The sequence below is a fragment of the Adiantum capillus-veneris genome, chromosome 8, assembly GCF_014529385.1.
Source record: "Adiantum capillus-veneris isolate H3 chromosome 8, ASM1452938v2, whole genome shotgun sequence".
NCBI lineage: Eukaryota > Viridiplantae > Streptophyta > Polypodiopsida > Polypodiales > Pteridaceae > Adiantum > Adiantum capillus-veneris.
In genome coordinates this window covers 56,164,464-56,236,552 of record NC_140938.1, presented here as the reverse complement: position 1 = coordinate 56,236,552, position 72,089 = coordinate 56,164,464, and the positions used below count along the sequence as shown (strand labels likewise).

General features: G+C 43.7%; 1 protein-coding gene and 1 pseudogene across 2 annotated transcripts; one reads left to right on the top strand and one right to left on the bottom strand.

The window, feature by feature from the left end:
• Positions 1-18,930: 18,930 nt before the first annotated feature.
• LOC147452175 (uncharacterized) lies at positions 18,931-54,559 on the top strand. Of its 2 annotated transcripts, none has more exons than XM_086517964.1 (10): positions 18,931-19,281; positions 20,192-20,237; positions 20,323-20,459; positions 20,545-20,611; positions 20,898-21,039; positions 21,218-21,337; positions 22,488-22,561; positions 22,756-22,947; positions 23,146-23,241; positions 53,997-54,559. In XM_086517964.1, the coding sequence occupies exons 1-10, from the start codon at positions 18,983-18,985 to the stop codon at positions 54,393-54,395; spliced, it is 1,572 nt and encodes a 523-aa protein (XP_086374090.1). In that variant the 5' UTR covers positions 18,931-18,982; the 3' UTR covers positions 54,396-54,559. The 2 variants fall into 2 exon arrangements, with proteins under 2 accessions (XP_086374090.1, XP_086374089.1); XM_086517963.1 differs by having other exon boundaries at positions 18,932-19,281; positions 21,131-21,337.
• A 3,301-nt stretch (positions 54,560-57,860) lies between these two features.
• LOC147452174 (putative germin-like protein 2-1 pseudogene) lies at positions 57,861-58,910 on the bottom strand (annotated as a pseudogene).
• Positions 58,911-72,089: the final 13,179 nt, after the last annotated feature.

The window sequence follows — 72,089 nt, the reverse complement described above, 5'->3', positions numbered from 1 at the left end:
TTGTCTTGGTAAGGATGGTGTGCTTAGGAGAGTGCCTTTGAAGAGTGAAATTGAAGAGATTTTAAAAGCTTGTCACGATGATATGTGCGGAGGACACTTTGCACACGACATCACTAGTAGAAAGGTTCTACAAGCTGGGTTTACTTGGCCAAGTCTTCATCGTGATGTCAAATACTGGTGTCAAACATGTGATGAATGTCAGAAAGCAGGACCACGACGGCTCATAGTTGAACCTCAGAACCCAATAAAGGTATATGGGCCCTTTGAGAAGTGGGGAATTGATGCCATAGGGCCTCTACCACGCACTCAATCAGGTAAAGAGTACATCATCATGGGAGTAGACTACATGACTAGATGGGCTGAGGCTATGCCGACCAATAGAATTACTGCTAAGGATGTGAGTCAGTTCATCTTTGACCACATCTGTTGCCGGTTTGGCACCCCTCTTGAAATACTATCTGATAGAGGACCAGGGTTTAGAGCAGACTTGGTAGGAGAACTCATGCAGAAGCTAAATATTCAGCATCAACACTCTACTGCTTACTACCCTCAGTGCAATGGCTTGGTGGAAAAGGTAAATGGAATCATTTGCAAAATTCTCACCAAACAGGTACATGCCAGGCGCCAAGATTGGGACAAACACCTGAATGGAGCTCTATGGGCCTATAGAACCTCCTTCAAAACCACATTAGGGTACACACCCTTTCATTTGGTTTATGGAAAGGAGGCGCTTTTGCCCATTGAAGTGAAGTTAACAAGTCTTCGAATATTGGGTAGCCAGGTAGGCTCTCAAAAGGAGAAAGTACATCAAAGGATCATGGATCTAGAGAGGCTACAATTGGATCGTGAAGAAGCCATCAACCACTATTCTCAAGAAGCAGGGAAGCGCAGAGAAAAGTTCAACAAAAAGCTAGCATCCAAAGACATCAAAAAGGGATCTCTGGTGCTTCGATATGACAATCGCTTCGACACTCGTAAGGATGGAAAGTTTCTTTTTCGATGGGAAGGCCCGTTCTTGGTCACCAAAAAGATCAAAAATGGCTCTTACAGACTTCAAGACATTGATGGTAAAGTGCACAAGACCAGGACAAATGGATGGCGTCTAAAGCCTTATCACATCAGGATAAGGTCAGCCCAAGATCAAAGAAAGTAGGCTAGAGGCATAAATACCCCTAGCCAGGTTTGGGGGGGCTATGATCCGAGCCTATCACAAATTTTTGTTTACTATATTTTGTTGGTTTTCCTTGCTTCTAGAGGTTTACAATAAAAGAAAGAGTGAGAACAACCTCTTGGAAAAATTCAAAAAATGATTTGATGGGAAGTTTTTCTTGACTAGTTCACCGGAGGTGAAAGGTAGAGGGAGAACCTAGTGGTAAAGGGAAGGGAAAATATGTAAATGTGAAAAGAAAAGATATGATGTGGTTGTGGAGCCATGCACCCATGATTCAAGGGTCATGAGTGGCTCATATCATCATGGATTTGGAGCCATATGATGATTCAAACAGATGGGACCCAAGTGGAAGACTTGGTAAAGGAAGGAAACAGACACATGATTTTGCTGGATTTTTAAAAAATACTTCCACTCCAATCCAAGAAAAGTTGTCTTCATCAAAGTTGTAGCTAATGAGCTGGAGATTCTGACCATATTTTTTTTATAATTTTTGCATCTACGGTCTAGGAAACATGGCCAAAATGGCGGACGCCAATTTTTTCAACTGTGGTGGAGACTACCCCCTCTACCTTTACACACACACCCTTCCTTTTCCACATTGAGACCATCTCTAAAAATCAGCCATTAGTCTTCTCACCCTCCCCTCCTTCCTCCTCTCTCTCAAGCTCAAAAAACCATCACAAATTCCTCTTCTAATCACCTCTCAAATCATGCTTAATCTTGCTGTAATTCATAAGTTCTCATTCAACCCCTTTCTATTATTACTAGATATGTATTGATTTTATGTAGATTCTTTACATTTTAAAATAAGGAAGCTCTTGGACTCAAGCTATGGAGGAAGGAGTGAAGACAACACAAGTGATGATGGAGCCAATTAGTTGCAAATTGGTCAACAAATCACTTGGAAGGAGCTTCTTCATTGGTTGAATGTCCCTAATCAAGCTTCATTTGTACAAATTACACTTGGATCTTAACCTCACTCCTAATCACTCTCTTTCCTATATAAAGAGGCCCCCCCCTTTGTAATTTCAAGTCTCCCTCAGCCCCATTGAGTCTTTGTATCACTCACCATGAGCCCATAAAGCTCATTCATTCACTCTATTCTTGCACATTCTAGAGTGCAAATTGTTTTATGCTAGTAACCTCCCCTCCTCTTACTTATGTTAATTAAGAGAAATCTTTTATGTGTGTGTGAGAGTACTTGATGTGATTTTGGCTAATCCTTGAGTTGTTGTTTAGTAATCTACATGCTATTGGTGTTGGGAGTGCTTGAAGTTATCCATTCCTTGTACACACACTAAGGTTAATGCTTCATTCATAGTGATATTTCTCTCTCTCTCTCTCTCTCTCTCTCTCTCTCTCTCTCTCTCTCTCTCTCTCTCTCTCTCTCTCTCTCTCTCTCTCTGTTTGTAGCGGTCCTAGTCCACGTTTCCAAGACTAGGTGGTGCCCTCATCTCATTTCCCTTGTGGCGCAATGGAGTTTGTTTTGGTGTAGAGTCAGCCATTCGAAATTTCCTTCGTCACCGCCTCGCTTCACTCTCTCACCACCTCACACCCACCTTGTTGCATCAACTTCACACTGTGAAATGTGTGTAGAAATGGCCTCCTTTTATAGGCCAAAAGGGCTGACCTCTCTCGTGAGAGGTAGCCATGTGTAGCCGCCCTTGTGTAGATAAGTTCAAATCGGACTCTCCAATCCGCCCATTTGTGGCCGCCCTTGAGAAGACAAGTCCGCTTTTGAATTCAGCCACCGACCTGAAGGAGTACGAGCGGAAGTGCCGGGCGAGAGAGAGTGCGAGAAGAAGAGCACGATGATATGGTGAACTCGCTCTACTGTAATGTATAGAGCATAGTGAGTTCTTATTAGGTTTTTACAAAAGAATATGTGTACAAACCTGGCGGCCCGCTCACTTACCTGGGCGACCACATTGGGCTTTATACCCCAACAACCTCCCACTTAAAGTCCAATGTGGTACTTTAAGTGTGAGAGAAGCTACTATACAAGCTAATATACAAGCTAATATACAAGAGATGTAGAGAAGTGATGTACTACCCTACACCTAACTGCTTGCGAAAATGCGCAAAGCTCTCTGAGGGAAGTCCTTTTGTAAGTAGATCAGCTGGATTTTTTGTGGTGTGAACTTTGACAAGCTGAAGTTGCTTATCCTCGAGCATTTCCTTGATGAAATGATACTTCACATCCACATGCTTTGTCTTTGAGTGATAAACTGGATTGCGAGCCAATTGTATAGCACTTTGACTATCACAATATAACACAGGCATCTCTTCTTTGATTCCCAAATCTGTTACTAGTCGATTAAGCCAAATTGATTCTTTGCATGCCTCTGATGCTGCAACATATTCAACCTCTGTAGTAGACTGAGTAACACAATCTTGTAATCTAGAACGCCATAATACTGCTCCACCAGCCAATGTAAAGACATACCCTGACGTAGACCTTCGGTTGTCTAAGTCACCTGCATAATCTGAGTCTGTAAAACCCTTTACACTTAGCTCCTGACTCCCATAGCATATACGCATACTCTTTGTAGCTTTCAGGTATCTCAATATTCCTTTCACTGCCTCCCAATGTTTCTTGCCTGGGTTTGACATGTATCGACTTACTACTCCCACTGCAAATGCAATGTCTGGGCGAGTAGCAATCATTGCATACATCAAACTACCCACTGCAGACGCATATGGAATCTTATCCATTTCAGCCTGTTCTTCCTCAGACACGGGACAATCTTGTTTGCTAAGTTTCACATATGGTGGCAATGGAACACTCAGTGCCTTTCCCTTCTCCATATTGAAATGTTGCAAAACCTTGTCAATATACTCTGTTTGAGATAACCAAATCAACTTCTTTGATCTGTCTCTCTCAATGCGCATACCAAGGATATGACTTGCCTCACCCATGTCTTTCATGTCAAACGATTTTGCCATCTTTGACTTCAAAGCTGAAATTTCTTCCAAGTGCTTGCCAGCAATCAACATGTCATCCACATACAAAATAAGGATCAGCCAACTACCATCCTTAGCCTTCTTTGTATATAGACAGTGATCGAACTCACTACGTTTGTAGCCTTGAGAAAGCATAAACTTGTGGAATTTATGGTACCATGCCCTCGGTGATTCTTTTAAGCCATAAAGACTCTTTAACAACTGGCATACCCAATCTTCCTTGCCTTTCTCAACAAACCCTTCTGGCTGCTGCATGTAAATTTCCACATCTAAATCACCATGCAAGAACGCTATCTTGACATCCATTTGGTGCAACACCAAATCTAATATGGCAACCAATGCAAGAAAGCATCTCAATGTAGTCATCTTGACCACCGGAGAGAAGACTTCATCAAAGTCAATGCCTTGTTCTTGCTTAAAGCCCTTGGCAACAAGCCTTGCTTTGTACTTTGGCTGACTATCATGAGTGGTGATCTTATACCTGTAAACCCATTTACAAGGTAGAGCCTTTTTGCCCTGTGGTAATTTAACTAGCTTCCATGTCTTGTTTTTATGCAGAGCTGTCATCTCTGACTGCATGGCCAATTGCCAATTCCCGGAGTCCTTCATTTGCATTGCTTCCTTGTAACATGAAGGCTCATTGCAATCAGTCAACATGACATAGTTCATAGATGGAACAAACCTATCAGGAGGTCGCGTGACACGTCCAGATCTACGCACAATAGGTTGCTCAGGCTCAGCCACAACCTGTGGTTCCACTCTATCCTGTCCTTGCTCCTCTTGAGCCCTGATATTTTGTCTTGCACGTGCAGGTCCATCTTCTTGGAAGACAACTCTTCTAATCTCCTCAACCCTCTCTGGTTTATAATGATATTTGGATTCATTAAAGTGAACATCATTGCTGCCAACAACCTTTCTGGATTCGGGATCCCAAAGTCTGTACCCCATCTCACCAGAATTACCATAGCCTAGAAAGATGCACTTTTTACTCTTTGGCTCAAGTTTGTTCCTAAATTCCTTTGGAACGTGAGTATATGCCTCACAGCCAAAGACTCTGAGATGCTTGTATGAGGGCATTTTGCCTGACCATACCATCTCTGGCACTGAATCCTTCTGCAAAACCTTGCTAGGAGATCTATTTACAAGATGAACAACTGTTGATACAGCTTCAGCCCAAAACCCATTTGGCAGCTGTGCATTAGACAACATACTTCTGACCTTCTCTTGTATGGTCCTATTCATCCTCTCAGCAACACCATTTTGAGGAGGATTGTAAGGAGCAGTAAGTTCACGTTTTATACCTTTTGACTCACAAAAGTCCTGAAAGGCTTTTGAAACATACTCTCCACCATTGTCAGTGCGTAAGCATTTAAGCTTCTTGCCACTCTGATTCTCCACAAGTGTCACAAACGTTTTGAAAACACTAAACGCTTCATCCTTGTGCTTGAGAAAGTAAATCCATACTTTCCTCGAGTAATCATCTATAAATGTCATAAAGTAAGAAGCTTCCCCTAGAGATAGGTTAGGCATAGGTCCACACAAATCACTATGAACAAGTGCCAACTGTGTATCTCTTCTACTGCTTCTATGCTTATGTGGCTGCTGTGTTTGCTTACCATACAGACAATGTTCACAGAATTCAAAATCATTAAATGAAAATCCAGGCAAATAACCAGAACGAGACAAGATTTCCATTCCCTTCTTGGACATATGTCCTAACCGGATATGCCACAAAGAAACGTTCGGCTACTCGGTTACATTGATTACATTTTTAGAGACATTTGATACATAAATCATGTAAAGTCCTCCAGACTTTACTCCATGTGCTACTGTCATAGAACCCTTGGATATCTTCCACATGTTCTATCCAAAAGTGGTGACGTAGCCAGCATCATCAAGTAAACCTGTGCTGATCAAGCTCTTTGTAATTGCGGGAACATGTCTCACATTCTTCAGCGTGAAAGAAGAGCCATTCTGAAACTTCAATTGAACATCTCCAACACCTAAGATCTCACATGTCTGTCCATTGCCTAGCCGAACATGATCTTTAGTGGTCACATAAGACGTAAACCACTCCTTGTTTGGAGACACATGAAGTGATGCCCCTGAGTCTATAATCCAGTCACTCAGTGCATTTCCATCAGATGCTGTAAGAAGAGATGAGTCCATTGTATTCTTCAAGAAGTAGATGTCTCCTGACACTAGACTGTCATCTTCTGCAACAGTGTTTGTCACATTTATTTCTTGAATCTTCACTAAGGACTTGTTCTTCTCACCATGGTCTTCAGCTTTCTCTTTGCCTTTTTCTGCTTTCCATTCTCTGCAGTCTCTTTTCATGTGACCCTTCTTGCAATAATGGTAGCATTCTATGTCACTCTTGCCTTTAGCACTGCGGGACTTGCTACGAGACTGATTCCTCTTTCCACCTTTGTACTTTTCTTTGGTCCTTCCCCTGACAACTAAGGTTGTTCCTTTGCCTTTGTCCATTGTCTTTCTATTGGTTTCTTCAGTAAGCAGACTTCCTTCTACACCTGCTATGTTCAAACCATCTGGAGGTGCAGAATTACTCAAAGCTGTGCGAAAAGTGTCCCAACTTTCCGGCAATGTGATCAACAGGAACATAGCTCTAACAGGTTCATCAAACTTGACACCTTGAGCTGACAACTGACTATAGATTGTGTTGAATTCATTCAGATGATTGGACATAGGTGTCCCTTCTTTCATCTTCAAGTCAACAAGCTTCTTAAGCCAGTATACCTGTGAAGCTGCACTCTGCTTCTCATAAAGATCACTTAGCTTTAACCATGCTTGATAAGCCGACATCTCGTCTGCTACATTGAAGTAAACGCTTTCTGCCAAAGTCAGCATAATGGTAGAAAGTGCCAATTCATCCATTTCACTCCATTCATCTTCGTCCATATCTTCTGGTTTTATCCCCTTGAGCTTTATAGGTTTTATCTGCTTCTTTTGTACCAACACGTGCCAAATCTGCTTCTTCCACAATGGGAAATTGGTTCCATCCAGCTTCTTGATATTGTAAAGAGCAGTGTCCTGTGATCCAGCCATAGCTACGCTTCACAGTAGTTTACTTTCCTGGGAAAAATTCGGCAGAGTTTCCCCTCTAAACTGACCTCTGAACCAATATCAACCTGTCAAATGAACCAAGAAAGCTTCAGATTCTGCAAAAATTTTGGCAGAGTCTCCTTTGTAAAATGGCTCTGGTGTACTAAAAACAGACCAAAAAACATCTCAAAAAACCATTGTCTCTCTAACACTCTAAGCTGTGGGTAAACCTGTCCTGCACATGTACTATCTCTGACTATCCTGTCACTGTCCTGTAAGCATAGACTGCGACAATGCCTCAACGGCAGTAAAGCAAAGATGCAATCCCAACTGTCTAACTCACAGTCAATACATCCTAGCTGCCTATCTAAGGGTGCTCGAGGGATCGCTCCAAGACCTGTATCACCGAAAGGATCTCAACATTCAAGAATCCCCCAGCTCAATAAAACCTCACTCGACCCTCAACAAAGGCTGCAGTAAATCTGACAGTACATAGACTTCCCACAAAGTCATACATCCACAAATTTCCCACTGTATGCTGTAACCGCTGCGGCGGTTGTTTGCTGCGTAACTCACAGCCAGCAAACCCTCAACAGACATACATCATCTCTGACAATACATCCCATGTGGAAGTACCTGCAATGTCAGGATGAAATCTGGAATATCAAGCATCAAACACAAGCTACTTGATGAACTAGTGGATGTCGCCTACAGTCTATGTGTAGATGCGCCCGTCTTGTATGTGACACGCCTCCAAGAACTGTGAGCCGTCCTTCGATGTGTAGACAGCCACAAATCAACACTCTAGGAGTGTCAATATCCTCAGCACCTGCAATCGTAGGCCGAAAAACCCAAATTTGCAGAGTCGGATCTGCACTCGCTAAGATCACGTAGTCGAAAATGGCCTGCGCAGAACTTTGTCGAAGCCGAACGGTGACCGAGATGACCCCACAGGATTTGGGGCCGTGTCTTTGCCTGTCGAATTTCACTCCAATTTGAGCTGGTGACTCTAGCCTCCTGCATTGCTGCCCTGAGCCTCGATTTGAGCTCTGCTACCAGTTGAAGGAGTACGAGCGGAAGTGCGACGCGAGAGAGAGTGCGAGAAGAAGAGCACGACGATATGGTGAACTCGCTCTACTGTAATGTATAGAGCATAGTGAGTTCTTATTAGGTTTTTACAAAAGAATATGTGTACATACCTGGCGGCCCGTCCACTTACCTGGGCGACCACATTGGGCTTTATACCCCAACACGACCCACCAACCATTGACTTTCGACCCCCGGCGGCCGGCCATTGACTACCACCGGCCAATCGACCGGTCATTTTCCGACCACTTTTCGACCGCCGTCCAGCCATAATATTCCGGTGAATATGAATATTCCGGCTAGGTGTGAAAACTTTGGTTTTCGACGGGAGTGATTTTTATTTCAGGCGAGTGATTTTTCTTCACGCATGATGGCTTCTCCTCATAACGGGGGCCTTACAAATGTGGGTTTTTAATATAGAAAATTACAAGGGGTAAATTAGGCTCCATATTAACAGTAATATCGAAGACCCAAACCCATAGCTTCAGTAATTATAGCCAAACGGACATTATTATGAAAGTGATCCCAATCCCAAAGGGTCACTCTTGTTATACTTTGAAATATCTACCATTGGGTTTGAGCTACTGAGGTTCCCAAGTGAGAAAATAGCAAGCGCCCATATTGCTCCACAAAATCTATCTTCACGGATTCACTTGTTTGATATAGATGAGGAATGGCCACAAATAAAACTAGCTCTTGTCGATGATCCATAAAGTAAGATAAGGAGCAAAGAGACAAACCTAAGAAATTTTGACAAGGGATGGAAAGAAAAGTGAAAGACAAAGGGATTAATACTGCAAGAAAGCTAAATTAGCGTTACCAAAAGTTGAAAGTGTAACTTGCGGATGAAGATTTACCACCTTCCTTATTTTGTTTCAAGCTGAGGACAGCTCTTTCTTTTTGTTGGGGAGCTTGTAAGGTCCTCCTCTTAGCCCTTACTCTTGAGACGATATATCTAAACCGTCCACTTTTCGAATACGATCGAGTAAATTTGGGCTATAGTCAATGTATAGCTACCCACGAGACACTTTCAATTTTCACCATGGGAACGTGGATATAACCAATGCGTGGGATATTAGTTTTACCTCAAGAAAAAATTGGATAAGAAAACAAAGAAAGAATAAGTGTAACGTGAAAAAGTAACTTGTTGGAAAAGCCACTTGTTGGAAAAGTAGCTTCTCACTTGTTGGAAAAGTAGCTTCTTGCATAAGTAGCTTGTTGGAGAAGCTTTCAAAATGAAGAAAGGATATCAAGATATACAAAAGTAACTTATCAACATAAGTTAAGGGTCTTATCAAATTAAGCTTAAAAGAAGGCCTTCCCTACTCATTAAACACTTGTCTTCACATTTCGGAAAGTGCAAACTTGATGGTGAGCTATGAAAGCCAAAGTTAATCCTCTTTCACTCACACCTTACACACTCTTCTCTCTCTAAGATAATCCATGTCCATAACCATAATCAAAATCACCATTACACCATCACCTTCTCTCTCCTAACCTTCAAGCTTTCCATAGCTTGAATCTCTCTTCTAGCCTCTCACTCTTCCAATTTCCATATCGGTGGTCTTCAAGCAAAGTGAAGCGAAAAAGAGCCGGCTATGTCAACACACTTTGTCGTTGCTCTTCCAAAGCAAGGAGAAGACCCTACCATATACACACTAAGGTAAGGTTATCTTGTTAATTCTCATCTTGAAAAAGATTTACTTTCATGCTTACTTAAATTCACACTTAAGTTTACGCTTAAGCTCTTCCATTTTCATAAGCAATCCTTTTTGCTTAGGACGAAGACCTAACTGCTATGTTGGTTGTATATGTGGAAGGTTTTGTTTAGTAATGCAAATCGGGTTAATACTTAATTTTCTCAAGGGAAAGTTGAGGTTTTGAAGGTTAATTTAGAATAATCAAAGGAAGTTAATTGAAAAAGGATATTTCTCATAAAGTCATTTCCTCTTTTTTCTCTTATCAAATGGAAAGTTCTAAAACCATAAGCCTCTTCTAGCAACATAATTAATCCTCTCCACGGTAGCAAAGGTATGCCTAAAAATCTCTTCTTAAAGGAGAATTTGTTAATCATTCATACAGTATTACATGCATATTTTACACTACATTAGCATGTCCATTCTTAGGAGCTTTGCAAATTTTACACTACCATGCATAGAAGGGTCTCACTCTTGTATAAGCACTCAAAGGAAGTTTTTGATTAATTGTCCAAGATTGCAAGTTGGTACATTTCGAAGTTTTGTGTGTACCACGCATAAACACACCAAAGCAAAGCTCATTATAGAAACCATATGCATTGTTCATATCAAGTTTGTCTACTTTCAAGTTTGTTTTGTAAATTCGAAGGGGGAAGTAAGGGGATAGCTTCACGGATGTCGTGACCGTGTTGCTTGAACATAAAACTCCCATTGCTTCCATGGAGATGCCCCATGGATGGCAATGATGAAAAGGAACCAAAAGGGGATTCATCAAAGTCGAGGTTAACTCGAAACTTACGTTGAGACAAAACCTTAAATTTTCAGGAGATTCGTCTTTTTTTAAGGTCTTGTTTTGAGTATAAAATAAAAAGGAAATAGGAATCAAGGGATTATAACTCAAGGAGTTTAGCCTAAATTTAAACTAGTAGGAATAAAACTTACCAAGAAGATTGACGTGGATAGCCCTAGCATAACATAGATATTTAAGTGTGAACTTGTCTGCGTGTTTGGAAAAAGGCCGGCACAATAATTTACCTATGGGATACAACGAGGGATGGTCCTTTTCGGCTAGGACTAATAACTGTTGGTCTATGTTGTGAGCTCGGGTTCATTCACTGCCCTAGAAATGGGGATTGAATGGGAGTGTGTCTCGGCCAGGTGAAATGGATCCGCGGATGCGTCCGAAAATCGGCCTAGTCCGGGTAGGCCTGATGCTGACGAGAAAAGGAGGAAGGAAAAAGGATCCATGAAGGGATCAGGATAAGGGAGGAGTATGTGATTTAATTAAAGAACTCTTAAAATTGTTTAGTAAAAAAGAACTTTGGAAAGGCTAAGAACCTAAATGGGCTATTCCGCAATTGTTCTCATCATCGTACCTTTGCTCATCTTCTTGGGATTATTGATTTAAAGAAAACCTAAACTAGATTATCTTTGAAGCCTTTTGCCACACAAGATAAAGAAAAATAAGAATTGGAATCTGTGTAAAGGCGGCGCCTCCACACGTGGCGGAGGAGACAGGGTACCTGAGTCGTGGAACGAGGATAGGGATATGCCTGGAGGAGTATATGTGATTGTTTGAAAGATGACTAGATAATTTTACTAATATTACAGAAAAAAGAAAGTAAAAATATTCCATAAAGGAGAAAGGTGGAAACAACCTGATAAATGCACATTTGCAAGGGTATGCAACAGTTTGCATGATGCTTTCAAATGCTTGAAATGTATTCTTGGTTCGACATGATTGGAATGCTATTTTTTAATATCATAGTATTACCTTGGGAAGGTGCATTTATCAAACGGTTCGATGGGTGGGTGGATTTCGGAGGGTTAATTGTTGGCCGGAAAGTTGAACCCAATTTTATGTTGCGGAGAAACGAGATTTTGATCTACGGAGCGGGAGAACAACTTGGGATCTAGGGATTTGTGTAGATTATAATACACTCACATTAGGGGAATGCACTGACGGCTATGCTCGATCATAACCGGAAAAAAAGCGTCAATGACCTTGAACCAAGGGTGAATTAAAGAACTCCCACCAGTTGACCCTGGAAGGTTGAGTTCAAAGTTAGTTTAATGACTTCGATTTAAGTTTGACCAGTAAGCAAAGGGTCTTTGGGGCTAAGGGATCCATATTAGAGAAAGTGAATGTTACCACCCCCTTGAGTTGGCATTAAAGAGCAGGAGGAGTCATGTCTTGGTGTTCGTCTCAATCGGGAGGGATGTCGGAGATCATGGTGTGTCCATTTGGAGATGGTACAGTCGGTGGTCCTATCCCGAGAGAGAGAGAGAGAGAGAGAGAGAGAGAGAGAGAGAGAGAGAGAGAGAGAGGGAGGGAGGGAGGGAGAGATGGTCAATAAAGGAGGTGGAGGAGTCATTGTTGCATGGGGTTGATAATATTGCAATTCGTGCAGCGCCACAGGCCCGAGAGCTTTATCATGATATCCACATATTTATGAATGGATTTTAAAAGGCTCAATAGGTGCCTAGCAACAGATACGTACCGAGCGGACGTCACTCCACTTCAGCAAACTTGATAGACATAAGAGGAGAGAGAGAGAGAGAGAGAGAGAGAGAGAGAGAGAGAGAGAGAGATGAATTTGAGCTCAAAGCTCAATCCAAGAGTCTTGAGCGCAATACTACAAATGGAAAAGAATACTAGAAGTTTTAACATGATTTCCTACGAGAACATTCCCAAGAGACCTTATGATCTATCCATTGACTCGCCGGTGAGTCTCTTTGTGAGCCTTGACCGATAAGGGTGCATGCTCCAATTGCCCAATCATCTAGAATGCTCTCTCTCTCTCTCTCTCTCTCTCACTCTCTCTCTCTCTAAATTTCTTTGTCTGCATTTTGAGCCAAGCAGTGTTTGGAAAAATTCCTTTTTCCAAACATACATAATTCCTTTCCTTGAATTTGTCAAGAGGAAATTTTATAAATTTTAGAAAATAAGTTTTTTTTTTGAGGGGTTGCACTAATTTTCTCTATTTTGGGACGTAATTTGTCCTTTTCCCCTTGCTCTCAGCCCACATTTTTTTGAGATGAAAACAACACGATATTAAGCTAAGACACATTTTTCTTGAACACTAGTGCCAAGGGCCTTCATCATGGAGTATGGAGCTTGGTATGGAGATGCCCATTAGATGGTGGATTCCATTCCAAGTAGCTTGATATGCCGCTTTGTGCCTTGCCATTGGTAGTTGCAAGGCTCTTTTGTCCACTAGCTACGAGATGACAAGCTGTAGGCTACATGTCGAATAGGCCAACTTCAACTTCTGTAAGTTATTTTCGGTTGGAAAGAGCTCAAGTATTCTTCACATTACGCTTCATGTAGCTCAAATCAGAGAAAAGAAGAGAAGCCAAATTTTTGGTGTGCCCAAAGGGCGGAGACCTTAGAGGTGACTACTTTTTTGGCTAGCAAAAAATAATTTTTTTAAAATTTTACCATCATAAAGTATCATGCTATTGGTGGAGACTTGTCGTTGGTATGATTGTTTTGAAGGGACAAAAACTTAATTACTATATGTCTTATGATTAAAGCTCCATTTGGTGCATACTCCTGTCAATCAATCATGTTGAGAAAGGGGCTTCCTACAATTTACTAATTGCTATGTGTTGATAGACTTTGGTTTGAGTGTTGAAGGCGGGATTGTGCTTGCAATAGTACTTCCAGATTCTCCACCTCATCATCTCACAAAGCTTCACCTCTCATGGGAGGTCCATCTACATTGAGCATGTTCAATCATTATCATCCTCATTATCATCATTTTCCCTCAAACAAGAAGAGGGGCTGCTTGATTGTTGCATGGGTGGAGTTTGGAATGTGTAGATAGGGTTGCAAGGAGAGGAAGAACCAACTACAAGAGCACGGAAGGAGCCATCTTGAAAGGACGAGAGTAATGCCGTGTGCTGGTCTCCGTCCAACCATGCTATCTTATAGCCTCCCCCTAGCATACACATTGTCCGGTTGTGCCAGTGGCCTTGCCCATAGGACCCATGTCCTTACATTACCCCCCCTCTTGGAGAATTTCTTTCATCCTCAAAAACAAACGTAGGAAAATGTTTCTTAAGTGCGGAGACATTCTCCCATGTAGAACCTTCTTCAGATCTATCTAGCCATTTTACCAACACCTGTCATTTGACATGATGTCTGGTGCGAAGCTCATGAGAATCCAAAATCTTTTTGGGTTCATTAGGGATGCTTAGCGCTTCGATAAGGTTAACTAACATGCCTTTGTCAATGACATTATCATTCAGTCCTAGCTGTTTTCGTAAATGGCTAACATGAAAAAGAGGATGAACTCGTGAGTGCTCGGGAAGAGCTAACTTATATGCCACTTGAACTATACGTTTGAGAACGTGTTGCAGGCATTTTGAGAGCCCCAATTTTTTAATAAATTTGTATATATGGACATGATGTCGGACGTCAAAAGGGGGTGTGAGATTTCTTTTTGTGGGTTTCTTAGCTTGCTTTAGCAAGCACATGTACATGTAGTGCAAGGTGCTTAACTAGTGCCAGTTGTCCGTTTGCCTTGGGTACCCGTAGGTGAGTTTTTTGAAGTGTCACTTGTATATAACTAAAACTCATGTACAAACTTGAAAAAGTTCAGCCAAAGATAAAAAATTTGCAGGTTTTAGCTCATCGTGCCTCCTTGATGGTTTTTGATGCAATTTTTTGCCCCGCCTTGCCTTCTCTACATGTAGTCATGGTCTCTATTTGCGTCAATTTTGCATGTAGCGGCGTGTAGATTCAATTTTGGTCATCTTCAGCTTTCTCGCCATTCGGTTTTCAAGATTTCTCTCAAGATTTAAAGTGCAGGGTTATTGCTATGGCAACCTAGTGACAAATTGTGTGCATTCAGATTGGGAGGGGGTTTGTGATGTTCAATTGTGAAAGGGAAGGCTCTTGTCTTCATATGAATTGGTCGACGTGTGCTACACATCCGTGCTTTGACAAGGTTTTGCTCGTGTGTGCTATGGTCCTTTGGGTGGGCATGTGTTGGTAAATTCCCAAGGGAGCATATGCATTTTGGTTGGGTTTTACTAAGAGTTGTTTTGGTATTCGTTTTGGTGCTAAGGTTGAGGTTTGTACGCTCTTGGGCTATAAAGCTATAGAGGTGTTCCACTTTTTCTTTTGCCCAATAAATGGTCCACAATATCGTGGTGAAAGTTTAACAACTTTTTCCATCTTTAGACTTTCTGAATGCTCCGGAACCTTGAGGAAAACCTTGTCTCCTTCTTGGAAAGTAGCAAGACGACGATGCTCATCTTTGTACTTCTTATATCGATCTTCAACTTGCTTAAAATTCTGTCGAGCAACTCGAAGCATATCAAAATGTTCTTGGAGAAAATCCTTCGCTTGCTGTATCTTCTCCGTAGCCAACCGCATCGTGTGACGGGTGATCTAGATTGAAAACCATATAAAAGCATAAATGGACTAAACCTTGTAGTCCCATGCTTTGAACTATTATAATAAAACTCCAATAATATAGGCAAGTAGTCTTTCGAATTTGTTTGCTTCTTGCTAACGTACGCTCGTAGCATATCCTCTAGCACTTGATTAATCTCTTCGATTTGACCATCTATTTTGGGATGATCAGCCAAACTAAGATTAAGTATAATTTTCAACTTATGGGATACAGCTCTCTAGTAGTGATTATTGAACTTTCGATCTCTGTCACTAATGATACTAGCTGGAAGACGATAGAGTCTATATAAATGCTCTATAAATAGTCATGCTAATTTTGGTGTCTTAATCTTAGTCTTAGTGGGAATGAATCAACACATCTTTGTTAGAAGGTCTACAATTACCCATATGGCATCATGCCCACGATTTGTATTAGGTAGTCCTACTACAAAATCCATAGAGATACTCTCCCACTTACCTTGTGGAATCTCTAAAGGATGTAAAAGGCCACCTACCTTGAGGCACTCTTGCCTTATTAACTTGGCACTGTTGGCAGTTTGATACGTACACTTGAACATCATGATGTAAGCATGCTGGCCAATAAAATTGCCGTCGAACTAAGGTGTACATCTTACGAATACCTAGATGAGTAGCACTTGGATTATTGTGACACTCAAATATATATGGTGCCTAGTGTTTGAGTCCTTTGGCACACATGCTCTACCCTTGTGGAGTAAGTAGCCATCATCAATGGAAAAATTCTTCCATCGCTTAAGCTCATCCTGAGTAGGGGTAGGGCTCTTTGTGTTGGAGATTTTATCTACGCGTGCAGAAACATGTTGATTTGGCCGTGCAGAGACATGTGAGTATGAGGGATCCCTTCTTAAAACTTCACTCCACACTTTAGCATATGATTGATCTTGTGCATACTTGCCATTTAATGACTCCAAAAATTCACTCTTTATTTTCATGAAAGCAAGTGAATTAATCTGAGGCATTTGGCTTAGCGCATCCGCTACTACATTATGTAACCCCTTGCGATATCGTAGCTTACAATCATAGTCTTGAAGGATCTCCGCCCGTCTAGTTTTACGACCCCTCAAGTCCGTTTGAGTAGTAACCATTTTATACTATCATGGTCAAAAACTACTTCAAACTCGACACCATAAAAATAGTGTTGCCACTTTCGTAAAGCGTGCACTATGGCATAGAGCTCCCTCTCATAGACAAAATAATTCTGTTGAGCTCTATTCAACTTTTTACTTTCAAAGGCTATAGGTCTTCCTTCCTGGAGAAGTACCACACCGATTGCTTTATCACTAGCATCAGTCTCTACCACAAACGACTTAAGTGGGTCAATGATTGCTAGGATGGAGCAGTGGCTACAACTACCTTGAGCTGTTTAAAACTACGTTGTTGGGCTTCTTTCCAAGAAAAGGTCTTACCTTTTGCTTTAAGTTGATCTGTCATAGGAACAACGATTTTGGCATAATCATGGATATATTGTCGATAAAATCTAGCCATGCCTAAGAAGATTTGAAGCTCTTCAACCGTGTTGGGACGTGGCCATTGAAGAATGGCAGCGACCTTGTCAGTGTCCATCTTGATGCCAAAATAAGAGATCACATGATCGAGGTAATGTATCTTTGTTTTAAAGAAATCGCACTTGCTTGGCTTAGCATACAGGGCGTGAGTTTGTAGCTTTTCGAACACAAATCGTAGTGTTCTATGTATTCATCTTCAGTCTTACTGTAAATGAGAATGTCATCAAGAAAAACCACAACAAATTTTCCAAGGTAGGGACGTAAGACACCATCCATGAGTGTCATAAATGTAACTAGAGCATTGGTTAAACCAAAAGGTATAACCAAAAATTCAAAATACCCGAACCATGTTCTAAAGGTAGTTTTAGAGACATCTTTTAAAAGGATGCGCACATGGTGGTATCGTGAACGAAAATCTATCTTTGTATAGTATCTTGCCCCATGAAGTTTATCAAACAACTCATCCACTCGAGATAGAGGATACTTGTTCTTGATGGGGTTATGACGTTTAATCCACGATAATCTATGCACATGCGCATAGTACCATCTTTCTTTTTTACCAATAGAATTGGCGATGCCCAAGGCGAAGTGCTAGGTCTAATCAAACCACGGGTGAGGTAGTCAGCCAATTGACTCTCAACCTCCTTAGCGTCACTAGCACTCATACGATAGAGGTGGTTTACTCACCGGTTTAGTGCCCTTGCATGACATCTATGCCATGTTGCACATCACCTATACGGGGTAAATCACTTGAGAATATATCACTATACTCTGTGAGGAGATGAGTTAGCTTTTGCTGTGCAAAAGGAGAAAGTAAATTAGAGTTATGCTGGATGGAGAATCTTGTAATTCCTTTAATGTTTGTTTTACAACAATTCTCTTTAGAATTGTTAGCACTTTGCTTTTCATTAAAATTCATTGCACTTTTCATACCATAACTAGAATCCACAACACTTTGCTCTTGAGAATTCACAAGACTTGGAGACAAGCAGTAACACAAAAAGACCTCATCTATTAAATCTGTTTTATGTAAAATAAAAAGCTCGGTTGTACATTAAAATGAGGTGCAGATGGTATATTGTTCTCACCAAGAGAAAGCACATGTTTACCATTGTCCACAAAGGATAAGGAGTTGTGTTTGTAACTAGTGTGCAATGTGTTTCCTAAACCATGCAGTCACTCCCGTCCTAGAACTACATCAACAAGATCCATGTTCATAACTTGAAAGTCAGGGTTCATCGTATAATCTTGAACAATAAGATCAACCCCTTGATCTACCGTGTCCCATACTTCTTTATCATTTCCAGACATTTGTTATACCACATACTTGTGGGAGCAGGGAGTCTGGGTAAGCTTATCTAAGGGTATTCTCTTGAATAGCTTATAATTGTATTGTGTTGCAAGAGAATACCCTTAGATAAGCACTGGTGCAAGCTAATGGTAGAAAAAGAAGACCATCCATGTGCTAGCAAAACATGTCAGCCTTATTTTAGTACCTTGTGTGCATTGTAATGGTTTCAATTGATGATGGTGTTGGGTGATGCCACCTATGGTTGTTTTTTGTTGTTGGACTATGGATCGATTGCATTTGGGTAGGGACCTTATTGCAAGCATTTTGAAGATGTTCACTCTTTGGTCCTATGAAGTAGTCTTTTGGAGAATGCTCATAATTTAAGATTAAAGAATGATGTTGACAATAACATCCTTGGATATTTCATTTAAAAAGATTTGATTATTAGCAAATAGACTGTTAACGTCGTAGGAAACTATCCCAAGAGACCTTAAAGATCTATCCGATGAGGATAGTTGAACTCAAGACTTGTTATTCAGAAGGGAAATGGCATAACCAATCTACCACATTTGAGCGCTCGGTCTCTCTCATGAAACAAGTTTCTTTTCATAAATAGTTGATGAGATTTTGTGAAAATTATTGTAGGCCTTGTGATTTGATCACTTGTTTTTTTAAAAAGTGCGTACCCTTGCCCGAAATATAGACTTTATTACGTATTTTGGTAAGTCTCCCTCCCGCCACCCATATCCAAGCTACCTTGGAATGCAGGGCCTGGGGTGTTTGCCTTCTTGCATTTCGCAGGGCGTTTACATGAAGCTTGGATGGCCTACAAGGCCAGCATACATGAGTGCTATGGCAGAAGAGCAGCTCCCAGAGAGACAAAAGAAGGGAAAAGCGGTAGTGGTGGGTGGAGGCTGGGCTGGCTTTGGTGCAGCGCACGCCCTCGCCAAGGCAGGCCTCTCTGTCACTCTTCTTGACGCCGCTTCTGACCCTGGTGGCCTCAGTACCGGCTATCGCACCTCTCAAGGCCGACCTGTTGAGGCTGGCATCAAGGGCTTCTGGTATACTCCTCATTGCTTTTTGCTCTTTTTGTTGATCTGTTGCATGATATGGAACCTTTTGTTTAAGCATTTTGGTAGGCAACTTGTCCATTAACTGCAAGAGACAGCTCAGTTAGCTTGTATTTCGTGATAAATGTTGTTGACAGTTTGCAAGAGGCAAGCTGTGCTACGTACTTGCGTTGCACACATTCACTAGTGGCATTGTTTGATTCAATTTGTCCAGTAACTACAAGAGACACTTTGGGTGGTGAGCTTGTAGTGCCTGATTTGTGTTGTCTACAATTTGCATGAGGCAAGCTGTGCGATGTAAAGCTGTGCTACTCATGTCATGCCACAATTTCTTTACCCACATCATATTTTTGCCTAAAGTCCTTCCTTGTGGTTTCGACATGCATTCTGGCAGTCATATTGTCCTGTGCCTTTCTTGATGGTACCCAAATGAGTGTGCATTCTTGCATGCACACCAACAAGCCTTAAAAGATTTTACTTGTTATTTGTTTCATGCTTGGACCCTATTTAGTTCAAATATCCCTGAAAAATGGTAAACAAAAAAACTTGGCTTCATCCTACAACAGTGTATCAAGAAATGTTTTGTGTATTTCATCGTTTCGTTGCAAAAATGCCAAGACGAAACACATGGTTCTAGGATACATCCCATATAGATGGTCAAACAAGTGGTAGAATATGTTGCACATCACACACTAAAAGGCAACTTTGATAATAGAACTTTTCTTTTTTGAACCTGAGAAACGTGTTCTGTCCCCTTGTTTTGAAATGTTTTGGGTGTTTCGTGTCTCATCTCGTTTCGAGGGGACAGAACACGTCCTACAAATTGCCCAGGTTGGTGTGTAGAAGCTGGTTGTGGCATAAATTTCAGTTCTTCGCTTATATTTATGACGACATTTTGCAGGTGGCAATATGGAAACATCTATGAGCTTGTCAAGGAGCTTGGAATTGTGAGTTTCCTTTCCAGATACTGTAAACTAGTTAATTACCATGGCATATGTTTTGTGCACACAAATGTGATGTCATTTTGTGCAGCCTTGGCCGTTTACAGATTGGACAAGAAGCACATTTTATTCTCCTAATGGAATCCAAGTGGAGGCTCCAATTTTGAGTGCTCTTCCAAGGCTCCCAGCACCTTTTGGATCTTTTATTTACACATCTCCTTACTTCAGGTACGATTTATGTGCTCAGCCTTGTAAGATCACGACTCGTCTTTTTTAGTGACTTTCTCCTCATTCGACTCAGCGCTTGTTTCAGATCCTTGTCTATCATGGATAGATTAACGGCCCTCCCTTTACTCCAAGCTCTTGTAGAGTTTGATGTGGTATGTTACCTGCAGAACATTCCTTTGCTCATGTCATGTGCGTATAACATTAAATACCAAATTTGAACTTGTGGATAGGCTCTAATCATGTTTTTAAAGTATGCATTACTTATCATTTAGGGATTTTTTTGTGTGCAATTCATGTGCATGGTTTTGTGTGTGCACATGCGATTGAATGTGTAGTGGGAGCTAATTATATCTGTCTTGTTATTGATGATCACATGTGATTTGTGTCTCTGCAATGTAAAGTTTGTGTACTCTATTGAGTTGATAAATTTGTTTCCAGGACGAAGATGCTTATGGAAGCTATGATTTGATGACAGCAATGGAACTTTTTAGAAAGGCAGGAGTCTCTGCCAAGCTATACAAAGAGTTTTTGGAGCCCATGCTATTAATTACATTGTTTGCACCTCCTGAGCAGCTATCAGGTTTATTGCATTTTGTGCCTTGTTTGCTTTGAACTTAGAATGTTACAATCATTCTGAAGGCTTATTCACATATGAAGCTCGATGCCCACAGCTGCTGCTGCTCTTGCGGCGCTTTATTTCTATGTGCTGGCCCATCAGCCGGACTTTGATGTTTGTTGGTGCAAGGGTTCTGTTGCAGAGAAAATATTTAGACCTTGGCTCTCAGTAATTGAGAAGCTGGGAGGTCAAGTTCTTGGTGGAAAGCGAGTGCAGAGCGTTTTGTGCAACAGCGAGTCGAAGGTTTCTTCTGTTCTTGCAAGTAATTTCTTAGAAGTCTTTTACATGTAGGTTACGGTTGTTCCATATGTAGCTGTATGTGGTAGTGAAATTGAAATTTTGATTGTGTAAGCTTTTGCGCATTTTTTTTGGTGTTGACCTGCTGAGTATGTAAGTCAGATGCCTGTCACCAGATTTCATAGATATTGAAGATCTAAGAAGTTACACAAACCACAGATTGAAGTTTGAGGAGAAAGAAGCTATCAGTTAAGTCACAAGCAAACTCTGTTTTGGGGCCTGTTGGGTCAAAAACTCCATTTCCAACATCCTCTGTTTCTCGTCTCCTTCTGGCCGTTTCTTTTGGAAGTTCTGTAGATTGTATACAGTATATATTTGTAAAATGCCGTTTGTAATCTGTTCACTCGAAAAGAGCCAGCCGTCTCTGTCTTAGTGGCCTTATCGGGCTCGTTGTGTCCCTTCCATCTGACTATGAGCTCAGGGTCACAGGGTATAAGATGGGATTGGCTTTGGAGTAAGATGGGCCGAAATATCCAACTTTATGGTGCTAGACTATTATAGAGGCTGGCACAGACAAAAGCAGCATTTCAGCTGTCAGCAGAAAACGATTTGATGGGCCTACTGGAACAGAGCTTTGGTTCTTCTCAGATGGTGTAGGGGAGGTCGTGCACTGACCACCCCAGTGATCAGCTCCACTGGTTGCCCATGACCATTCCCAGCCGTCAACGTGCAATGGAGTGGGGGCCAATGACATGGTGACAGCTCATGCGGAGTAGGTGACAGTCTGTGAGCCATCACTGGTCCACCACCACAGTCGACCACTGTTTCAGTCGGGATGTTCTCCTCCTTGCTGATGTGCTACACCTCGTCATTCCCTGGGCTGACTTGGATAGCAATGATTGGTTCTGCAGACTGCAAATTGCGGTTGCTGGCTTGTCACACATCCAGACATTGACAGGAAAATTCTGCAATTTAATGGCCAGTAGAAGGACGGCCGGGATGCACAGCCCCCCGATGCTGGATTTTGACATTAGATGTAATTGTATTTTTTATGTCTGTGTCCTGGAAAGCTCTATTTTCACTACAATACTTTTGGCAATCTTTTACTTGCTGAAGTTTAGGCCTGTTGCATGCATTCTGCATTTAGGATTTTAGAAACTTTTGGATTTCTGCAGTGAATACCTCTGGACATTTGGAATCATATGAAGCAGACGTCGTTATTTTTGCAGTTGGTGTACAGGCTATGCAGGTATGTCATTTCTTAGTGTCTAAGAGATGTTGCTGTAGGATGGTTTGGTTTGAAGGCCTCCCATGAGGAGTCAAGACAATTCAATACATTTCCGAGATAATGTACAAGATTGGCAAGGCCATCATTGGGGAGCAAACTTCTTGTTTGCTCTTCTCATGTCTTCTTGCAGCTGATGGGAGTGTAAAGGATTGCAGAAAATTGTGGCTTCATCAGATGTTCTGGCTGGCCTGAGTGACTTTGCTGCGGTGTCAAACCTTGGAACTGTTGATGTGATGGCAATACGTTTTTGGTTAGATTGCATGGTTGAGCTTCCAAATGCAGCCAATGTGCTTGCAGGATTTGAACCAACTACAGGAGGAACTTTATTCCATCTCAACAGCTTACAGGTATACCAATTTATGACAATAGCCAGCTGTATCCATGATGTTATGATAGACCTCTAGGTATTTTCGCGATTGCATTCCATCTGGCTTTAGACAACTGTCATTTTTCTTATGCCAACCTGTTAATTGATGTAAATGGTTCTTTAAAGTTCCATGGAAAACTCTGTTGCTTCACTATTTTAGCTGCTGACATTTCCTCAGGACGAATTCAAAGAGGAGAAAGGAAGTATATTTGAAGTAGATTTTTACCATGCAAATCAGCTACTTAATCTCTCAAATGACAAGATTCTTAGCAAGGTCTGTCTCTCTCTCTCTCTCTCTCTCTCTCTCTCTCTCTCTCTCTCTCTCTCTCTCTCTCTCTCTCTCTCTCTCTCTCTCTCTGTCCAAAATAATTCAATACATTCCCTTCGAACGCCCAAATGGTGACAATTCAATATATTCCCTTCGAACGCCCAAATGGTGACAATTCAATACATTACCTATGAGACGAGATCTGATACACAGTCAGAGTAACAAAATAACAACATAACAAAACAAAAATGCATTGGTATCCTAAAGCTGCTCGATGTGAACTAAGCAAAGTAAGCAGCTGGCTGGGATAGCTAAATAGCTAAATCACAGGGGATCCAACATCGGTCGTTGGCGGATCTCATCAATCTCCTCCATGGTCAGTAGTCTGACCGAGCGTCGTGCATGCCTGGCCAAAGTGATCCGAATCTTTTGATGCAGCCTCCATCGATGCTGTGTAGTCCCTTGCAGTCGTGGGAGTCTAGATCTCCCCAACTCAATCGCTCGGTCGATCAGTGTGCCTCTGGTGCGAGACTAATGTGAGCTCTGATGTGGGAGTAGCTCCTCCGATTGTCCATTGTCTGCTCTAAAGAAATCTGTGATCCATTTCTGAGACTGGCTAGCCTCTCCTCTCATGAGGCTATCTCTGTGTTTGCGCAGCTTGAGCAAAAACAAACCCAAGCATCTCTGACCCTCGTACCCCGTGACTCTAGAGAGTGGTCCAAAACCCTCTCTAAACAAGCAATGGAACCGGCCTCATATCTCGTAGTAGACGGGGCAGCAGTATGTGTAGTGCAACTTTGTCTCAGGCTCCATGTCACACAAGGGGCATGTCCTGGCCTGTGCTTGTACTCCGCTGTATCTCCCAGTCTCAATCCACAAATGGTGTGAAGATGTGCGTATCTAGCCAGTAGCACATCGTATCTCATGAGACAGCTGGGTGTCCATGTATCCGGGTCTCATCACAAAAGCGTCCGCTGTAAGGTGGAAAAGACGCTCTCTGTAGAAAGCCATCTTCGTGTCCAGCTCGTGTGTTGGCTGTATCCATGTCCTCCTGGTGTCTAGCTGAGTCAAGTCCAGGCGGATGAGCCTCGTGATCTCGGAGTGTGTAAGAGAGAGATGGTGCATCCAGTGAGTACTTGAAGGGTGGCAACCTGTCTATGCTGAACCCATGCGCTTGAAACCATGATGTCTCTCCCCATACCAGCATGTTGTATCTCCTTGCATGGCTAACTGTCGAGAGGACTCAAGTGCAAGGCGGGCATATCTGTCTCTGGGAAGTTCACATGCGGTGTATGAAGGAGACTGATCTGGTAAGCGCCTCAACCACTAGTGGGGGGGCCGCTAGCTCTGCTCGGATAATGGCATGTGGTACTGAAGCCTTGGCTCTAATGAGCCGCGAGATCATATAGACCAGAGGTTTCTCCATGTCCCCCCATCCATCAGTGCGACCCGACCTCCCGTGATGATCCAATGAAGGTCCCCATATCTCAGCTCCATAGAGCAATGCAGAAGCCACCAAAGTGTCAAAGAGCCAGAGCTTCGTCCGAGGCTCCTGAAACTGAACTTGCGAACACATCCTCTCCAATCTACCTAATGGTGCATGGGCTCTAGTTAATCTGGTCTCTGCTGCTCTCCTCAATGAAAATGCTGGTCCGCTAAAAACCACTCCAAGGTAAGTGTAAGCATCTGTATACTCCACGGTCTTCTGGCCGTATGTGAATGTAGGTGCTGACCTCCTGATCCACTGTGGGGTGGTATTAAACACCATAACCTTGGTTTTACCAGGTTGACAGACAAACCGCTTTCATGGGCAAACCTATGCAAAGCATCCAAGTTACGTTGCATCCCCTCCGGAGAGTCGGAGATCAACACATCATCATCAACATATAACAATAGTGGAATCCATGTCCCTGCCAACTGTGCGCCTCTATCACCATCGCTCTCAATGTAGTCTGAAACCTCATCCACATACATATCGAATAGAGTAGGAGAGAGCGGGCAGCCCTGCTCACCCCAATAGTGGAGTGAGCTGGTGTAGATAGACCCTTTGAGGTGCGTACATGCCCCACTACTGACCTGTATAATGCCATGATCCCCCAAATGAGCTCTGTGGGTACTCCCATCTCCTGTAGTCTGTGCATCAATCTAGCTCTGGGTACTGTGTCAAATTCTTTGCGGAAGTCCACGAAGCTACAATAGATCCGTCTCCCATGTGATCTGCCCTCCTCAATGATGGCTCTGAGTGTCAAGTATGGTCAAAAGTAGAAAAGCCTCTCCTGAACCTTGCCTGTCCGGTTGCACGTATCCTCTCCCTCTGCCCATCTATTGAGCTGCTGCTCAAGAATGGATGCGTACAACCGTGCGAATGTGTGTCCAATCATCATAGTGCGATAATTCCAAGGCTCCATAGGGTCTCCCAACTTGAAGATAGGTACAATAGTAGATAGGCTCCAAGTATCAGGCAAGCCTTCACACATGGCAAGGTTAAACATAACTGCTAGAAGCTCTGCTAGTAGATCTCTGGAATGCATGAAATGCTCAGCCATCAAGCCATCATGATCATATGCTCTTGTAAGTTGTAACAGACTTGGACACTCCAAGTCAAGAATCTACCGCAACAAGACAGGAATTCACTTCAAAACAGTTCACAATTTGATTCGACACCAGCCCGATGGAGTTTCGTGCCAAGAGATTTGGCCCCAAAGATTGGCGCCCCTTTCGGTATTTCTTTTTATATTAAATCTGTTGCCAAAGTACAAGGGAGTGGTTGGGTCTCACTCTCAGACTCTGCGTCCAGATGCTCTGAGAAGTGGGAGCCCAAACCACACTTATAAAGAGTTACAAGGGAAGCCAAAAGCAGAGCCCCAAAAGCTGTCCCAAAAGTTGTCCATTAAAAGCATTCTCAAAATAAAGCAACTCCTCTCATTTGCTTGGTAAAAATAAAGCAAAGCTAAAAGCTCTCTCTCTCTCTCTCTCTCTCGTGTAGGCTTTTGCGTAGCCCAAAAGTTAAAAGTCCGTACATTGCTTTTGCAAAAAGCGCCGCAAAATGTGAGGTGTCCGTACGATGCTGCCACGTGGCACTGCAGGGAATTTCGGGACTGCCCCCCTGCAAAGAGGGCATGGGTGCGCGGTCTACAACCCATTTATGGGTCTAGGGTTATGCCACGTCACTGGTTTGTGACATACCCCCCTCTTGAAAGCATTGTAATCGCCCTTGATTACGCCTGCAAAACAAATAGAGGCCATAAATTGTCTTAGCAGACACTGACTATTAGTACCGACGCACTAGGAACACACATCTAGCACTTGTACTAATCAACAATCACATCACAGGACATCACAGGACATCACATGACAAATCACATTCAAAATTCATTCGGATCTTAGACCATGATTAATCGGCAAGGTATTTAGATCCACTCGGGACCTCATAGATGCCCGATTGACTAATCCTTATTGCAACCATGTCTATCGAGATCGTTTAGACCGAAATGCTGCAGTCATTTTGTCTATCAGTTCGTGCACTTAAACAAGTCAAGCACAAGTCAATATCGGGAATTCCAGTTCATAAAGACATACGATAGAATACTGTCAGCTCGTAGTATCTTGAAACTCAAAAGAGACATCAGTGACTTTAGTATCAAAAATCAAGGCAATTTGTTGAAAAAGGAGCGGAGCGACTCCCCTCTTGTGCATACCCGCTGCTGAGTTCGGGGTTCCATTTAGAATAGATCATGCTAAACCAAATGCTTCGAGGTAAAGATTCACAATCTAAGGAGTATTTGCTAGGTCCTCCTCCTCCATTCACTTCGCATCCAATGCGGAGTAGGTCTTGAATTTAACCAAGAACCGTCTTATCGCTTTATCTTTAATCTTTCTGTGCCAATATCTATTCTGGAACGAGTATCTGCTCGTTTTCCTCCACTTCGGGTTGCTCATCTAGCTCCCCATAATCGGGCACATTGCCTTTAAAAGGCTTCAAGAGACTCACATGAAAACATTGTGAAGTCTCCAAGTGTCGGGTAGCTTCAGTCTAAAGGAGACATCATTTATCTTTTTGGAAATCCGGAAAGGTCCATAGTATCTCATGCTAAGCTTTCGAGAAGGCCGCTCCTTCCCGAAATGTAAGAGCACCCAATCGTTCTCCTTCAATTTCAAATTGTGACGATGTCGATCTGCTGCTTTTTTCTGAGATTTCTGCAAAGCCTTCCGGACGAAGTCCAAGTCCCTCGTGAACTGGTCGGCTTCAAAGAAAAATCTTATCTTTCGAGCTAAGGAAGGGTGAAACCTTGGTAGAAAATTCAATAATCTCAAATGGCATCTTTCCTATCAAAGAGTTAATCGTGTTTCTGTAGGCATATTCCACTAAAAGTAAAAACCTTTTACCATGAAGTCTACCGATCCAAAGAAGAAGACTTCAACAAATCTAGTACTACTGAATTAGCAATCTCTGATTGCCCGTCAGTCTGCAGGTGGAACGATGACGAGAATTGCAACCACGTGCCAATGTTCTCACAAAGAGCCTTCTAAAACAAATCCGAGAATCTGGGGTCTCTGTCGGAGACAATCGTCTCAAACATGCCATGTAATCTGAAGATCTGGGCCATAAACAATCGTGCCCACGCTGTGTTTTCGGGAGATAAAAATGAAATCCATTGCAATACTTTTCCACACCTTTCAAGGTGGTAACAATGCCACAGTGACCCGAAAAAGGTAGACAATGACATTCGGTTAGAACCTTTTCTTTTAATGGTTGTGTAATGCACAACATCGTTTTCTTCATCAGGTAGCCATCCAGAATGGAATATTCCGCTACTACCTCCCCATTCTATATTCAATTGAATACATCTACAAAAATCTGTTTTGTGTGGCATACTGGCCGATTATATCCTCTAAGCTTCTATGATATATCGCGGAAATAGCCAGAACCAACGGCTTCCGGGACAAAGTATCTGCCACCAATTTCTTCTGTCCCTGCACATGGACAATCCGGAAGTAAAAGTGTGACCAGATGTTTGCCCACCACATCTGCTTTTCCGATAGTTGCTTCTGTGACAAGAAGTAGCGTAAACTCCAACCATCTGTGAAAATTGTAAAATCGGCTCCGAGTAGGTAATGTTGCCACTGAGTAAGAGCATGGATAACCGCTATAAGCTCTTTCTCATAAATCTGTGCTGTCAATTCCGGCCTTGAAAACAATCGGCTTTCGTAGGCAATGACATGGCCTTCTTGCATTAAGACCGCACCCAGACTACGACCACAAGCATCACAATATACTTCAAACGACTTCTGCCAATCCGGCAAAGTCAAAACTGGTCCTGTAGTCAAATTCTATTTCAATTTTTGAAAGGCAGTCACCTCTGTGGGTCCCCACGAGAAAGGGACTCCTTTTTGTGTTAACAAATGCAAAGGAGTAAGCAACCTTTGCAAACTTTCTGATGAATCGCCGGTAGTAAGAAAATAAGCCCAAGAAGCTTCGAACTTCATGGACATTCTTCAAATGGTGGCCGGGGTTTGGTGGTGGTGGTTCCAAGTATCAAATCAATGATATGATTCTCATGGCGAGCTGGTGGCAACTCGCCTGGCAGGCCCTCTGAAAAGCAATCGGCATGAGTGTGGAGAAAATCTTGGCGTTCTTTTTCGAGGTCAAAACATATTCGACCTTCCATCATCATTCAATCCTTTCCAGAAAGTAAGGAAACTGAATTTCATCAAGTACAATCTCTGTGCCCTTCATTTGTCAAAGTCGCTTTCTCGGCCCGGTAGTTAACCATGGCGTTGTTCTTGTGGTACCAAGGGATTTCGAGTAGGACGTCACAACCTCCCAAGGGAATTATGTAGAAATCTTGGTGTCCTAAACACCCTTGACATTGCAAATAAAGTTTGCCAATGATCGGTATAATGGCAACATCTCGTCCAGGTGCCACTAGAACTACCTCCGCCTGTGGCCTCAGCTTGCGAGTCGCCAATTCAAGTGAAAAGAAGTTGGCCTTAGCTCCTTCATCCAAGAAAAAGAGGGCTTCCTGATCTTTCAGTTTGTCCTAAAAGCGGCAAAGTTTTGTACTTTCATTCATTTGATTTGGTTCGGGCCCCACGCAATGTGGTGCCAGTTCTGCTTTCATCTGTCTTTTCTGCAACGTTCCTCAGTTGCTTTCAAACTCTCTAACCTTTCTTCATCCTGTTCATTCGGTGCCTTTTTAGGGCACTTCGTGAAGATGTGCCCAGTTTCCTCGCATCCAAAACACTTCCCCTCTTTGGTATAGCTGACCCTCTCTCGAAGAGTGAGCTGGGGTCGTGCATCTCGTTCTTTCTTTTCTGGGCTACTCTTCTTCTTTCTACTTTTATTGTTAGAAGTTTGTTCGGTTCTCTGCCTCATGATCTCATCTATGGGGCCTGAATGAATGGCAAAACCCTGTTTTGCATGACTCATCAGTTCGTGAATGGAATATGACTTTCGCTCTAAGCAGTGATCTCGGATCTCTGTAGGAAGTCCCATGGTAAACCGCTCAATCTGTTCTTTGAACGAGATCTTGTTAAATGAAGAAGTTGGTAGAAAAGAGTTCCAGAATCTCTCGCAATATGCGTCCAACGTAACTTGGTCATCCGAAGATGGTTCCAAGCAGTTCGTATGTCGCGCTCGTACTCCCGAGTCAGCCATGAAGAAATAAAAATTCTTTTAAATTTCAGCCATTTAAGTGGCGCTTTCTTGCTAGAAGAGTGGACCACCAAGTTCGAGCATTTCCAGTCTAGTAAGAGGTAGCCCTCCGAATCTTGGAGTGCTCTGAGTAATGTCCTCCAGAGAAAGCTATGTCAAACGTTTGTATGAAGGCCAAAGCCTTCGAAGCATCTCGAAATCCAGAAAACGTGTCAAATTTAATTGACTGTCCACCTTCTTTAAATTCTCGGACTTTCTTGCTTTTATCTTCCAGAAAGTCATACTAGTTGTGTCACGTGACACATCCAACCCTACGTGTCCGTGGACAAGCTACAGCATGATCAGGGTTCAGTCAGTCTAGATTTAGAAGTGAGCTGGCACTTTTGTGAGTCTATTCGTAGACCGTGCATGCCCAGTCACTTAGTGTAGATGCATATCCTCTGGTTGCACACAGCATGATCATAAGCATTCCCATCAGAATCCTTCAGGGGAATTTTCCAGTGCATTTAGCCTATTTTACCTATTTTTGACATTTTTCACTTATTATTTTTAAGTGACTTTTGTTGGAGAGTAGATAGGGCAAATTGAGTATGTTCGTATATAAGCAAACCTAGACTAGCACTAAATGGCAGAAGAAGCAACAGGAGCCAAGCTCAGCAGGCAACTTCTCCAACAAGACCTTGGTGGTTCTCCCCTCCAAGTAAGACTCAGCATTAGCGTTTTCTGCATCAACATCAGCCATTGGCGTTTCCATCTTCAAGCTTCACCGCAGGAAACCGAGCAGCCCTAGCGTTTTTCCTTCAAGCAAGGATCGCCAACAGAACCCAGCCCCTAGCGTTTTACAGATTCCAGCCTCTAGCGTTTTTGGTCCTCACCTCAGCCGCTACAGATCTCAGCCTTTGCAGTCTTCAGCCCTGGTGATTTTCAGCAGTAGAAAGACCTGCAAGTTCAGCCCCTAGAAGAGTAGCAGATTCAGCCCTTAAGAACCTCAGTTTTCAGCCCTAAAACTTGCAGATTTTCAGCGTCAAAGACCTACAGAAACATTCCCAGAAGCAGCATTTTTGGACAAGTCGCAGATTTCAGCCCATAGCGTTTTTGGACAGCAGATACAATATTGCAAAGTTCAGCCTTTAGACCGGTGTCGCCATCCCCGTCGTCATCGTCGACATAGCCTAGACTTGCATCAGTCTCATGCATACAGTTTGTACCAGTTTGTGCAATCATAAGTAGACCACTCTCGTCGACGAGAGTGGGGCCTTCGGAGGAGGGTTTTACGTCTCTGGTGTCGTATCTCTTCTCTTCTCTCTCATACACTTGCACGCACAGTGCCCATTCACTCTCTCATTAAGAACCGAAGGCTCTACCTTCCATAAGAACAAAAGGAACCTTGAGCACAGTTCGGAGCACTCATCTTGAGCAAAGCGCAAACATTCATTCTGGCTTATCGCAAGTCGGAAAAAAAAAAAAAAACGTGCTCGTTGCTGCTGCTTCAGTTGCGCACGCCATTGCTCAACCCGAGAGTGGGGCCTTCGGAGGAGGGTTTTACGTCTCTGGTGTCGTATCTCTTCTCTTCTCTCTCTCATACACTTGCACGCACAGTGCCCATTCACTCTCTCATTAAGAACCAAAGGCTCTACCTTCCATAAGAACAAAAGGAACCTTGAGCACAGTTCGGAGTACTCATCTTGAGCAAAGCGCAAACATTCATTCTGGCTTATCGCAAGTCGGAAAAAAAAAAAAAACGGGCTCACTGTTGCTGCTTCACCTGTACACGCCATCGCCCAACCCCCCCCCCCCCCCCCCTGCACACCTCAGCCCGCTGCCTCCCTCCTTGCCCTTCTGCCCCGTTGCCCACCCCCGCGCTGCCTGCCCGCGTTGCCTTTTAGCCACTGCCGCCCCCGTCACCCCCTCCTCCTGCTGCCGCCAGCGCTTCCACCTTCCCCAACCCGCTACCCCCCCCCCCCTTCACCCGGCCCGTCTTCCCTCCCGCCTCGGTTTCTCCTCGTCAACCCCTGCAATTCGGCCTCCTCGGCATTGCTTCATTTTTTGGGGCAGTGTCTCTTGCGCCTGATTGCAGCGTCCACCGTCGATCTCTTCTTACGACACAACAGTAGACACAGATGGAGGCTCCAGCTTCGCCACAGAGGGACTCGCCAGAAGCCCCCTTGCCCGACCCCGTTGAGCCCACCATTCGACTTGCTCTCTCGCCGACAGAGCAAGCGAGCCTTGCCGCAGAGGTAGAGCGATTGCAGGCGACTTCGGTCATCTGCAAGATTCTCGGCACCCGACCTAGCAGAGGAGAGCTGCGAGACCTTCTCCAGGCCCGCCTTCTCGCAGAGGTGGGCAAGATCTTGGATGTCCAAATTCTTGGACGGGGGTACTATCAGATCGAGTTCGAGACCTCCGAGATGGCATCCAAGGTCATAGCTATGAGTCCACTGGCCATCCGAGCATCACGCGCGCACTTTCGACAGTGGCGACATGGTTTTGACCCGACTTCGGATGTTCTAGTAGAGGAGGCAGACATCCCCATCTCAGTCTGCTTTCCGGGTTTACGGAGGGAGTACCTACCACTTTTTTCCAGGATCGGCTCCGCCATCGAGACTGTCCTGGAGACACCTCGTACGGCAGCATCAGTAGCTGCCAAGGCGGCTGGCATCCCCTCAATTCGAGTTTTGGTCAGAGACACCCACACGCTCCCGAAGGTCATCCTTCTGCCTCGGGTGAGTGGGGGTTGGTTTAGACAGAGTGTGGAGTACTCGGGCCTCCCGAACCAGTGCTTCATTTGCCGACAGATGGGCCACCTAGCGAAGGCCTGTCCACGGAGGAGGCCGCGACCTGCACCACAGCCTCAGCCCCAGCCTGCCAGGGCTGGGCTGCAACCATAGTCAGTGGCACAACGCACAGATTCAGAGCCTCCCTCCGAGCTTGGGGCTCCAGCGGAGGAGGGGTGGCAGCAGGCCCGTGGCCGTTGACGCCTGGGGCCACAGCGACAGCCTGGCACTCAGAGTGGCCCTCAGGTTCCTACTTAGCAGCAGTGGGTTCCCACGGGGAACCGTTTTGGTCCTCTTGAGTAGGAGTCGTCCCCTACGCCAGCCTCCACCTCCGCTTCACCCTCGACAGCCGCTCCCCCTTCAGAGTTCCCCTCCTCATCCTCATTCCCCCCCCCCCGCCTTCAGCTCCCGCTCCCATCGCCTCTCCACCTCGCCCCTCTACCTCTGTCGCCCCATCCTGCCCCTCTTCTCCTCCACTCCCCCCAGCTCCTTCTCCCCTCCCGCCTGCTCCAGTTCCACAGTCGACTCAGGAGACTTGTCCCTCTCCGACGGCTAGGAGATCTCTTGGCAGCGCCTTTGCCACGAGTCGCCTAGCGAGAGAGGGTCAGCCATTCTTGCGGCCCCCTCTGCAGATTCAGACATCTTCCTTGGCAGCTATCCCTCGTGGTCTGACGAGCATTGACCTTCGACGTCACTGAGACTTCTTCGACTACGGGTTCACTCGCTTTCTCAACGATTCTGCAGCAGACCACGAGGTAGCCTGCTTCAAGGTCCATGCTTTGTTCCTCGCCGCTAGGGGAACAGAGGGCTTGGACTCGGCAGTTGGTTTCTCCTTCCCCCTCTGTGGTAGGGCCGAGACAAAGTGGTCCCTCGACTCAGTGTTGGGATGGTTGCATACATAGGTTCTCGAGTTCTCTCATCACATGGGAGAACTTGGAGTTATAGAGTTGCTGCAGACTTTGTGGCCATTGGCCAAGTTTGCGGTGACACCCCCAGACTCAACAGGATGTAGGCACATTGTGGTGTATTTCTTTGCTGATACGCAGTGTTTGCCTTGCTATGTATACATTCATGAGGACTCTTGGACAGAGGAGGTTGCTTTACGCACGGCTCGCTCTGCTTGGGCTTGGGCTAGGCACTCACAACAGTCTCGCCTATCTAGAGGACGCTCGGATGCGGATTACTCCCCATCCAAGCCAGGCTCGAAGATAGCTCGTCTTGTTGCTGCGGCAGCATCTGTTCTCTCTCGCTCCCCATGAGGATCGTCTCATGGAACGTGCAGGGACTAGGTGGGCCCCAGTTTCAGCGGCAGTAGGGCCGATTGCGTCAGGAGCTTCAGCGTTGCCTTGTGGGAGGAGAGATTGATCTCCTTATGCTTCAGGAGCACCATTTGTGTGAGCCGCATTCAACGATGTGGTCAAATTTTGCGTGGACGATATGATACCTTTTGGTCAGCTGCTTTTGGACCTGGAGGCATCCAGGGTGGGGTATGTATGACTATTGCGGATTCATTGCAGCAGGCCATTTTGGGCAGAGGGATTATTGTGCCAGGCAGGGCTCAGTGGATTACTATGCAGGTTCAGGGTGGCCTTGTGGGCTTCCTGAACATCTATGCGCCCAATGTGGCGAGTGCTCATGCAGATTTTTGGTCACAGATTGTTGAGTCTTTGTCGCAGGCCGACCATTGGTGTGTAGGAGGGGACTTAAACATGTTGGAGGACCCTTCTGACAGGATTGGAGGCAGCCATGCTACTGTGCATGGAGTCGAGTTAGTAGCTTGGGAGAGGTTGTGTATGACTTTGAGGGTCTCGGATACATGGCAGCACTCTGGCTTTGTGAGGCCTCCAGCCAGTCTTGCCTTCTCTAGATCGGACCGCAGAGTGGGAGGAGTGAATCTATCGCGGATAGATCGCTTCTACACTAGGGACCACTTCAGTGACTTGGGGGGATCAGTGGGCATCCTGGCAGGGACATCCTTCTCGGACCATGCACCAATGATCCTCACAGTGGCAGACAGGCAGAGGAGTGGGATCACGAGGCTTCGCATCCCAGAGCGGGTCTTGTTGGACTCAGCACTCAGAGAGAGGGTAGAGGCTCTCTGGACAGAGGGCATGGACAGCCAGGTTCCACCCGCAGACAGAGTGGCCTTAGGCTTGGCTCGGCTTAGCCACTTTTTTCTTCAGGAGTCTCTGGCTCGCCGGGCTGCAGCGAGAGAGGAGTAGCGTCTCAGACGAGGCATTGCTTCACTACAGAGGATGCAGGAGCAGCATCCAGACAGTCCATGGTTGGAGGAGCAGTTACAACAGGCTCGACAGGAGCTTGCTAGCACAAAGGAGAGGTGTCATGAGTTTGTCTTCCACTGACAGGCATCTCAGTGGACTCAGGTGGGTGACAGAGTGACTGGTGCTTTTTCTGAGACAGTGGGACCTCAGCACTCGCATGCCAAGGTCAACAGTTGAGGAGACCCGATGGGTCAGTTGCTTGTGAGCCCGAGGATATGCGTGTAATTGCTACTGACTCTTGCTGTGCGTTACTGTCGACTGAGCTCCAGTCAGAGCGGCAAGATGCATGTAGGGAGCAGGTTTGGGCACAGATGCCTTGTCTTGTGACAGAGGAGATGCGCCAGAGGCTAGAGATGCCACTTCAGCTTGAGGAGCTGCACACGGCTCTTAGGGCCCTCCCTCGTGGTAGCTGTCCAGGTGAGGATGGGTACTCCTAGCTTTTTCTTGGAGCACTGGGACTTGCTTGGCCCAGATCTTTGTAGTGCCTTTCAGTACATTTTGCACACAGGAGTGATGCCTGATAGCATGAGTGAGGGCATGATCTACCTCATTCCAAAGGAGGGTGGCTCCTTGGATGAGATTCGACAGTGGCGCCCCATCACCATCCTCAACTCAACCTACAAAATTCTTGCCAAGGCTCTGAGTTTGAGGATTCAACCACTTTTGGAGAGCCTTATACATGGGACTCAGACAGGTTTTGTCAAGGAACACAGTATCCTTGACAACATCTTCACTTTCTGGGAGGCTTCTGCCTTGGCACGTCTCTGTGGGGAGGACCTTGTGATTCTTCTTCTCGATTTTGAGAAGGCATATGACAGAGTTGACTGGGACTTTCTAGAGGTCACAGCTTTGTACAGACAGGCTCACAGTTAGGTGCTTTTGGCAGGAGGTAGAGGTGAGCGCTTCATGCTCACACGCTCGGTCAGACAGGGTTGTCCTCTTGTCCCCTCTCTCTTTCTGTTCTATGCGGAGGCGATGAGCAGATTTTTTGTGTCACAGTAGGTTGGTCTGCAGGGCTTAGCACTCCCTATTCAGGGAGATGAGCTACTGGACGCTGAGTTTGCCGATGACTCAGCCTTGTACTTAGAGGGCCAGGAAGCCAATCTGCAGAGATGTTAGTAGGCTTTGGAGACCTTCTGTTGTGCATCAGGCGCACTGATCAACTGGAGAAAGACAGTGGCTTTCTCGGTTGGCAGTGCTCCTGTGCCAGATTGGATGCTAGGAGAGGGTTTCAGGTGGATTCCCCCGGGGACTGCAGTTCAGTACTTGGGTTGTTAGGTTGGTTTGGACTTGTCCCCCGAGCAGCAGATTGCTCCTCTTCTCCTGTCCATCAAGAGAAAGCTGTTACATTGGAGCTCAACACGACTTTCGCTGGTTGGTAGAATAGTAGTTGCCAACCAGGTGTTGTTGGCGACTATGTGGTACATCACTTCTTGCTGGATCTTCTCGAGTTCTTGTATCAGCCAGATAGAGAGGCTGATCAGGAACTTCCTTTGGTCAGGTCGTGACACTCAGATTGCCGGAGCCAAGGTGGCTTGGTCGGTCATCACACTTCCTTGTTCTCAAGGAGGGCTTGGGATCATTGATCCAGCACAGCAGAGCAGAGCCCTTATTGGGAAGTTCGTAGTCAGAGGACTTCTTCGAGGAGAGGAGCCCTGGAAGGAGTTCTTGTTGCAGAGGCTTCGTGCTTGGGTGCCTCAATCAGGAGGCCCTTGGCAACCTTCGACCAGATGGATCTTTACAGAGTTGCGCCGAGTTGGTTGAGCAGGAGACTGGGGGACCGCTTCGGTGTGAGTTTGCTTCGATCTTGGGAGCTCTTACGGCGTGGCCTGGAGCAAAGACAACTGACGTGCACGGACGAGCGCCTACGGCAGCCCCTCGTCTGGAACCCCATTGTTAGCACTCAGAGAGGCCACTTGGTTGGTAGTCGGCCTCATGTTTCTTGGGGTCCCATGGCAACAGGTCCAACGCGCTCTCTAGGTGACTGGCTAGAGTTCACAGGTTTGTCAGAGGAGGTGCAGGGTTTCCACCTACAGGGCATGAGAGGGGTGCAGAGCATGTGTCAAGACATCTTAGAGTCAGTTCCAGCTGAGTGGCTCACGCCTCTCGAGCCAGTAGCATCCCGGTGGATGGGAGCCTTCACACGACTAGAGGTTCTCATTTCAGTCAAGGCCTGCTCAGAGTCTGTCTCAGCCCTGTTCTTCGAGCTTCAGGGTGGGGGACGACTACAGCGAGTTGTAGTAGAGGCCCTGCAGGTAGCAGAGTGTTGTTTTCAGAGGATCCGAGTAGTGGGCATCTGTGGGAGGACCTGCGTCATAGACCCTGACCCAACAGTTCTTGAGACAGGACACTGGAGGCTATGGGCTTGGGAGTGTTGTCCGCTGACACGAGTACAGTGGGATCCTGGTGAGTGGCTATGGAGGGACCCCTTCTCTTCTGCAGACCACCCAGGAGTCCCGTTCTTTCAGTACACTGTTCGACTAGGACGTCATATACTAGCAGCACAGAGAGAGGCCCGTCCCGCTGTAGCACGTCATTGGCAGGAGGAGGGTCTCACAGTCGAGTTCTTGGCAGACTTTTGGGAGAGGTGGTGGGACTCTAGACAGCCGAGGCAAGTCACCTTGTTTCAGTGGCTGGTCGCACATAGAGCTACAGCAGTAGAGAGCTGGCTAGTGCATAGTGGTCTCTCGGCCACATGTGCAGCTTGTGACGATTTGGTGGAGAGTCAACGTCACTGTCTTTGGGACTGTCCCTCCGCCCAACAGGTGTGGCTATGAGTTCTTTGGCTGATGCTTGCTCTGTCCACGGCTCGATAGTACACTTGGGGGGAAGCGGCTTGGTCCACCCTCACGGGCCCGGCACTTCAGTTTGAGCTATCTTCCACCAGTAGGATGATAGTGATGCAGGAGGGGCGACCTACACTCCAGCCTGCTACAGAGCTTACTCCACAGGAGTGGTGCTGTGAGAGAGAGGAGTGTTGGGAGCTCATCAGTGGCCTGACACTTTGGTTCATCTGGCGAGCCCGTTGTTTCCACATCTTTGAGGCTCGCCTTGTGCCACCAGCAGAGACTGTTCGTGACTTTTGGCTAAAGCTGATCCATACTCTCAGAGGACAGCTCGAGGGACTACAGGGCAGCTCCGACCGCATGCGGGAGCGTCGCGAGGCTTTCCTTCGACTTTGGCGCCCTGGGCCTTTCTACACCATAGTCCAGGGTGTGCTCAGATGGCACTACCATCCACCTGTGTGGCTCTTCCCTCCTCCCATCTCTTGATTTAGCCTCATTGTATATATGCTGTTTTTTCATTGGGAGAGTCTCCCCATCATGCTTGTTGTAGCCCTCTCTTGCAGAGGTGGTTGTAGCCCTATGGGCAATTTTCATTAACTAATAGAAGGATCTTTTTCTCGGAAAAAAAAAGCGCAAACATTCATTCCGCTACACCTAACATTGGTATCAGAGCTTTGGCAACGTTCTGTATCACTCAAGGAAAGAACCACAAGAATCACAAGATTTTTATTTGCTTGTTGCGGTTGCTTGAACCCAAGTTCGCTTGGGCGTGTCGATTCCTAATCGCGTCTTTGAAGAGTGACAAGAATCCCAGGAAAGAAGGGCTTGTCCAGCCTCCCATTGTGTCTCTTTTCACTCATTGAGAGCAGACCGTGCACTTAGCGGCCAGCCAGTCGACGTGAGGTGGGAAAAAGCAACCTTGGTGTGAGCGCAAGGCCGGGGTGCGTCTGCGCAAAGGAGTAGAACTCGGGTGAAGAGAAGATCCTTCTCAAACACGGTTTGCAAGCGAAAGAAGATCTCAAGACCCTCAAGAACCTCAAGACCCTCAAGAACCCAAGAACCCAAGACCCTCAAGAACCCAAGTTCCTCGTGAACATAGAACCAAAGATCATAGTGCATGGTCATCACCAAAAACGGAATGGATACCTCGTATACAGGTGGTGAGCATGAGAGAGGCGACGAAGAGTTCTCCCCACCAAGAGATTTTTCCGACCCTCCCCCTTCGCCATCTACGCCACAAAGTGTACCAAAGCCTATGGAGGCAATGGTCAAGTCGATGATGGACATGATGGCCAAACAAGAAAAGACTCGCATGAACATGATGGCCAAACAAGAAGAGACTCGCATTGCCTTAGAACGCGCACGCGACGAACGAAAAAAAAGAAAAGAACAAAGAAAGGAGGAAGCGGCAGCACGACGCGTGGCCTTGGAGGCCAAGCGTGAATCTCAAAGAGTGGCCTTGGAGGCCGAGCGTGAAGCTCAAAGAGTGGCCTTGGAGGTCGAGCGTGAGGCTCAAAGAGAACTATGCACTCAAGAATTGGTTCGACAAGTACTTGCCTCGAAGTCCGAACCAGCCAAAGATCGTGGGAGTTTCTCGAGTGGCGCAAGCCACGATGCGGATTCCAACCATCTAGTCACAGAGAAGTTGACTTTCAGTAAGTATGATTGTAAGATGGATGCTACGGTTATTCATTCTTGGTTGCATCAATTTAATGCTTATTTTGCGATAACTAAGAAGACAAGAAGTAGCAAAGTTTTACGGCAGCCATGTACCTTGCCGGTGATGCCATCAATTGGTACCACGCATGGCAAGAGGCACAGTTAGCCGCGCACCTAGAGGAAGTCGACGAATTCACTCCCCTTTTCTTCAATTGGGCTGATTTTCAAGACAAGCTCAAGGCGCGGTTTATGCCACCTCAGTATCTCGCACGATTGAAGGACGATTGGCGCGCTCTCAAGCAAAATGGTATGCCGGTTATGTCTTTTTCTAATCATGTTTTGTAGCTAGGTACCCAATTACGCAAGTCGGATGATGAATGCAAAGAAGCATTCCTTTTTGGGTTAGTCGACTATATCAAGTTTGATGTAGAAGTCTTCGACCCAATCGATCTCAACAAGGCGGTAGCGATTGCTCTCACACAGGAGATGAAGCACAACAAGGGAAAGCCTAAGGAGAACAAGGCTTCCACAAGTACCTCACAGACTTCTCATAACTCTCAGAACGGTAAGAACGCTAAGAATGATAAGAATGGTAACTCTTCTAACCAATCTTCCAACAGTCTCTCGGAAAAGAATTCTTCCAATGAACCTAAGGGTAAGGCTAACACAATTCCGAAATCTAAGCTTACTCCAGATGAAAAGGTAGCACAAGGAATTGTAGGAGGATACATCACGTCGGAAGAGCAAAGCACACTTATTCTAAGGAAGTCGTTGTTTTCATTGTCACATTAAGGATCACATAAAAAGAACATGTCCTAAGCTTGAATGGAATGAATCTAAAGAATCCACAGAACCCACTTCCTCTGTCAATGCAATTACTGATAACACGAGTGTGTCCCTAGTTTCTCTTGACCCTCCCATTGATGATTCTCTCATTAAATGTTATGGTCAGGTATCAGGGCAACGTTTTGTCATATTGTTTGACCCAGGTAGTATGCATTATGTGATCAGTCCCTCTCTTGTTGAGAGAGCCCGCCTAGAAGTTAGTCAGAAATCTCCTCTCGAGGTCTCTGGCTTTGTTCCAGGTACGATCCTCTCATCACGCAGGAGTGTCTTGGTGTGTTGTTTACAATTCAACAAGCTGCCTTCACTAGAAGATTTTTTGTCTCTCCTCTCTCAGGATGTGATATGATTTTTGGCATTCGATGGTTTTGTGATCTTAACCCTCTCATTGATTGGGAGGCTAACACTTTCACTCTCTATGCCAAAAGTGATTCTCCCATTGCCATTCGTGGAGAGAACATTGTTCATTCTCCCTCTCATTGCTAATATGCAGGACAAGATTGAAAGGATTCAAAAGAAGGAGACTCTCTCAGTCTCTTCTTCTCTCAAGCATGACACATAGGATTTGCATGATTATGAGAAGCATGATGCATTGAATGACAATGATTTGCATGATGATTTGGATGGTAAGGATGAGCATGATGATTTGCATGCCAATGATAAGCATGATGATTTGGATGACACTGACAAGCATGATGATTTGCATGATCAAGATGTGATTTCTCACAAGCATGATGATTTGCATGAATAAGATGTGGTTGTTCACAAGAAGGATGAGTTATTGAATGCTTTTTCTAGCGAAGCTAACCTCGTTGTAGATTTGATCAATCACGAAGAACCGATCTTGGCTCTCGAGCCTAGGTCCAAGGAACCCTCACAGGAAGTATTATGTGTTCGCGTGATTGATACGCACGTATTGTTCGAGTGTTTCATTCGTGATCGTTTCTTGTATTTTAGTCAGCGTTTTTATGTAATCCCTTTTCCTAGGCATGACATATTGTACGTTGAGCACATTTCACTCATGGATGAGCACGAAGTATGCGGATTTTTCATGAAAAGCTGAAAAGTATGCATTCAAGGAAGTCACCTTCCCTGTCTCTCCCTTGGTATGACACATTTGTAGAAAGAGCACATGAAAGTATGAGCACCAAGCATGGGCATTTTCATTGTGAATTGCCACAATTGATTGCTCTAGATCATAAGAGAAAGATTCGATCTCATTGTTTGCGTGTGTGCGATGAACGGTTTGGCACTCCGTCTATTGGTTCATCTACATTGCATGCACAGTCTTTAGGAAGACAAGATTTTTTCCAGTCATTTTACATGAAATAGGTATGTTCATGGTTTTGTGTTGGAAATGGTTTTAGGAATTTTCAGCCATGTAGATTCTTGAGGAAGAAAGAAGCATGACTCTAGACGAAGTTGAAGCATCGAAGGAGCCACCAAGACTTTGTGTCGCTTTCGGCGCGGCCCAAAGAAGCAAGTGTTGCAGACCTTTATGAAGTCAAGTACCGCACGACCCACACATTAGAGTGGGCCGACGAAGAGTGCCTTCCAAGATTCCGGATGCTATTGGCGATCTCCCTCGATGCCATACAGTTCGGTACCAGTACCTCACTTTGAAAAGGAGGGGATGTCACGTGACACACCCAACCCTATGTGTCCATGGACAAGCTACAACATGATCAGGGTTCAGTCAGGCCCGTCAGTCTAGATTTAGAAGTGATCTGGCACTTTTGTGAGTCTATTCGTAGACCGTGCATGCCTAGTCACTTAGTGTAGATGCATATCCTCTGGTTGCACACAGCATGATCATAAGCATTCCCATCAGAATCCATCAAAATCCTTCAGGGAATTTTCTAGTGCATTTAGCCTATTTTACCTATTTTTGACATTTTTCACTTATTATTTTTAAGTGATTTTTGTTGGAAAGTAGATAGGGCAAATTGAGTAAGTTTGTATATAAGCAAACCTAAACTAGCACTAAATGGCAAAAGAAGCAACATGAGCCAAGCTTAGCAGGCAACTTCTCCAACAAGACCTTGGCGGTTCTCCCCTCCCAAGTAAGACTCAACATTAGCGTTTTCTGCATCAACATCAGCCATTGGCGTTTCCATCTTCAAGCTTCACCGCAGGAAACCCAGCAGCCCTAGCGTTTTTCCTTCAAGCAAGGATCGCCAGTAGAACCTAGCCCCTAGTGTTTTACAGATTCCAGCCTAGACTTGCATCTGTCTCATGCATACAGTTTGTACCAGTTTGTGCAATCATAAGTAGACTACTCTCGCCAACGAGAGTGGGCCTTCGGAGGAGGGTTTTACAACATCTGTGGTGTCTTATCTCTCTTCTCTCTCTATCTCTCAGTCTCATACACTTGCATGCATAGTGTCCATTCTTTTTGTTTGTGATCATAGCATTCTCTCATTAAGAACGGAAGGCTCTACCTTTCATAAGAACAAAAGGAACCTTGAGCACAGTTCGGAGCACTCATCTTGAGCAAAGCGCAAACATTCATTCCGCTGCCCCTTACAGGTTGGCTTTATAAAAATTCTTCTTGCTTGCTTAAAATCTGCTGTCATCGGAGTCCAAACTATCTGAAGACGAGTCCTTTGTAGAACTATCCAAAACTGGGCGAGATTTAGATTTCTTTGTCTTTCTCTTGCCTTTTCGAAGCGTTGCTTTTTGCTTCGCTTTTTTCCTTTTCTGTCTTCTTCGCTCGAGTCAGAAGAGCCAGAAGAACTGTCAAAAGAAGAAGAAGAAGAATTGGGTACTTCTTCAAATCCCACACTCTTCTTCTGCTTTCTTGCCAAGGCATAAGTAGATTGACGACCCAAATAACGTGGGAAGTCAGTGCCTTTCTTCTACTTTTTGTCGTGCTTTTTGGCTTTGTTTTGCGCGTCAAAAAGCTGGCTAATCTGTGCATCAATCACCTCTTCTAATTCTTGCTCTGTAAACATCCTCAGCGTAGGAGGTTGTTCGAGCGCCGGTTTGAGGGGTGACTCCATGGTTTGCCGCCACTATGAGTGCACCTCGTCGAAGGAGGTCTAGGTGAAAAATTCTGCAAGTTTAGGGTCCTTCGCAAAATTCATCATTAACTTTGTCGCTTCATCGACCAATATCCGATGTTCCATCTCTTCAAGCTCCACCTGAGTAGGCCGAGGCGAGCCGTACTCCTCGCTTGAATCTTCCTCACTATCTCTTTCCGCATCTCCGGATGCAGAGGAAGTCGACTGTCCTTTGCTTGAATCCATAAGTGTCGCGTAAAAAGGATCGGATTTTCCGGTAGAAAAGAAATTGGCTACACTCTGATACCACTGTAACAGACTTGGACACTCCAAGTCAAGAATCTTCCGCGACACAACAGGAATTCACCTCAAAACAGTTCACAATTGATTTGACACCGGCCCGACAGAATTTTGCGCCAAGAGATATTGGCCCAAAGATTGACGCTCCTTTTGATATTTCCTTTTATTATTAAATCTGTTGCCAAAGTACAAGGGAGTGGTTGGGTCTCACCCTCAAACTCTGCGTCTAGATGCTCTGAGAAGTGGGAGCCCAAACCACACTTATAAAGAGTTACAAGGGATGCCAAAAGCAGAGCCCCAAAAGTTACCCATTAAAAGCATTCTCGCCCCAAAATAAAGAAACTCCTCTCACTTGCTTGGTAAAAATAAAGCAAAGCTAAAAGCTGTCTTTCTCTCTTGCGTAGACTTTTGCATAGCCCAAAAGCTGAAAGTCCGTACACTGCTTCTGCAAAAAGCGTCGCAAAACGCGGGGTGTCCGTACGCTGCTGCCATGTGGCACTGTAGGGAATTCCGGGACTGCTCGCTTGCAAGAGAGTGTGTGTGTGTGTCTGATCTGCAACCCATTTATGGGTCTAGGGTTATGCCACGTCACTCGTTTGTGACAGCTCTCGCAGTCCTCATCCTGTCAATGGCCTTCTTCACCATCTTAGCGGTGAAAAAAGCACATGCGTATGGGCATGGTTTGAGAGGGTCAAGAAGGGGCATATGTTCAGGAATTGTGTACAAAGATGAAGCATACTGTCCCCAAGCTTTTGTAGAGGTAATGGCAGGGGGGGGAGAGTGCTCATGAAAGAGCCGCCATGCCTCACGTGAGTCTTGACTCAAGAATAGTTGGTATAGATCCTGATCTAGTCGAGCCAAAAATGCCCTCTCTTCCACCACACTAGGCGTCGAGAGTCAATCTGTGACTGTCTGTGAGTGATGTCCCCCAAAAGCACCTCCCTCTGAAGTCTGGCTCTAGTCTCGCGGCATTCCACATCATACCAACTGTTCTGCGACATGCTTCCAGAACGGCGCCTCTGCTCAGGCTAAGGTGTGGGTATGCCTCTACTGTTGCATCATGTAAATTTGTAATGTTTGTGTCAGTATAGTAGTAAGCTCCTCTAGAGGTCGCCCTTGCTCCTCAGTGCACAGCCGTCTATAGATCCCATCTATATATACAGAGTCCGTCTTTCGCGTGAAGGTGTAGCGAGTAGGTGCTGCTGCCCGTGTATTGTGTGCTACATTAAACTGAAAAGAGATGGTCATCGACAGAAGGGAACCCTGAGATCTTGAATACTAAAGATGATGCTCGACTGTGCCATGGCATAATCCACTGTTTTGCTCCATGTCTGTGTGGAAAGCATGTAAAACCTTCCGCAGCGGGAAATCTCTGTAGGCCATTCATGATGGCCAATCCATGTGTAGTTCCCATGTCTATCAAGTGTCGTCCATACTCAGTATGTTCCACATCCTGTGATAGTTTGGACAAGCCCATCTCTACAACATCTAGCTCTCTTAGCATCTCCTCTGAAGTATCATAAAATACAGTCTGGTGATGGGGGGTCCTACCATTGAAGTCCCCTAGAATGATAATGTCACCATCTCTAGAGAACTCCCATATGTCATCATCCAAAATAGAAAAGGGGGACTGTCCTTTGGGTGATGCATAGATTGATGTACTTGGGAGAAAGTAGCAAATAGCAATGTAAAGATATCTGCCGGTCTCTGCTCTCAATCTCACCCACATGTACCTAGCCTGCTCATCCCTGCGGGCTATATGTATCAATGGTTGCAACTCCTCTCTGAATAACACTGCCACTCCCCCCGAGCCCCGCGTCTCCTGTCTGTAGGTTATCTCCCATCTGTATCCACTGATGTGAGGCATAGATTGCCTAAGGGCCTGTTGTGTCTCAGAGTAGAACATGATGTCTCTTTCATTAAAACTATCCTCAAAAGCACCCACATTAAGGCGCATAGATCCATTACAGTTCCAGGTGGCAACTTTGAGTGTGGTCCCATAGGTCTCGCACCGTCGTGTGGAGAGTCGCTCTAGTATTACCACTCTTCCATCTCGGTAAAAGGTAATCTTGCCTTTTTCCCTTGCTGCTCTAATCTCCGGCATTACCTCTTGCATATGAGCGATCTGCGAGAGGGTAAGATCATCCCCGAGAAAGATGCCCGTCTTCTTAAGAGTTTGCCTTTTCTTCAAAAAGTCCTTGGCTTCCATGCAGGGAAAAGGAAGGATGAGTGCCCTTAGTTTCGAGGTTTCTCTATTGCTTTCATTTTTCTTGTTGCCCACTCTCCAAGCTCTTGTGTGCATGGGCTCATGAACCCCCATCAAAGCCATGAGTTCTTTTACCTCTTCATCCACATTATCTTTGTTTTTAAGGCCGCAAATTCTCACATGTAAACTGTGCACACGTCTTCTTTGCTCCTCCTCTAGTGTCAGATTAATAATAGTGGGTGTGGACATTATTTCCTTGCCTTTTCCTCTCTTGGCAACCTCGATCCATTTCTCGGCTTCATCCGCCTTCTGTTGAGTCTTTGTAATAACATCCACCCAAGAAGTCGTCATTTCTTTGTGCTGCTCTTCTCTCTCTTTAATGGCCCGTACTTGCTCTTTGATCGTGTTGAGTTCTTCTATTATCGAGGGTTGCAATTCTCCCTCTTCAAGTGTGTTTCTTGATCGTGCTTCAACGAGATCCTTCCTGAGTGACTCAATCTTTGCATCCTGAGCCGTCACACGATCTTCCGGTGCATTCATCTTGCTTTCTTGGATCAACACGCGTCCTTCGAGCATTTTTATTGTGCCCAAAAGGTTGCGGTTCATCTTGGTAACGGTTTCCGTTATTTCTTCTTTGCACTTTTGAATGGCATCCTCTAAGGGGTCGATCTTATCATTCTACTTCCTCATGCTTAATCGCCGCAAAAAAAAACGAGAGCCACACTATGCGCACATATGTTTCCACATTATGCATACATTTTCTCCCGCATCAAGCATACATTTTGCATATCCTTGCAATTTATGCAAAAAACCTGTAATCTGAAAATTTTCTGAATTTCTTCAATTTCTGCTTGGTCGTCTGCCCGCAACCAAGGTCGAATGTTCTGCAGCTCTTGGTAGCTGGCTCTCCCTACTAAAGGCTACAACCCAAGGAGCATGGCTTAGTTGGTGCATTGCTCTCTTGAACCAACCTTGGCAATGACTAACTGATGCATGATACAATGGGGGCACTGGGTTACATATATACCCACCTAGGAAAATTGCCCTACCCAAACTTTGACAAGTAAGTGAAATAAATACCTAAAAGACAAATAAATATTGGGATCACATTGGGCAATTCACTTGAGATGCCATAACTCTAACAACACTAATATCCGAAGGAATAGCCAATTTATAGGCAATAGATCCATTTTCTTTGTGATCAAGAATGGACTACAAAATCTAGCTAAAAGTTTAGAATGCTTTCGAGTTCGCATGGTTTTGGAATCTTTGGGTATCTTCAGATAGACCCATTGTCCCACATCTAGAGTCTTTGGAGATCTACTTTGATTAGTATATTGAGTAATTCGGTCATGTGCCATGCATCCTTACACTATTCTCAATCAATTTGAGCATTTTTTGCATATCATACAAGAAACCCCGAGCTTGTCGCTCTTTGACTTTCTCTAAGCCAATGGCAATAGGGTATTTTGGCTCAAATCGATACATCATTATGAATGGGCTAAATCCAATAGCAGAATGCTTGCTACTATTATGGACAATCTCTAATTGTAAGAGATACCTTTTTTAATCAGACTGCCTATAAGAGGTCCTCAATATGTCCTCCAACGTCTGATTCATCCTTTCAGTCTGTCTATCGAACTCGAAATGATGAGAGGATGACAACTTCGTCTGAAGATGAGCAACTAGAATCGTCGAGTGAACTTAGTAGCCCGGTCATTGACGATATCCTTTGGGAAACCGTACATCTTATAAAGTTGATTTACAAATTGCTAACTCATGGCCTTTTATTGTTGATTTTGTTGGTATAAACTTTACCATTTTTGTGCATCTATCGATCACAATCCAAGTGGCATTGTTGCCATGACGAGTATTTGGAAAACCAACAATAAAATCCATGGAAATACGTAGCCACTTGGCATCAGGGATTCCAATGGATGTAGCAGGTTAGCTTTCTTAAGACGCTCTGCCTGCCTTGTACCTAACTCAGCATTCACTGACCAATAGAAATACCGTTTGACCAATGCTAAAGTTCTTTGGATGCCTGGTGCCGAGTGCTGTAGACATCATGGCGTTTGAACAAAATCCTTTGTCGAATCTCATCGATTTCCGGCTTGCAGACTTTTCTATTTCTAAACAATATTTCAGCTTTAATGAAATGTTGTAACTTGTCTCTATCTCATGTCTCCTATGCGACTCACTTCGGTCTCATGATCACCCAAGCCTATATACGAGCCATGTCCTACTTCGACCTTGTTCCATGTCTTGCCAAAGTGGCTATTAGAACGGTGTAGCGCTCGAGAAGAGAGAAATCCGTCGAGATTTTAGCCATAGACAAAGCATTAACTTAAGGAATTTGGTTGTGTGCATGAGCAATTTGATTGTTGGATCCATTCTTGTAACGAATCTCAGTCAAACTATTGCATAAGTTCAACCTTCTTGCGTGCTGGCCTCTAAGATCACCCTGATCAGAGAGAGAACGGAAAAAGTGATGAACTATTCATGCAATAAAGGTAGAGACATACGAATAATGCCACCGTGTGGAAGGGGATGCTATTCTTAACAGTGAGTTTTTTAAATCCCTTGTAATCTACTACGTAAAAACGTATAGTGTTATCCTTTCTTCGAGAAAGTAACACGGGCGCTCCCCACGGAGATTTACTCGATCGACGTCGAGATAATCCTTGAGTTGTCGTTGAAACTCGTTCTCTCCAATAGCACTAAACCGATAGGGTTGTTTCAAAAAAGATTGACTATCAACGGCCAGTTCAATGGCACGATCTACTCCTCTCGAAGGTGGTAAGAAAGACATCCTTGAATCAGTTGTGATTTTTGGGATTATGGTGACTTGTCAGAATCTCGAAGTTCAACAGAAGAACATGAAAGATTTTTATGAAATTTAGTGACAGAAATGCCAAGCACAAATGAATCAAACCATAGTATACATTGATGAAAGTCTACATCAGAAGACTGTGTATCTTCAAACATTTTCAAAGCAGTGACAATTGGTATTACAAACCCATTATTTCCCGAAATCTGATGCTGCCTTCCTTAAAATCCTTGGGCTTCTTGCCCTTGTCCTCAAGGAAATCATACTTGTAGGCTCTGCAAAAGTGCTTCCTCTTTGAAAACATCGGCTCATCAGAATCTGAACTATCTGAGGAAGAAGAATCCTCGTCTAAACCGTCAAAATACTTTCAAGATCTTCTATGGGATCGGCTCTTCTTTGCCTTCTCCTTGCCTTTGCTATGTCTCTGGATCTTTCTCCTCTTCTTGCTCTTTCTTCCCTTGTCACTGGACTCGGAGGTAGAAGAGCTGTCCGAGCTGTCAGAAGAAGACGAAGATGAATTGGAAACATCCTCGAATCTCACACGTTTCTTTGCCTTCTTGGCATTTTCAAAGTAGATCTCTAGCCTAGATGGTCTGTTGCTCGACTGTGCTTCCCTGGCCACTTCTTAGTCTTCATTAGTCTATTGACTTGCCATTCTACTGCTTCCTTGAATTCATCCTCTAAGTACACCTTTTGAGTGGGGGTCCTTGGTGTAGGCAGTTTCTTCAAGGTTGACTTCAGAGGTGATCCGATGGTGGTGCGCCATCTAGAATGCATCTCATCAAGCGGGTGCTTGGCCAAAAATTTCGCATATCGAGGGTCCTTGGAGTATTGAAGCATCTGCTGAGCACAAGCGTCAACCTGCTGTTCGTTGCATCTCCATCCTTTCGTGCTCAGTAGGTGGAGACGGTCCGTACTCTTCCGAATCTTTCGAAGATGGACGATGTCTGTTGGAATCTTCATTATTCTCTTCCGAACTAGAGTGGTCAGGTTTTCGATGTTTATTTATCATTAATGCTTCACAAAGTACAATGTCCGAGGGTAGCACTCCCAAGCTTATCTCCCCGAGATTGAGGCATTGGCTCTTAATTTATAGGCCCTAGGCCTTCCAAAAGCAGTACATATGAAAATCTTCAAGTTTAAAAGCATCTTGGCCCAAAAGCTAGTGCTAGGGGAGCCGATGCTATTTGTGGAAATCCGTATAGGTGCCATATGAGCAACGCAAATCGCGGAAGTCTATACGGTTTGCTACGTCATCAACGCAATTCGCGAGCGTCCGTATAGCTGCCATGCCATCAGCCCTTCCACACCTCTTTTAGCCTTTTGTCCCTTGGGTCCCATCAGACAGGACCCATATTTTGGCACAACTTATGAAATGGATGTCCTACCATTTTTGGCCTCTTCAATTGGTTCTGCAAGGTGGTACAACTTGTTTAGCATCTTTCAGTAGGGCTCTGACCCCTCTTTGTCCGGAGTCCGTTCTTTAGGTCATGCCACGTCATCAATTTGTGACATCCACTTTTGGACTTGTTCATTCATTTCATTTATTTGTACGCGAATACCTCACATGGGCACAATTGGGGAATCTATATGCACACTTTAATTGGTTTTTCAGAGCAATGTTTTTTTTGCAAGAAATTACTCAATATAAATTGCTTAAATTACAAGTTGTGTTTGAGTTTGAAACCTTGAAAAATGCTTGTTAATGGGTGTCAGCTTATAAATACATTATAGACCTTAAGTTTTGTTCTATAACCATGTTAATGAAAGAGGCTTTGAAATACCAAAATTTTCTCTTTGTCAGCATTTTCAAGATTTGAATTTTTTGATTAAAACAAAAAGTTGCTCTAAGAACTAAGTTATGAAGCTTAAATGCTTGTTATAATACGGTTTTTCCTTTCCACAAACCTTTTGATGAGAAGTTATATTCAATTTATGGAAATTTTCTTAAAATTGCACTAGATTTGTATAATTTTCCATTTCAAAACTTATCATCATAATCTTAGTATGGTATTATTTTGGGAAAATTAAAAATTTAATTATGTTCCTCACGTATAACTGACCCAAGGTATGAACATGACCTATAAATCTTGTTTTTAGCTTCACCAAATAATTATGATAAGTTGCTGGAAAAACAAGACAGTTAGTGTCCGATTACAAAACAAGTGTTAAATTAATTCTTTTTGTATGCAAAAAGTTGATCTTCGAAAAGCTTTCCGCGTCGGCGGGAGCATTTGAAGTAGTGGAGGTGATGGTGGGAGTGTGTGAGTAGATGGGAGAGAGGAAGCTTGGGAGAAGAGTAGGCAACTCAAAAATGAGACTCTGAGAGAGTTTAAAGTCTTTGTAAGTGGTTTTTAAAATGCTTACAGGTTTCACATTTAATAAGGCCCAGTTTCAAAACTTGGCCAAGCCCAATTTTAAAAGGGGCAAAAGATTGATTGAAATCTCAGAGGCAAGTAGCGTAGAAACTTGGCATCGTTGGCATCTAGAATCGGATTCTCTCTCTAGAACTCCACGTCCAAAGAGTCTCTCTCTCCATGTTGAAGTCAAGCAGCTTCTCTCTCCTTTGCTGCCCATTTTGTGCAATAAAAAACGCTAAAAGAGGTAGAGACACTCTCTCACCTGAAAAAGAGTGTGTGTTCACATCAGCAAGAAGCAAAGGAGAAGAGGTAGAGATTCTGATTTCGATAAAATTGAGGCTGAAATTAGTATGTAACTTGTACAGTTCATCAAACATCAGTAAATTGAATTCAAGTGCTCTGATTTTCCTCAAAAACCAATAAAAGTGAAAGTTCCTTGTTTTCACACACAATCCTCTGTTTTTTGCTAAATATAAAAAAATCAACAAACACATACTCAATGTTTATAAAAAAAATCAGCAAAATGTAAATTATCACTTGCACACTGATTACGAGAAGAGAAATTAGTAATTTCAGCAATAAACCTTTGAGAATATATCATTCGACTTGAAAAGCTATCCAGAAGTCATGTGCACACAGTTCATCTAGTAGCCAAACCGGCTTTGATACTAATAAACGAATACCACGGGAGGATCTACCGGCTACCTAGACCGCCTATGGACACGTTGGATGAACCACTTGACTGTAGCCACCATCCAACAGAACCCCCTTTCTAGGGCCAGTGTTCAAGGATGTATACGTGCACCTAATACTGAGCGTCCCATACCACCCGGCCTCACCTCCTCGAGGTGACCTCGCACACTTGTAGCCTCGTGGGCTAGCCACTGACACTTTGCTAGTGGGGGTCGATAACTGCAAATGAGGCCTTGGTCTCCTTTTATACAAACGACCGGCCATACTGGCCGGGCTCACAATATGCCCTCTTGGACACTAGACATCCATCGCGACGGTGTCATAGATTAGATCCTCCCTCCTATGATCGGGACATAACACCTGACAACCTAAGAAGGAGAGAGGATGATTATTGCCTGTGAAAGATAGGCACTCTGCAACAAAAGTACTCTCTATAGCTAAGACCCATGGGCCATGATGAACACAAAAGCACCAATAGTTTGCAAAGCAAAGAGCAGTTGCATAAGGCAGTAGCTCAAAGCTGGCCCAAAACTACCACCTAATAATCCGCAACCATGGAGGTATGAATAAGAAGAGTATGCCATCTTTGACCTTGCGCACTGGGGCCGCAACCAATGTTGTGATATAAGATCATCTTTCTTCATAACTAGAAGCACTAGAGAACAAAAATGTGATGTATTGGGTTGAATTAGACCCTTTTCGAGAAGTTCCTTTACTTGGTTCACGATTTCCTCATTCTAGGCTTTGCTTACTCTGTAAGGTGACCGGTTCGGTGGCGCATTGCAAGCTGTCAAATCTATTGCATGATCTTCAGGTCTCTCAGGAGGTAGCTCCCCGGGCAAACTCTAAAGAACACAGGCGTCTTGATCTTTCAAAAATTCTTGCTGTTCTTGTTCTACGTCTTTAACAAATTTGACTTGTTATGTTCGTCTACTAATTATCCTTGGCATCCTTAAGGCCTTCTGAGGTTGCCTTATCACTACGAAATAAGACCTCTAGCTTGTTGCAATTGGCGGTAGCATGTCTTATTGGTGGTTCAAGAACAAAAACTTTGGAAGATTTCAAGCCCCAATTCTATGAGGAATTTTTTTCTCTTGGTTTGAGAGGGATACCCACAAGCAATGGAAATGGTTATTCAAGTAAGAGCTTGAAGATGTTCTCTTTTATAGACAGTGGACCACACTTCTCTAGCCAAACAATCATTCCAAAAGAGTCGATCAAGTTGTAAGCGCTGGAGGGTCATCTACGTGCACTGTGGATCAAATAAAAGTGGGTTTTATGTCCAAGCAATTAAAAAACAGTAAGATTGTTCTTTGAATAAATGGAAAATAATAAATTGAAACAGCTATACTTGTGATGGATATCTGGCCACCATTGAATTATAATCTAGAGAAATGCTTTGAACATGAGAGAAAAAGCCATGGGAAGTGAAGGAAAGACCTTGTGACCCTGTCCTCTGAGAGATCATTTGGCTTCTCATAATTTAGACAACAGAGTGCTTCATGCATGGTGAGAATCGGACATTATATTCATGACAATGCCTATTTTCTCTCTAGAGGATGGACAAAGCGCCAACCTTATGCTAGGGAATCCATCCATTGGCCCTGCACTTGGAAGGTTGGCGTGCTTTTGAGTTCTTGATATTCTTGTACGGCCAAGTGTGCATTCTCAACCTTATGAAGACAATACCAGTGTTTGCTTTCATCTTTTTTGTAATCTTAAAATTCCCTTTGGAATCCTTAAGCCACATAGTGGTTGTCTCTTACTTTTTAAGTGAATTTGGGATATTGGCAGAAAATCTTGATGGTCAGTAAATCCACCCCATGCGCCCTCCTCTGCCTTATTGCTCCTTAGCCTCTTTGTCATGTCATATTGCAGCAGTTAGGCCTCTAGTTCATTATTGACACGATCAGAAATGCTAAAGATCAATGGTGGATGAGCTTACGAGTGCAAACTAGGTTTTAATTGACTCTTCTTTGTACTGCAGCTTTACCATGTCACAAGAAGATTTAGAAAATTTCTCATGTAGGAAAAGGGAGCCTTTTTCAGTGTTTTTCATACAATACAAAACATCATGAGCTTCTGTTCGGGAGGCACCGCATACCTAGCTAGGTACGATTGTGGGCAGGGGACCACCGGTTCCCCTCACCAGGCCGGCGGTCCCCTGCCCCCAATCGTACCTAGCTAGGTATGCCTTGCCTCCCTCACAGAAGCTCATGATGTTGAGGGAAGTCATAATGTGGGAATTATTGTGAGAATCTGTCCAAAACTTCTTGTGTGTCAGCTTGCTTGTGAATAGGAAAGCCGGAGGCTGATGATGTTTCATTTGTCGAGCCATTTGACATGAATAGATTGTTGGTGTGCATTCCAGGTCTTCGAGAAGTACCTTGTTAAGTGTGATCAAAGGTTTGCTTCAGCAAAAGTTCTTGATAGCAGTGTACTACGCTTCAAGGGTGCCGTGACATGCTTTGGTCCAGGATCACACCGACACATGCCCTCCACATGCACAAGCTTGGCTAATGTGTTTATGGCTGGGGACTGGCTGAAGCAAGGTCCTGGTTCACACGGGGCCAAGGGGCTTTCTCAAGAAAAAGCATATGTGACAGGACTGCAAGCTGCCAATGCAGCAATTTCTTATCTGGGTCTTCCTTTCAAGACAACGATTGTGGACGTTGAAGAAGATGAGCCACATGTTGCAGCTGCCAAGTCAGTGGCCAGACAATCCAGGCGTGCTGTGCAGAGGTTTGGGTTCAAGTCTCCCTTCTTGTAGATAATATCTTGTTGTATCAAGGTCGATGCAATAGGGCTGAGCTAGATAAAGAACGTAAATCACGGAAAGCTTTTGTCATACAGTATCAGCTGGCTCTCTCTTGTTGTATAATAGTTTCCATTGTACTCCTGGTTCAATTCAAGGGGATTTTGGCTGTTGTTTTCTCTCGAATGATGTCTCAATATGTTAGTTTGAGTTTTTGCAATCTTGGAGCAATGCTTTGTTGAATGGGAAGAGTACATCCAATTAAAACTATGGCGAATTGTTTTAAAGGCTTCCTCTTTGAGATGCAAGATGTGGATTCAAGTACTCGTGAGAAAAGAAGTAAGTGCATATGATCAAATTGGTAGCAATAGAGTGGCAGGATTGGGGTTGCCTTTCATCATCACAACACAGTAAGAGGGATAACAAAACCCAGGATCATGGTTAAATGTGTAGGGTTGGTATGAAGATGGAATTCAGTTTCAATGTTTGCGCCCGGGTTTGCGTGGGGGAGTACTCGTGCTATAGAGTAGTTACGCTTAACTTTTAGAATCATCTTGCCAAAATGCTGTCACCTGGGGATCCAGTTGATCCAAGTGACGGACGTGCTCGCTACTGCTGCTCCCCCCCCCCCCCCCCCCCCCCCTCGCTGCGCCCTCCCCCCCCCCCCCCCCGTTGCCCCTGCGCTACCTCCACCCTCGCCTATCCCTGCGCGCTGCCCCCCATCCCCCGCCGCTCCTGAACGCTGCCCCTCAGCCGCCCGCTGCCCCCCTCCTGGTTTCCCGCTGCCTTACTCCCCCCCCCCCAAATCCCGCTTGCGCTCCCGCACATTATCCGGCTGCTCCACCCTCCCCCCCCCCCTTCCTGCACATTGGCTCGTTTAGCATTGTTCATTTTGGGCAAGTGCTCGGCGTTCGTCTGCAGTCTCTCCACCGCTCGTTCGTTTCGCCGCAGCAGTAGACACAGATGGAGGCTCCAGCTTCGCCTCAGAGGGACTCGCCCGAACCCCCTCGCCCGACCCCGCTGAGCCCACCATTCGACTTGCTCTTTCGCCGACAGAGCAAGCGAGCCTTGCCGCAGAGGTAGAGCGATTGTAGGCGACTTCTGTCATCTGCAAGATTCTTGGCACCCGACCTAGCAGAGGAGAGCTGCGTGACCTTCTCCAGGCCCGCCTTCTCGCAGAGGTGGGCAAGATCCTGGACGTGCAGATACTTGGACGAGGCTACTACTGGATCGAGTTTGAGACCTCCCAGATGGCGTCCAAGGTCATCGCCATGAGTCCACTGACCATCCGAGCAGCACGTGCCCACTTTCGAAAGTGGAGACATGGTTTTGACCCTGCTTCAGATGTTCTAGTAGAGGAGGCAGACATCCCAATCTCAGTATGCTTTCCGGGTTTGCGGAGGGAGTACCTACCACTTTTGTCCAGGATCGGCTCAGCCATTGGGACTGTCCTGGAGACACCTCGCACAACAGCCTCAGTAGCTGCCAAGGCGGCTGGCATTCCCTCAATTCACGTTTTGGTCAGAGACACTCACACGCTCCCGAAGGTTATTCTTTTGCCTCGGGTGAGTGGGGGTTGGTTTAGACAGAGTGTGGAGTATTCGGGCCTCCCGAACCAGTGCTTTATTTGTCGACAGATGGGCCATCTAGCGAAGGCCTGTCCACAGAGGAGGCCTCGACCTACACCACAGCCTCAGCCCCAGCCTGAAAGGGCTGGCCAGAAGACACAGAGAGAGACACAACGCATAGATGCAGAGCCACCCTCTGAGCCTGGGGCTCCAGCGGAGGAGGGATGGCAGCAGGCCCGTGGTAGATGACGTCAGGGGCCACAACGTTAGCCTGGCACTCAGATTGGTCCTCAGGCGCCTACTCAGCAGCAGTGGGTTCCCACGAGGAACCGGTTTGGTCCTCTTGAGTAGGATGAATTCCTTGCTCCAGCCCCCTCCCCAGCTTCACCTTCGACGGCCCCTCCTCCCCCAGAGTTCCCCCCCTCCTCCTCATCCTCCCCCCCGCCTCCTGCTCCCGCCGCCTCTTTCTACCGCCCCTCTACCTCTGCCGCTCCCTCCCGCCCCTCTTCTCCACTACTCCCCCCAGCTGCTTCTCCCCCCTCTCCTGCTTCAGTTCCACAGTCGATGTAACCGGCCCGTAGGGCGGTAGGCGCTGGCTTTCACTCGAAATTCTTTACTTTGAGCACACACACAGAGCACTTTGCAAAGGAGACCTATAATGGGAATTAACACTTAATCACACACACGGCTCGGAAGCTAGAATGCTCCGAGCAAACACCGACAACTTGTAGGCCCCAAAATTGGCGCCCCTTTCGGTATTTCTTTATTCTTTAGGAGGGTAAATTACAAGGTAAGGTCCTGGGAATCCTTCACGTGTATCCACCTAGATACCATTTGATTTGGCCAAATTTCGGCAGCATAACAACCCCAAAATTTGCGCGAAACCAATTCCTCTGCTAGAACTCACTTGCACTGGCGTATACCCTCTGTTTCCTGCCCAAAAACAGTAAATTCAGCACGTTGTATTTACTGATTTTTGCCCTGTTTTCAGCCCCAAACAGTCCCCTAACTGTCTTTTGCAATGGAGCACGATTCCCAATGGTCCTGGCGTCGGTATGGCTGAAAAACAGTGAATTTACAGTTTCTAAGAGTTTTTGGATTTTTTAGGAGATTTAAAAAATTAGAATTTGAAAAAAATAATAAGCACTTATGAAGCACGGATTAAATTGGAGACATGGAAAAACACATTCAATATTTAATGCCTGGGAAAAATACAATGGTATACATGTTGTGTGTGAAAATAAACCTATTTAAGATATCTTGGTTCTTAGAAAACCTAAAAGAAAATGCTTAAAGTGTATGATATACTACGTTTTTTAGAAGGCAATAAGGTTTTTGTTTATGTGAGGAGTAAGCCTTTCTAAGACTTGAAACATTTAATCCAAATTCGAACATTGGTAAGTTTTTGTAAGTAGGATTTAATTGCTAACACTATCATGCAAGTTTTCAATACAGGAATATGTGTTATGACTATGTCAATTTTTAACTTAGAATGGGGCATACGAGATTCAAATGTCCCATTTGAGGAATAGCACAACTGCTATAACCAAAATTAGGTGCAGAAAAGGCCCCTTAATAGCCACAACTCATGTTTTCCATGAATAAAAAAGCACACAAAGAGCAAATCACAATGTTATATTAGATAATTGGTTATTTTAATGAATATGAATCTACTAAAATACAAAGATAATGGAATGGAGAATTGTGATGGCCACTATAACAAGACAATAGAGGTCCGCGTAACTTTGTCCCCTCTAATAGAAATTGTGGATTATTGGGGAAAAAAAATCACGTTGCTTATTTACAAGCCTTTTTTCAATGGAGGAATGTAAAAATAGGGTGTTGTAGTAAGGCTCTTTTAGCATGGAGTAATTTTAATTTAATTTTGTGTAGCTCCAAATTAGAGACGATGGGGTAAATTTGCTAGCTAGGCTCTTACATGTTGTGTGTAATTATTAGTTAATACAATCAGGTCGCTCTAGTATGCAACCCAGCCAACGTTATGCATCAGATTACATCATCAAAGTGCCTTGGACACTGGCGATGAGGCGTTGCACCTCATCATCGTCGATGCCGAGTGTGGTCTCGAGAACATCTTCAGGGAGAGGCGGGTTGGAGGCGAAAAGGGCGACGGCAAGCTGTGAGGCACCGGGGTTTTGACTGTTGAGGGCGGCGATGCCAAGGGCTGGCTTGGACTTGTCGGGGTTGAATTGGAAGTGAACAAGGCCACGGGGGAACACGAAGAGATCACCAGCATAGATGGTTTGGTAGAAGAATTGGTTGGCAGGTGCGGTGGAGACGAAGCCCACGAGGAGCGTGCCTTGGGCGAGGAAGAGGACTTCAGTGGCACGGGGGTGCACGTGCGGTGGGTTGATGCCGTGCGGCTTGTAGTCGATGCGGGCAATAGAGAGGCCCTGCGTGTTGAGGGCGCCGAAGGTGGCAGCGGTGGCAAGATTGACGGCGGAGCCGAGGTTGCCGGTGAAGTTGGCGGGGTTGCGGAGCTGCTGGGAGGCGAAGTCGGAGGATTTCACGGCGGCGGCAGGCTTGCAGGGAAGGCCGTTTATGTTGAGGGTGAGCTGGAGCTGCTGCAGCTCGTCCGGGCTGAGGGCAACGCAGAAATCTTGCAGGGGGTCCTCATCGGCAGCGCTGGCGGTTGGAACCAGAGGGGAAGCCAGGCTCATCAGCAGCAGCGCTAGCTGAAGAGCAGCCATAAGCTGCTTGCACGACATGTGAAGAGTAATCGTAGCTAATACAAGCTGCGGACTGTGGAGGCGCGAGGGCTGGGCGAGCGGAATGAGAATCAAGAGGTGTAATGATCAGCTAGAGACGGCTGTGGACGTGAAATTTTAGCTGATGAGGTTGCCCTTGATGATGAGCTCTTCCGCCTTATATAGGCGGGCAGTCATGTGCTGATGTGCCTCTGCTCCATGGACCGAGTCCTGTACATGCCCCTCATCACTCGACATCGTCAAACATTTGGTTTTCTTAGTATTGTATAATAGTAAAACCGCGTTGCTTGCTCGAGCTCATCTCGACCTTTTCAAATTACCTCCCATGTCAAAATAGAACAGCACCATGTGTCCAATCCTATCCATCTTCTAGACTAACCCATTCAAAAGTCCTAAGCTAACGAGATTCATTGGTGGAAAAATAAAATTTCTCCAATATATGCTATTCTTTTTTGAGCGTTCTTAGAAGGAAAACTTAATTCTTGCCAATATCATGTGGATTTGTTCCTTTTCCTTCCTCCCAATCAATCGACATTTTTTAATTTTTAAAACAACACAAGTGGTAGCTCAGTCCATTTTCAGCTCAGTCCATTTTCCAAATCACTATGAGATTTCTAAGTATACGTTGCTAGAGCATACTCTAGTCCTACTAATTATGCTCTTTTAGATATGTCGACTCTTTCCGCGGGCAACGCCTCTTTTTTTTGGATTGCTATTTGCTTTTGTCTATTCCTCCTAGGCATGCAAGCATTGTTGTATAAACAAAGCACGTTCACAAGATTATGATCATGGGTTTACTAGGGAGAATCTCACAACTCCCCCTTTTATATAAAAAAGAGAAAGAAAATGAAGTGCCATGTGCTGGAAGGCAGCTAACGTGCGATGCGATCAGAAACAACAAGGGAAGCGTTGAAATATTGAGGTCAAAAGGAGGGCTTTGTAAGTAAATGGATATTTACAACATCCTCTCTGTAGAAAAATGAGAAAAATCAATATTTTTGGAATAAATACAGAATGGCTTTTACTAGCACCAAGATATTGTGAAAACACTTTTTGAGTGGATAAGGTCCGCCAACTTCTAAATAATCGAAATGTGAAATCATATTTGGATCAGTTAGTGATCCCGCTCTCGCCCATGGAGCAATGACGATCTACTGATTGTATCATCTTATATATAGTCCCCAAGCCCATCTATGTAGTCATGACGGACTCTAATGTCCCTATTGGCAATGTCAATAACAAGTACCATCTTCATATGGGCCTTTTACTTGCTTATGATCCATTGCAGAAACATCAGGGAGGGAGATTTGTTTAGGCAACTGAAAAGAATGATCTCAGATGTCATGGAGCCAAGCCTTGTGGATATCTAGAGTGATGGTTCTCTTTACCCAATGGATCCTCGAAGTTATAGTCAACCGCCTTTCTTCGGTCCCATCTCGCTCCTAAGGTTTGTTGGAGATGGATATATTGGCCTGTTGGGCTACTATACATCAATCTCAACAAACCATATAGTGGAGAAAGAAATCTTGCAAGTTTAGAATACAAATTTTTGTAATCTGAGAGACCTTTGCAAGGTACAAGAAGCCAAGCTCAACAAACAATAAGAAGAGATCAATAAGCTACAAAAGCAAGTGGAAGTGTATAAAAAGATAGACACATCTCTTGGTCCTCGTCAAAGAAAACAAAAGTTAAGAAAGATTGGTTCAGGAGAATTGAAGAAAATGATAAAAGTAATCAGGTAAGCACTTGTTATGTCAAATTTTTATTTTTATATCTTTGTTTTTCTATTTATCTTATTTGTTTGATTATACATTTGTTGCTTTTTTCTACTTTTCCATTGAGGTTGTGCATGTAGGGTTGTAATACAGCCTGACAAGGAGAACATAAATCCCAACAAGGAAAATGGAGGAAAATGAGACCTTTGGTTAGCTCAAAGCTTACCAAAGTACTTCTACAAGAGAAGAAACTAAGGTTGTGCAAAGGGATGTGGTGGATTGTTTCATTAGCAACAACATCGTTTCCCTAAATCATGTACAAAGTGCTATGGATGAGATTGGTATTAGTTAGAAGGGATACGCCTTCTTACAAGAGTGTGAAATCTACATTCAAAGCTAAAGGAATCAAGCCCAAACCCTTAACCACTATAGATGTTTAGAGGCTTTAAAAGAGGCTTAACAAGAAGCAAAACGAGTATGTCAAAGCCCTATACCACAAAGTAAAGGAATTCAAAGAGAAAAGAGACACTGTTGCATATGATGAACACAATAACATCTTGAGGGACCTGGAGTTGTTGCAAAGGCGTATGGTTACGTTTTATGACATCAATCATTGTGAAACAAATGGCGCACTCAAATTCAATGAGAAGAAGATAGAGATAGTAGCCATAACTCTCATGGATTGTTAACATACCAAAGGACTATCCAAAGTACTTTAGTGTACAATCAGAGATGAATTTGTGGTGGCTTGGTTGCTTTCTTGAGAGAAAGGTTTGCCATATTTCTTGTCGCTAAATGCTGTGGTTGAATTCTTGTTTGGTCTTTGATTTTCTTTTGTTGTGGGTACTTTCTGAGGATCACAAGGTATCGGGATGGGTCTTTCACCAAACTCCCAATCCTTGTATTATTGGTGTGGTTGAATTCTTGTTTGATCTTTGATTTTCTTTTGTTGTGGGTACTTTCTGAGGATCACAAGGTATCGGGATGGGTCTTTCACCAAACCCCCAATCCTTATTTTATTGGTGGGCTCATGAGAGGGAAAACAATTCAAACTGTCGAAGATAGAGGCTCCTTTTGGGTTGTTTGGAATTTGACTTTGACCTAAAGACACTGAAATGCTTATAAAATTGCAACAAAGGGGCCATGACCTTACCATGCCTCTTCTGCACGTATCCTGCAAAAACCCTTGATCATAGGTGGTGGAGCAAATTGTTAGACCATTGGATAAGAGCTTTCAACTTATTTTTTATATGCCATTGACAAATGTTCATATTTCTACCATGCACGCTCTGTGCCGTGTCATAAGAAACTGATTAACCTTTACATTTGGTCAATTTGGACACTACGATGGAATTGCAACTATTGAGAAGGTCTTATAAAATCTGGGGCTTCATGAAGGAAATGCAAAAATTGAGCAAGAACTGAATCTCTCAACCAATGAAAAGGATCAAGCATGAAGGCAAGACAATTTCTCCCCAAAGCAATGAACAAGACAATTGGAAAGTGCGCAAGCAATCACATCAGCAAGATTGACCAATGACTATGAGAAATGGAGAAAGCTGTACAATCTAGTAAATAACCAAGAGGCTCCATCCTAAAAATGCATGCAAAGGTGGAGATTTGGCATACACTAGATAGTATTTTGGAAATGTGTGACAAGGAGTCTTGGTCAATGATTGATAACAAGAGGTTTCAAACACACCTTCAAAAATTCAAAAAACAAGTCACAACACTTCAGACAAATAACAATATTACATATTACATGGTAAGTTATAAACTCACTTTGCTATAAGCGGCAGTGTAGAGTGCTTGCAAAATATATAAAATATACAAAATACCATGCGACAAGCAATAACATATAGATTTTCATACTTGGAAATTGATATATACACATAATCCATTGCGAGATCAATAAAAGAGAGATAGAGGGTGAGATATGCGAGAAAGCACAGATGCACCTCCCAGAGTAGATATCTAGCTACACATGCATGAAGAGAAGGGGGATGAGATGAGAGAAGAAGGACACAGAGCACTGGGTGCAATCTCCCCACTTACAAGAGTAAGTATTTTCCTCTTGCACGTATTTACTTATAGAGTTTTTGAATTCCCAAAAAGATTATAAACCATCCACTCAGACATAAAGTGACCATAGCTCATAAAGATCACTTTAATAATAAAATATCCATAAACATGCTGTATAAACAAAGCAAGTTCGCAAGATTCTGATCATGGATTTACTAGGGAGAATCTTACAAGATCCCCCTTTTGGATAAAAAAGAGAAAGAAAATGAAGTGCCATATGCCGGCCTGGAGAAATAAGGAAAAGAAAAGGAAGCCCCAGATGGCGGGTTGGAAGGCAGCTAACGTGCGATGCGATCGGAGGCAGCCTTTGCAAGGGAAGTGTTAAAATATTGAGGTAAAAAGGAGGGCCTTGTAAGTAAATGGATATTTACAACATCTTCTCTGCAGAAAAATGAGAAAAATCAATATTTTTGGAATAAATAAAGAATGGCTTTTACTAGCACCAAGATATTGTGAAAACACTTTTTGAGTGGATAGTAATCCTGCTCTTGCCCATGGAGCAATGATGATCTACCAAGCTAAGATTGTATCATCTTGTAGTCCCCAAGCCCATCTATGTAGTCATGAGGGACTCTAATGTCCCTATTGGCAATGCCAATAACAAGTACCATCTTCATATGGGCCTTTTACTTGCTTATGATCCATTGCAGAAACATCAGGGAGGGGGATTTGTATAGGCAACTGAAAAGAATGATCTCAGATGTCATGGAGCCAAGCCTTGTGGATATCTAGAGTGATGGTTCTCTTTACCGAGTGGATCCTCGAAGTTATAGTCAACCGCCTTTCTTCGGTCCCATCTCGCTCCTAAGGTTTGTGGGAGATGGCTATATTGGCATTTTGGGCTATTGTAAATCAATCTCAATAAACCATACATTGGAGAAAGAAATCTTGTAGGTTTAGAATACAAATTTTTGTAATATGAGAGACCTTTGCAAGGTACAAGTAGCGAAGCTCAGCAAACAATAAGAAGAGATCAATAAGCTACAAAAGCAAGTGGAAGTGTATAGAAAGATATACACATCTCTTGGTCCTCGTAAAAGAAAATGCAAGTTAAGAAATGTAGAGGACCGAAAATTGGTTTAGGAGAACTCAAGAAAATGATTAAAGTAATCAGGTAAGCACTTGTTATGTCGAATTTTTCTTTTTATATCTTTGTTTTTCTATTTATTTGCTTGAGTATACATTTTTTGCTTTTTTCTACTTTTCCATTGAAGGGTTGTATTGCAGCCTGACAAGAAGAACATAAATCCCAACAACAACCCAACAAGGAAAATGGAAAAAAATGAGACCTTTTGTAAGCTCAAAGCTTAGCAAAGTACTTCTACAAGAGAAGAAATTAAGGTTATGCAGAGGGCTGTGGTGGATTGTTTCATTAGCAACAACATCATTTCCCTAAATCATGTACATAGTGCTATGGATGAGAGTGGTATAAGTTAGAAGGGATGCACCTTCTTACAGGAGTGTGAAATCTGCATTCAAAGCTAGCGGAATCAAGCCCAAACCCTTATCAACCACTATAGATGTTCAGAGGCTTTAAGAGAGGCTTAACAAGAATCAAAACGAGTATGTCAAAGCCCTGTACCACAAAATAAAGGAATTCAAAGAGAAAAGAGACACTATTGCATATGATGAACACAATAACATCTTGAGAGACCTGGAGTATTTGCAAAGGCGGATTTTTGAGTTTTATGACATCATTCATGCTGAAACAAATGGTGCACTCAATTTCAATGAGAAGAAGATAAAGATAGTAGCCATAAGTCTCATGGACTATTAACATACCCAAGGACTATCCAAAGTACTTTAGTGTACAATCAAAGATGAATTTGTGGTAGCTTGGTTTCTTTCTTGTGAGAAATGTTTTCCATATTTCTTGTCGCTAAGTGGTGTGGTTGAATTCTTGTTTGGTATTTGATTTTCTTTTGTTGTGGGTACTTTCTGAGGATCACAAGGTATCGCGATGGGTCTTTCACCAAACCCCCAATCCTCGTATTATTGGTGGGCTCGTGAGAGGGCAAACGATTCCAACTGTTGGAGATAGAGGCACCTTTTGGGTCGTTTGGAATTTGACCTTTGACCTAAAGACATTGAAATGCTTATACAATTGTAATAGAGGAGCCATAACCTTACCATGCCTCTTCTGCATGTAGCCTGCAAAAATCGTTGATCACAGGTGGTGGAGCAAAGTGCTAAACCATTGGATAAGAGCTTTTAGCTTATTTTTGATATATCATTGAGAAATGTTGATATTTGTACCATGCACGCTCTGTGCCATGTCATAGAGAAACTGATTAACCTTTACATTTGGTTCATATGGAAGATCAAAAATCAATTTGAACATTATGATGGAATTGCAACTATTGAGGAGGTCTTATAAAATTTGGGTCTTCATGAAGGAAATGTGAAATTGAGCAAGAATTGAATCTCTCAACCAATGAAAGGGATCAAGCATGAAGGCAAGACAATTTCTCCCCAAAGTAATGAGCAAGACAATTAAAAAGTGCGCAAGCAATCACATAAGCAAGATTGACTATAAGCAATGGAGAAAGCTGCACAATGCAGTAAAAAATAACCAAGAGGCTCCATACTAAAATGCAAAGGTGGAGATTTGTCTTGCACTAGATAGTATCTTGGAAATGTGTGACAAGGAGTCTTGGTCAATGATTGATAACAAGAGGTTTCAAACACACCTTCAAAAATTCAAAAAACAATTCACAACACTTTAGATAAAGAACAATATTACACATTACATGGTAAGTTATGAACTCCACTTTACTACAAATAGGAGTGTAGAGTGCCTGCAAAATATACCAAATACCATGCGACAAGCAATGACACATAGATTTGCATACCTGGAAATTTATATACACACATAATCCATTGCGAGATCAATAAAAGAGAGATAGAGCATGAGAGAAAGCACAGATGCACCTCCCAAAGGAGATTGCTACACATGCATGAAGAGAAGAGGGATGAGATGAGAGAAGAAGGACACAGAGCACTGGGTGCAATCTCCCCCCTTACAAGAGTGAGTATTTTCCTCTTGCACGTATTTACGTATAGTGTTTTTGAATTCCCAAAAAGATTATAAACCATCCATAAAGTGACCATATCTCATAAAGAGAACTTTAATAATAAAATATCCATAAACATGCTATCCGTTCACATAGCCCATAGTGTTGAAACATGCAAGTTCACATCATCTCTACTATATGTGTGAACAAGTGCAGGACAAAGGCATGATGGAAGTGAGTCAACATGGACTCATGTATGATGTTATGGCATGAGGATACATGCCCATGATCATGGATTTTACCCTATCTACATGTGGGTAGAGTCTACAATAACTACCAAGCAGTCGGGTAGGAAAAGTATCGAAAGTACCTAAAAGTCAGGAGCAATTTTAGGAGGCCTAAAGGCAGATTTGTAGGAGCGATATCAACCACCTATATTAGTGATCTCATGTAGAAATACAAAGAGAAGTTGCTCTACTTAGTACAGACTACAATTTGGTAACAGGATTTACCCTAATTTCACTTCTACCATTTCTGGTGAAGGTACCAAGTTGGCTGCCTCTAAGGATGTAGAGCTACAGACTGTGTATGCAGGAGCTAACATACCAACTTGCGAGTGACCTACCAAGACATATAGCCATGATCTCTTGATGAAGAGAAGGCTACACCTGTCCCTTTGTACACAGTTGTATCTAGGAGTACCCTAGTGCCTAGAGCCTAATATTTTTGCCTAATTCCAAGATGATATTGGACTAGAGAAGAGATGTGTCATAAAATCTAATATCTAACCAACCCAAATGATTTTCTCATATTAAACCGATCCTTTAATGTGGGAGAATAAACGGGAACAAGGGTTGGAATATAGACACGTGCTTATGGATTTGTCTCAACACAGGGCCAAGGTTAAAGGGGTCCAAATGAGAGATGGTATGTTAAAGAGAAATGCTACCTAATGGAGCTTAAAGACCTTAGGGTTAGCTTCATTAAAGACCTCCAAAAGTTAGTGTTAAAAAGTCCTTTGACCTTAGGCAAGCTAGGGATGACCTGGGAACCCTACCCAAGCATGAGGTGCTTGTTGGCTTGCTAGCTAAAGTGCTTAAAATGTTTGTGGGAACCTTGCTCAACGCTTGAGGTGAGTTTTATGCTTAAAATGACTAAGGTTCTTGAAGTGTTCAATTCAAAGATAAACTCTCAAGAGGCATGAACGATTTCCATGCTTGATTGACTAAGTGCTTGAAGTATTCAATACATACAAAATGACTTAAGAAGCATAAAAGACACATGTTCAAATGATCCTCCACATGTGCCCCTCATGATGTGCTTGAATCCTATTGGATAGGTTTTAAAGGGGTCCAATGAGAATTTAGATACATAAAAATAAATAATTAAGTTCTTTCTCTCAAAGAGGAAAACGAGGACACATGTCCGAATGAAATAATTAAATAATAAGAGAGAGAGAGAGAGAGAGAGAGAGAGAGAGAGAGAGAGAGAGAGAGAGAGAGAGAGAGAGAGAGAGAGATGGAACAAGCATGAGAGGGGGGTATACTCTCCCACACACACAGACACATTCTCTCATTATGTGGAGTGCAAAGTACAAGAGCTCCATCTCCTTCTCCAAGCTTGTTGAGAAGTGGAGAGCCTACACCAACACTCTTGGCTATGGAATGCAAATCCAACCAAGAGCCATGCTTCAATGCTTAAGCTTGCCATCTTTTTCATCTTCATTTCTATGCTATTATGCTATACTAAGCAAGAAGAGTGATGATAAGTGAGGAACTATTTCTTTCTCCTATGAATTATTCTTCTTCCTCTTCCCTATCCTCATTCCCAGGTAGTTCTCTCCACCTTCAAAGGTGTTTGAGGCCTTGGGAATGAGGCTTGGATAGTTAATGCTTTTTGCAAAGTTTATGGTATGCTTGTGATACATGAGGCTTTCCATCTTCATTGCATCACATAGGTCACAAGGAACACAAAGATTGTGTTGTATCAAGTCTCTCTTGATGGGAGAATCTATAATACAAATGCCTATTGGAGGGGGGATCGACTCCAAGTAAATTCGATCCTTAACTATTTTCATGTTCTCTAATAATCTTTCTCTTGGAAAAGTATTGTTCATGCCAAGTTAATTAAGTACTATGTTTATGTTGCTACCATCATTTAAGTTCACCCTATATGTTTTTAAAGTAAACTCACAAAAATGCTCACTCGAATTCTCTTAATTTCGCTATTCTCAAAGTTCATAGGCCATTTCCATTACATTGGTATCAGAGCATTTGATTTCTCTTTTCTTGCTTAAGAAGAGAGGTCCTTAAGTAGCCTATTACTGGTTGATTCTGTTAATTATATTAGGACAAGTGGGACTGGGATCTATTATCGCTTTTGTTGAGCCCACTATGTGGGATATGGTGCACACCTTGGGAGCTTTGGTCTTAATAATGGGGTCTTTTTAGACTTGCCTATGGATTTACCATTATTGAGCCATAAGAAGTCTGAAAGGATCTATCCCTCGACAATTTTGCTATGTTAGATCCACCCTACTACTCTCTATAATTAGCCAATTTGATCCGTGGGTGCAGATACTTAAGTGCTTATTTTCAAAGGCTAAGAGGAGTAGCAACTAAGGTTTTGAATTTCCAAAGAATACACTAAGTAAACACATAAGTATAATTAGCATGGTTGACAATAACCAAGAGAGTAGAATGAACTTTGATAACTTTGATTTTGCACATGAAGGTGCTAATGATGATGCCCCCATGTTTATCAATTATCTTTTTACTAGGTTGCATCAAGCTATGGGCAACCCTACTTTGCAAGCCGAAGTTACTTAAAAACTTCATTTTCCTTCCTCTCTAAGAGGAGAGAGAGATTAGGACGCCTCTTGATGAGACCCCCAAAAGAAGACTCTCTCCCATACGAGAGGAGGAATCCAAAGATCAAGAAAGAAATGAAATCCTAAGTTCCTCTGAAGGTGTGGCTCCATGAAGACGGCGGTTTAGATGATCGCTAACTCCTCCCATGAGGAAATGGTCAACACACAATACCTTCAGTTTGGCTAGAGAACCGGAACCCGGTCTTCTCCTTGTCACTCCGAAAGGGAAGAGAGGAAACAAAGGAAGAAAAGGTCAAGAAAAAGGTCACCCTCTTCTCCTTCTTCTTCACCTACCTCCTCTCCTGACAAAATCTATGGATATTCTCATAGAGAATACAAGAGGGGAGGACATCGCAAAACATACCTTGCATGGGGAAGATCACAAAAGCTCAAGAAGTTCAAAGAGGAAGGAAAGAGTATCTCTTTTCTCACCTATGATGGCACCTTTGGTGCCACCAACAAAGTATTGGCCTTCATCCAAGAATTTAATGCGGCCTTTGCAGATGAGGGCTTCACGAAGTCGTCCAAGCTATGCCATGTAGCTATTCACTTCTAGAAATGGGCTCGTCAATGGTAGGCTAGCCTTTGTGGAAATGGTAAAGCCCCAAAGACATGGAAAACTCTACAAGTTTCCATCATAAAGCAATTCCTTGCAAGCGATGCAAAGGACAAAGTACTTATCGAATGTTGTAGTTTGAAGCTTCTCTCACATGAGTCTATTCACAAATATGTGGACAAGTTTTGGCATTTACATATGAAGGCTACTGTCTCCCAAAAGATAGACTTCACCGAGTAAAAGCAACAATTTTGTGTGGGATTACCTGAAGAAATGGCCAACTATGTCAACTCCCAACGGCCTAATTCTATCTCCGAAGTAATCCACCACACCATGGTTTCTTCCCACATCAATTTCAACAAGGGGCTAGACGGAATGTCAAACCCATGGAAAACAAAGACAAAAATGATGCAAAGGGAAAAACCAATACCCAAAATTTTTTCCCAAGGCACTTACTACAACAACAACAACAGGTCCAAGGAGAAGGGATTTTACAAAGGTAAAAACAAACTCTCTTATGAAGAGCTTGAAGCTTTTTTGCAAGGACTATAATTGTTTTAAGTGTGGGGAGCAAGGACATGGCTATCGTTCTTGCCCTTAGAAAAATGCTCGCAATGAGACTCCTAGGGCTTCCACCATCAAAGCTCCAAAAGAGGATGCTCATTGCAAAGGATCATCTCTCTCCTATGCTTGGGGAAAGGTAAGGGAGCATGATGCCTTCATCTTGTTTGACCTTGGCTCTACTCACAACTTCATATCAATGGAGTTGGCCACCAAGTTGGGCATTCAAGCTTTCGAGATGGGAGGTATTGTAATAGCTGACACAGCTTTCAAGGGACAACAAGCCTCCATTAATCCCTTGATTGGGAAGTTGAGGCTTCATGTCCAAAGCTATGTGGAGACAAAGAAGACTTTTTCATCTCTCCTCTCCAACATGAGGATGCTATCCTAGGGGCAGCATGGTTTGATCGCATGGATGCCAACATGAAGTTCCCTGAAAGGAGAATCTACCTCACCTATAGGGGAAAGAACATGTATATAGATGCTAATGAGTCTGGTCGTACTATACCACTTGTAAATTCACCCGCTTTTGATAAGTCAATGAAAAGCTTGATTTTTGCATACATGATTTTTGTAAAAGAATCCACTAATGATTCATCAAATGGAATCAAGAAGAGTTAGACTTGCCTACTTTCCTAAATGGATTTCAAGATGTTTTCATCAATGATATCTCTATGTTCTTAACTCCAAAACGAGGGGATGATGACCATCGAATTGAGCTCCTATTAGGAAGCTCATCGCCTAACAGCCTCCTTATGGAATTTCCCAAGCTCAGCAAGAGGAGATCATGACGCAAGTACAAGAATTGGTAGACAAAGGGATGGTGAGGCCTAGATTCTCTCCCTTTTGTTCTCCAGTCCTTTTAGTGCAAAAGAAAGATGGTACATACCGTATGTGTGTGGATTATCGAGCACTAAAAAATAGACTTCCTGTACGTCCGGTAGAAGATCTGTTTGATAAGCTACAAGGCTCTACCTACTTCAATATGATTGACTTAAAAGTGGCTATCATCAAATAAGGATAGTGGATGAAGATATCCCGAAGACCGTGTTTTGTACAATGTTTGGTCTTTATGAATATCTTGTCATGCCTTTTGGCTTGACAATGCACCTGCCACATTCAATCGTTTAATGGAGAAAATATTTAGACCCTACTGTAAGTTCATTGGAGTGTTCTTTGACCATATCATCATCTACTTAAAGTCCTTGGAGGAACACAAGCAACATCTCCAAGTGATTTTTCAAGCATTGAGGGAGAACAAGCTTATTCTCACAACCAAAAGAAAAGTGAATTTTTCCTTCAAGAGATTCAATACTCAGGTCATATTATTTCTCAAGATGGTATCTGTATGGATCCATCGAAGTTAGAGGTAATAAAAGCATGGCCTAATCCAAGGAATCTACATGAACTAAGAAGCTTTATTGGTATGTATGTGCATACTATAGACGCTTCATAGAAAAATTTTCTCAAATAGCAAGACTGTTACATGAATTAACAAAGAATAACCTTAAGTAATCATAGACTACTAAGGAGCAAAATGCTTTTGACAAGCTCAAAGAGAAGATTACCTCTCAACCAGTCCTCATGATTCCGGTCTCTCAAAGCCATTTGAGGTCCAATGTGATGCTTGTGGTGATTGCCTTGGAGCAGTCTTGCTTCAAGAAGGGCATGCCATAGCATATGAGAGCCGAAGGCTCAATACGGATGAACAAGTCTTGGGCATTTATGAGAAAGAGCTTTTAGCTGTTTTACATTCCCTAGACACATGGAAGTACTATTTATATGTGACTCCATTCATTTTACAAACCGACCACCAAGTACTTCATGATGCAAACCAAGATTTCCAACAAATAAATGAGGTGGGAAAATTCTCTTTTGCAATTTTATTTTCATATTGCTCACAATACTGGTAAGCACAATCAAGTGGCTGATGCACTTTCACAACGACCAAAAGTCAATGCGGTGTCTATAGCAACTCACAATGATCTATCTTCTATGATAGATGAGTATGATACTGACCCTGACTTTAAATGTAATGGAATTTGCCTATTCAATTTGAGAATAGCGGAATTTAATGAGAGTACTTTCAAGAAATGATTTTGTGAGCATAGCGGGTAGACATAATTGAAGATAGCAACATAATCATAGCAATTAGTTAACTTGGCATAGACAATACTTTTGCAAGAGAGAGAGTTTAGAGAACATGACAACAATTGAGGACCGGATTTATGTGGAGCCGGTCCCCCCTCCAATAGGCATTTGTATTATGATTTCTCCCATAAAGAGAGACTTGTTACAATACAGTCTTTGTGTTCCTTGTGACCTAGGTGATGCCATGAAGATGGAAGGCTTCATGCACCACAAACATAACATAAACTTGAAGAAAGCTTTAACTATCCCAAGCCTCAGTCCCAAGACCTCAAACACCTTCGAAGGTGGAGAGAGCTAGCAGGGAATGAGGGTAGGGAAGAGGAAGAAGAAACATTTCGTAGGAGAAAGAATTAGTTCCTCACTTATCATACTCTTGTTGCTAGCATACATAATAGCATAGTAATGAAGAAGAAGGAGATGGCAAGCTTAAGCATTGAAGCATGGCTCTTGGTTGGATTTGCACT

Coding starts and splice junctions, on each gene's coding strand:
- LOC147452175 (XM_086517963.1), top strand. CDS start 18,983: ATGCAGGGCCTGGGGTGTTTGCCTTCTTGCATTTCGCAGGGCGTTTAC. Junction 19,282..20,191: donor GCTGGCATCAAGGGCTTCTG/GTATACTCCTCA, acceptor GACATTTTGCAG/GTGGCAATATGGAAACATCT. Junction 20,238..20,322: donor TTGTCAAGGAGCTTGGAATT/GTGAGTTTCCTT, acceptor CATTTTGTGCAG/CCTTGGCCGTTTACAGATTG.